We start from the raw sequence: 71,119 nt of genomic DNA, 5'->3' as shown, positions 1-71,119 counted from the left end.
CTAAATGTCAGAAAGTCTGGCCACCTGCCTGAAATTACAAAGAGTAACAGATACGGAGGCGACATGGTAGGAATAAACCCCCTGGAGTTCAAGGGCGACTCCTCTGAGGCTATTCAACCACCCAGCCCTGGCGCTGTCCTGGGCTCCCCTGTGTTCTCTGACCAGCAGTGTTCTGGCTCCAAGGCTGCCCGCCCCACAAACCCTCCAGTGGCTCTGGGTCAATAATTTATGCTAACGCTGCAACTCACCCCACTGACCCCCTTCCTGGCGTGAGGCAGAGAACAGGACACCCAGAGATTAAGTTGCGGGCTTAGGGGGCCTAGTGCTACAGGGTAGTGAGTGGGAGGCTCAGGGCCAGAGCGCAAAGGCAGAAGCCGCTCTCCTAGCTGCTCAGTCACTGAATGCAGGTATTTTCTCTCCCTCATTCAGTAACCCACATAGCAACTCTGTGAGCCAAATGCTGAAGCCACATCGAGGGGCAGACAGGCCACACCCTGCTTTGGGGATACAAGGCACCAACCATCATTCCTTCCCTGCATTTGTGTGTGTGTGTGTGTGTGTGTGTGTGTGTGTGTGTGTGTGTGTCCTAGATGCAGGGACCATTACCCACAAGCTACCCTGACCCAGCAGCCTCCTCTGCTTTCTGCTGGGATACACCACCCCAGGCTCTAGCCATGGCCCCCTCTGCTGCTGGATGTGGTCCCCACCCTTGAACCATCCCTGGTGTTTTTCCCACTAGGCTCTCTTCTCTGGACCCCTCCAGTCAGTCTCCTGAAGACTCTGAGTCATGCTGGCTTTCTGTGTGCCTGGCTCTGTGCTGAGCTGAGCCTTAGCCTGGGTAGTATCCACACCCCTGCTAGGGAAGACTCCCTGCCTATCTCCATTCTACAGATGGGAATGGCTAAGCTCCAGCTCCCCAGACCTGCAGCTGCCTCTGCCTGGCACAGCCCCATGGACAGGTTTCTGTTACAGGTCTCTGCCTCCCCAGCCTACAGGGGAGTAAGCACTCGGCAAACACTGTGCCACAATGCTACCCCTACTTGGATCATGTGAGCAGAAGGGATTGGTCCTGCACAGGGAGGACTCCATCTCCAGGGGTCCCTGAAGCACCCTTGCTGGATGGCAGCTATGAGATAGGGTTGTTGAAGGTGCTGGCTTTTCTCCCCGGTGACATTTTCCATGGTCTGGGCATCACTGGGCGTGTTACTGGCCGGGAGTCTGGGCTTTCTCCTATGTTCTGATAAAGACATTTGCCCAGACAGGCCTAGCTGTGTGAGAGCTGAGGCCCCCTCCTTACAACTTCACACTTCACATACTAGTTTGGCCGGTCTGAGGTACACGCTTGGCCTTCTGAGGCTTCTGTCTGGGTGTGAGCTGCTTCTGGGACCCAAAATGAAAGTAAGTCATGATGGGGGTGTCTTGTGGGGATGGAAATAGTTTGCTGGACTGGGATGGCTCCAGGAGAGCAGATTCCAGTGGCTGGATGCAGAGCTACCTCTATATCCCTGCCCTCCAGGTTTATGTACAACATGACATAAGACATACATGTGGTGTGGTATGACTGACATGTAGCATGATCTGATATGTGCTTAGATCAGTGTCACATGGCATAGTGTGATGTGATATGAATTGATAAATGATTTGGTCTATAATGCAAGGCAGTTCTAACACTCCTCAGCTTATGATGGGGCCACATCCCAATTAATCTCGGCATACGCCAAAATCAGGATCAGCTCAGATGCATGCTTCCGTGGGTCCCCTCTCAACATCATGAGGCAGGCTGGAGTTACATCTCGCTGCCATTTCCCGGTGGCAGATGAGAAACATGTACTACAGAGAGCCACAGCCTGGGGGAAAGATCCCCACTAATGATGCATAGTTCTCATGGAATACATGTAGGTCCTGCCATAACCTTCTTCAGTCTGCACGCTGTAAGTCAAACCACCATGAAACTACAACCTTCTGGGCTGCTGTATGTGACTCTTCGTGTCATAGTGTGAATGAAGTAGATGCTGGTTTCTCTGGTGACTCTTCCCATGATGGTGTGCAGTAGCTGTTGGTTCTCCTGGTGACCCTTCCTATCACGGTGTGCAATAGCTGCTGGTTTCCCTGGTGACTTGTCCTATCATGGTGTGCAGTAGCTGCTGGTTCTCCTGGAGACCCTTCCCATCACGGTGTGCAGTAGCTGCAGGTTTCCCTGGTGACCCTTCCCATCATGGTGTGCAGTAGCTGCTGGTTTCCCTGGTGACCCTTCCCATCATGGTGTGCAGTAGCTGCTGGTGTGCCTGGTACAGACTGAGAGGCTATCCCTGGGAAATGCCTGGAGGCCCCTCAGCTCAGCCTGAACTGCTGTGCAGCCTCAGCAACCTGTCACTTCTCTGAGCTTCAGTTTTCCTATTCATAAAGTGGAAAGAGTAACTCAGGAAGATCGGGGACAGCGCATATAGGGTGCATGCAGGCAGTTAGGCAGAGTTGGGAATTGCGAAGCCTGGTACAGACCTTGGTGCAACCGTGATACACACTGTGTCTGCGTCTTTGGATGAAATCCTCGCCTCTCTGAAGCTTATTCACCTGTTACATAGCATAAATTCCAGCCTACTTTCCAGGCCCACTGTAAAACAGATGTCACAGTGCATTTAGGGCTTGTGACAGTTTGGATCTGGAGTGTTCCTGTCCCTGAAAATGTACAAGCTGAGGTTTGGTCTCCAGTGTGGCAGTGCTCACAACTGACTGGGTCATGAGGGCTATGACCTGGTTTGTCATATCATCTGTGGATGAGCTCATAGCTGAATCAATGGTGGCGGGGTGGGGTGGGAACTGGAGGAACGGGTTGTCAGGGAGAAAGGAAGTCACTGGGGGTCTGCCCTCGAAGGGGATAGCTGTCCTAACCTCCTCCCCCTCTGCCTGCCTCTCCCTCCCCTTTGGCTTTGCTTCTTCCCATTTTTGCCTCCTTCCTCCTTTTCCTTATCACCAGGAGGTGATCAGCTTGCTCTGCCATGGATCTCCGCCATGCTATCCTGCTCACCACAGCCCAGAAATGATGGGACCAAGTAGCTTCTGAAATCCTGAGCCAAAGCAAACTTCTTTCTTCTAAGTTGTCAAGGCAACAGTAAACTGACTGACCTGGGTGTGGTTATTGTACTCAAGCCCTAAACCCAGGACCCTCAGAACAAAGCCTTGTTTGGAAGTGGCTGTTAGAGCAATCCTTACTATGGCATTGGGACACAGGACATTGGGCCAGACACAAAATGGCAGTGCACTTGTAGGAAGAAAGGGCTCAGCAAGTGAAGGCACCTGTATCATCCCATCCCCCGAACCACATGGTGGAAGGAAAGGGCAGTAGTGACTCCCACAGTTGTCTTCTGACCATCATATGCACGTTATAGATGGATGGATGGATAGATGATGGATAGATAGATAGATGATAGATAGGGACAGATAGATGATGGATAGACAATAGATAGATAATAGATAGATAGTAGACAGATATAGAGAGGCTCCTGTCACCATCTGACGTTAGTGCAATATCCAGCCTTCATCACAGAAGTTTCTTTCTACAGCCAGTGGAGGTTATTGCAAAAACCCAAAGCTGGCCAAAGTGCCAAGAATAAACGATGCTGGAGTACTTCGATGGGGCAGCTGTGTCCCTCCCTCCAAGGCTGAAGGGGACACCAGGAAAAGGCATTGTAAGGCCAGAGTTTGGGAGATGCGCAGTGACTTGTGTGTTTTGAGCGTGACAGAGAAACTCAAACTCCCTGCAGTGTGGTTAGCGCAGCATACCTGCCCCGTGTACACATTTCATCATGGATGGGAAGTGCTCATGAGGCCTGTCTTAGTGAGAGTTTCCATTGCTCCAGCAAAACACCATGACCAAAAAGCATCTTGGGAGGAGCAGGTTCATCTGCCTTATAATTCCAGATCATAGTCCATCCTTAGAGGAAGTCAGAACAGGAATTCAAGCAGGGCAGGGATCATGAGGCAGGAGCTCATGCAGAGACTCATCAGCTCACTGACTTGCTTTCCCATGGCTTGCTCAGTCTGCGTTCTTATAGAACTCAGGACCACCAGCCCAGGATGGCTTCACCCACCATGGGCTTGGCTTCCCTCACTAAATAACGAATTAAGAAAATGCCCTACAGCTGGATTACATGGAGGCATTTGCTCAACTGAGGTTCCTTCCTCTCTGATGACTCTAGCGTTTGTCAAGCTGACACACAAAACTACCCAGTACACAAGATCCCACCCCTTTGAGAGGGACTATCGACAGGTCATGGTTGCTGGAACTGGAAAGTTCCCCTAGTCCAGTAAGTAACCTCTACCCACACCTATGCAAGCGTCCCTGCTTCAAGTCCGTGGGAGTCACCCAAAAAGAAGGCACAGGAAGTGGAATAGACATGTTTGGAGAAAAAGGGTCCATGGGAGAAGCAGTGGGAGGAGAGGGAACGGGGCACGAGAATGACTAAGTATGTTATATACATGTATGAAACTGTCAATTAAAAATTAATTTAAGATGATGGGCAAACAGACACAGGAAGCCAGTGTGCAGAGATGAAGACAGGCATGAGGGGAGAGGTATAGCTACCAGGCGTCTGGTACTACTTACACAGTCAGGGCAAGCCTGGCACAGCCCCTTCCTCGTGCCCTCAGAGGGACCAGCCCCACTGTCAGGGCTCAGTGGCGATAGACCGTAAACCTCTGGCTCGGTTTGTGGTGCTTTGCTGTCAGCCGTAGCAGACAGGCACAGTTCGGGCCTTAACATGGTGCCTGGGACAGAGTGAGGGAGAAGAGGGCAGTCTTCTAAGACCAGCTTTGACAAAACTCTTCTGTTCCAGGGCAGGAGTGTGAGGATGAGAATTATTAATCAAAAGGAACAGAGACAGAAGAGAAGTAAGAGAGAGAAACACAGAACAGCATCGGGAGGGACATTCTGTGAATACTGAGTCCTTCTTGTTTATTTTCCACATGCTTATGTACTTCACTCCAAAAGGGGAGGGAGGATGCAACAGACTTCATCAACACGACATAAGGAATAGACTTGAATTTTCCGACCTTTGGTGCAGGTGGAGTGGATCCACCTCTATACCCAAAATACCAATTAACCACACCCTAGGTCCGAATCCCTCTTGAGTCCTCACATCTGTGGTCAACAACTTTGAGAGAGCAAAAATAAGCTCAAACTCTGACCTCCAGCCGAGGTGGAACAGACTCACAACTGTGGGTCCCCAAGCCACACCAGCTCCACTGTCTCTGTGTTGGAACGTCCTTTGCTGGGTCGATGAGACAGTGGTTTTGGGTTCTGCTGGGCGTGGGATGGGGTGGCACAGCTTCCCAGGTGGAATCTGTGAGCACACCACCTCCGTGCTTTTTTCCACGGTTGCTTATTTCTCTTTCCATTGATTTACACTGTTTTTTAACCAAACAGTTGTTTATTTGGAAGTTAATATGAAACCAATATGCCTTTCTCTAAAGAAATGCCAATCACTGTATATATTCAAAGGCAGCAGGGTGCATTGGCTCCAGCAAACTTTGAGGATTGTGGATCTGAGCCTGAGACGGGGTGGGGGATAGTGTTAAAGGTCTGTAGGCAGGACTCTCCTCCTGATTAACTGAGGAGATTCAAAGCCAATCCTTTCCTTGCTTTGTGAACAGAGGTTCGTTCACACTGGCATCAGCCCTGACAAGGTAACATCTGCACTTTCTATTGTCCTGAAATGTTTGACTGTGTAGGGGCTGTATTTGAATGCTTGCCTAGCTCCATCACATTGGACAGGCAGATTCCCTCTGAATCTTGGCCCCATGTTTATGTGACAGGGTTGTCTTGGCACCTGCCTTGAAGACACCCAAGGAGTGGCTCTGCCTTGACATATTTGTGAGGCGTCATCTCATGACTCCAGTGTCAAGGGGTGGATGCAGAAGGAGGGCTAAACTCTTGGGCAGGCAGAGTAGCAGTGGCTCTGTCGGCCAAGGCCCCTCCCAGGACAGGCTCAGCCAAAGCCATGCCCAGGAGTGTTTACTGCCCTTGGGATCCTGCCAAGGTTAAAGCAAGACTGGTTGGTGACACTCATGCACCTTGTAACTTGCTTGCAGACAGGGCTATTAAACCTGAGGCGACTCACAAACCTGATGGCCAGGTAGGTAACGGCCAAGCGTAGTTTGCTGTGATAGTTCTCTTGAGGAAGCCATGAGCTGACACAGTGCTCTGCGGATCTGATGTCACCACTTATGTATGTGACCATCCTAAATCTTTGTCCAGAATCAGTCCTCAGATCCCACTCTCTTCCATGTCCTGGGTGCTACTCACGGCCCAGACCCAGCAAGTTCAGAACCCTGGGAGGTCATCTGTAGCTCCCCTCCACTCAGGCAGGGCTCGTGTGCTGAAAGAGCCCTGGGGATGGCTTTCTGAAAAGAGAATCATTGATTTTGACTCGTGGACACCAAGATCTACTGGGATCTTGCTTCACTTGTGACTTGACCCAAGCTTAAATGAAGCCCATCAAATCTCAGTGTTTCACATTGCACCCCACTTCCCTTAGGCTCACAGAGCCTAGGCTTGCCTTTCCCAGGCCCAAATCTACAAGAAGCTGGGAACCCCTCTCCAGCCCAAGTCTCTAATGGCTGTGGTGGACAGGGGAGATGGGCCTTGCTGATTGGCTCAGGCCAGGCAGGGCCAGTTTCCTTGAACTGAGTGTCAGGTCCATGTGCTAAAGCTCAGCTTGCTGGAGACTCTGGGAGCAAAGAGGGACAAAAGGAGGGGATGTTGGGGGGGCTTCAATCTGAGGTTCTGGCAAAAACCAGCAACACACATACACATTCACATACACCATACTCATACACACATACTCATACCACACACATGTGCCTATACACACACTCACACACAGAGACACAGAAGTACATACCCACATACACGTGCATGCATACACACACACACACACACTCACACAGGTAGAAACACATACCACATACACACACACACCCCCCTCATCCCCAGTGCCATGTTGGCTGAAAATAACAAGGTAGAAGTCAGCGTGATGAATGGGGCAGTGTTCTGCACTAATTTCACCTGGAAGCTGTAGCTATTTCGGGTTCTGGCAGAGCCCTGGTTTAGCTTAGCTGGTTACAGCACCAGGCTCCTGAGGTAAGGGGATGAGGGATGAGCAGAGAGGTGTGGAGACATGGTGTTGGAGACAGCAGCCCTGGCTGAGACCTCTCTCCATGCTGCTGATCTGGAACCTGATGACACGAAAGTCCCTTTCATAGTCCCCACCTCTGCATGGGCTCCCACTTGTCGTGGCCTGCTCCACATCTGTGCACCTCTCAGGTCTCAGACTGACTTCCCACCCCAAGGCTGGCGGGGAACTCCCTCCGTGAGGTTCAACACCTCTGACTCTGGAGCCGTCTAGATTCTCCATGTGCACCTTGAGCGACTCTGGGCAGTCACCCCCTCTCTGAGCCTCTCTTTCCTTGTCTGCCCAATGGAATAACAGGACTAGAATCCATCTTGGGAGGTCTGTGTTAGCTAACCATGTAATTGATTGGCAAGGGGCTGTGCTCAGCAAAGAAAGAAATCCAGGCAATGTAAAAAATAGCAAAACCAGGCATCGCTGTGTGGGAAAGATGGGCCGCCGGCGCGGTGGTGAACCGCAGTAATCCTGGGAGGATGAGGCAAGAGGATTGCTGGGTTACAGAACAAACCCCGTATCAAAAGAAATAACAACAACAAAGACTCGGAGCTAGAGTTTGACTGGCCTCTCCATCAGGCCAGTGCCAGCCTGTGCCCCCCGCAGCTCAATACAACTGGCTGAACAAGGGGGCAGGTCCACACTGGCTGGTGTGCTCAGAGCCACTGAGCACAGACTGAACACTTCAGTTGTTCACGGACCCCAGCAGAAAGGTGAAGTTTAATAGACAGTGTGAACTGGGGGGAAGCAGCTCTCTGAGCTGTGACTCCAGTCTCCAGTGTTACTCAGATCACTGTGCAAACCCACTCCCTCTTCTCTCCAGTTCTCCCATCCCCAGGCCTTGGGGTGCAGGTAGATCCCTCACACACAAACATCTGCAGTGAACCCCCATTGCCAGCATCCCGTGGCTGACCTGAGGGGCTTTATCATATGAAGGACCAGGACAAGGTGAGCGACTGAGGAAGTCGCCAGGCAGCACACCTGAGGCTCTGCCCAGAACTCGCTTCACGGAGACGACTACAATTCCTATCAGGATCTCTAGAGCACGGCAAACAAGATGCTTCTGTGGGGGCAGGCACAATTCAGACCTAAGAGAGGTTGTTTGCGTTGGAAATTTCTCCAAAGGGAGGCCAAGAAACTAAGGATACAGCATCCCTGTGCCGGGAAGGAAAAACTAAACTCCATAGAGCTGGTGGGGCAGCGTGGTTCCTTGTCCCCGGGGCATTCTCTGTGCTGTGTACAGTTTTCCCTATCCAAAGAAAGCATGCTGGGTGGAGGTGCATGGGCGTCTGCGTGACTTCCACACAAGAACCACCTTTCTACCTGGCCTTCCCTCCGTGGGTGTTAGTGACTGGGTCAGACACAATGTTTTGCATAGTGCTGGCGAGCAGTTTTGCGTTCACTACACACAAGAGGCAGAGGACTGGGTCACACAGGAGGCAGAGGATGGTGGTGCTGATGATGACAAGGACAACAGTCAGGATGAGTGAGGGGTGATGTAATGTCAGTGTCAATGCTGACAGTGAGGACAGCGGCAGTGATGATGTTACCATGACAACAGCGGCGGCTGGCAATGACCGTGGTAGATAATGACGGGGATGGTGTTGACAGTAGCAATAACAGCGATGGCAGTAGCGATGATGTTGACATTGATGCTGTTGACAATGACGATGGTGATGTAGATAATGATGCTGACAGTGGTGGCGATGATGTCATTGGTAACAGTGTGGCCGCTATGATGATGTCAGCGGTGATGTCACAGTGATGATAATGACGGTGACGCTGATGAAATGGTGGTAGTGTCAGTGATGATGACGGTGGCGATGATGACTGATGATGGTGATGATGTCATTGGTAACAGTGTGGCCGCTATGATGATGTCAGCGATGATGGTGGTGCTGATTTGACGGTGGTAGCAATAACAATGATCTTCGCAGCGATAAGGAGAAACGTCTTCTGCCCCGAACTGCTCTAAGTGTTTTGATTTCTGCTGACCACTTCTTCTCTACAAGAACTTGTGAACAAGGTCTGTGCTCAGTGAAGCCATCGTGGCAGCTGGCAAGACATTCAACAAGCAGTTTTGCTTCCCAGAACCTCAGTGTACCTGTCTGTGAAATGGAAATAGCGCAGGAGGTCTGGGCTGCATGTTTCGTCAATGTCTGACAGTGCAGGCGTTCAGGAGACACACTGACCTTTAATGACCCTGCTTTGATATTCTTGCTGATAGTGCTGCATGATTTCACACATAGGAGGCCAGCCCCGAGCTGGGCATGGCTGAGCTGGGGCCTCCCCACCATAGCATCTCTATGGGACTGTTCCTGACCCACAGGGCTCTCTGCACCCAAGCTGGGTTCACACAAATCCAGCTTCACACAAACCCAGAAGGCCCCCCCCAAACAAGCTGGATTTAGTCAGCCCAGCGAAGCCCTCAACAGGGCAACTGGAACCACCACAGGGAGGCCAGGTAAAGTGGGGTGAGAGGGGTGTGCTATGAGATGTCACCCAGGGGCCGTGCTAGTCTGAGCAGCAGACACATGTGAAAGACAATGATTAATATCCACAGCCCTTCTGGACTCAGGGATGGAAGAATATAGCTATTCTCCCAGGGCTGCCACTCCACCAAACAGCATCCACCTCGCACGAAGCAGAGAGAGATGAACGCTGGCACGCAGGACCCCACAGGGTGGTTCCACTGTGGCACAGGTCTTCCCACCTCATTGAACACAACCTAGAGTGGTGCCCAGTTGGTTTCATCCAAGGGCACCAGATCCTGTCTGTTAACAACCGAGATTAGCCATCACAGCTTCTCACATGTGGAGCCAGGTGTACAGTGGTGGTTGTCCTGGGGTGGAGGGGGAACTGAAGCTGAGCTGAGCTCACAGGAGCTGAGCTCAAGGGTGAGGGTCATTCGTGATTCATAATATTAGACCCTTCTGGGGAAGACACTTGATTATATCTACTGAGCCTGGGTCCTCCTGACTAGGGGTGGGAGAGGTTCCTTGAAGGCAGAGGGCAAGGGCTTGCTGAACATCCTGTATGCAAGGTGTAGGACATCCCAGACACTCCCTCTCAATGCCCTGTGAGGGCTGAGAATACCTGTGTGTACACACACACCGCAGAAGCGCCTCTAGTTCTTGAACCCTCTGAGCAGAAGCCCAGGATCCCTGAACTCCCAACAAGGGCTTACCTGGGCTGCCCCACTCCAGCAGTCTCCCCCACCGGCTACTTCCAGCTGGATAAGCAGGCTGCCCCAGGCTTCACGGGATCCTGGCTGCTGAAGCAAACGGTAGAAACAAAACCCTGTGCAAATGTGGTTTTGTGTAAACACGGCAGGGGGTGGCGGCTGCCTGCCGAGAAACAGCTCAGCGACTGGGGCGGCTTGCAGCAAAATAACCCTGAGCATTGCGGCTCTGGGAGAAGAGGAGGCAAGAGCTGGGGTCACGTGGGAATCCGGGTGCTCCCGGGAGCACCACAGTCCTCCAGGTGAACCTCTCAGGGGCCCAGATAAGTGAGAAAGCAGATGTTCATCCTGTTTCCTTGGGGAAGCAGCTGCCCAAGCACTATGGCTTGTTATTGCATTAAGGTTTTTTTTTTTTTATCAAGTATAATTTGCCTGCAGTAACATCCCCCCCAACCCCCACCCCGGTTTAGTCTGCAGTCTGCGAGCTTGGACAGATCCATGTAACTCAGCACCATGCTCCAGAATCAAGAAACACAAGAGTTCAGTGTCCCTCTGACTGTGCCACTCTGGGCCCTGGCAAGCACCTTTTCCAGAATGCCACAGAAATGGGTCCTACAGCCCTCAGACTCCAGCTTCCTTCCTTCTGGGTCATGTCAGCCTGTATGACTCACCAGGCTTGGCTGGTCTGTGTAGCCACAGTTTCTTCAAGGGCTGAGTAGGGCTCCCCTGAGGCATGGACTCACTACCTTGGGTCCACTTGCCTAAGGTGGGAGGGCCTGGGGGGGCGGGGTAAGAACTGCTCTCAGCCTCAGAATTGGGGTTTTGCTGTAAGCATGGCTATCACTTCTCTCAGTAACAACCAAGGAGGGAGATAGTTGATATCACAGTAAGTAGACTTGTCTAACATGTAAGGCACAGCCTTCCTGTCCTCCAAAGGGGATCTGTTCCCCTCTGTCTCCACCATCGTGACTGGGAGTCCCACCCACTCCACTGAGTTTGCTGTGTCTGTTTCAGCAGCTCTAATGTTTTCTGTCTTGGCTTTGGTTAAAATGCTGGCTGCTGCATCTGCCACCCTAGTGTCGCTCTGGGCAAGGACACGTGCCCTGGAGCACCCAGTTTCGTCTCAGCCCTGGTTCTCCACGGTCTCAGACCGTGAACGCATGCTTCATGTCCCCTGTCAAAGGGTTCCCGTAGGGATGCGCTGCTGCACGCACAGCCAGGCATGCTCTCCGTGGCATCCCAGAGGCTTGCTGTGACTTGAGAATCCCCACTTTGCACCCTTCCTGAAGATTCTAAGGGAACATCGTTAGGTTGGTTCAAAAGGCTACGTTAGCCAGGTAACACACCTGTGACCCCAACACTTACAAGGTTGAGGCGGCAGCAGGATCAGAGTTCAAAGCCAGCCTGGGTTATATAGTGAGACCTTGTCTAAAAAGAAATAAGCCCCAACACCACTGACAGAGCCGGGGCGGGGTTTACCTCTGAGGTGCCATTCCTATGGAAACAGGAGATTGGGTGCTAGGAGAGGGAGGAGCTCTCTCTTTCTCTCACTCACAAACACAATGTGCGCGCACATACACACACACACACACACACACACACACACACACACACACACACACACACAGGTCCAGGCAGAAGTCTTGACTCTGCTCTGACGAGCTACATGACCTTTGGGAGCCTCGGTTTCTCACCCATGTGACGGGGACACTACCTGCCTTACAGATTCGTCTCCGATGTTGGAAGCAGTCTGCTTTGAGACTCTGAAAGCTGAAGCGAGGTGAGACTAAACCAACATACACCCCACATCTGAAACTACAAAGCCACCAGCTTCCTGGCACCAGGGGTCACACCCTCTTGAGCTCTGGGATGTGGAGCAGACTCAGTCAGTGCTGAGAGGACAAGCCTGCACATGCTGCTCCTGACCCAGAGAGGGGTGGGAGGACGAGGAGGTCTCTGAGCAGACGGTGAACTCTCCCCAGATGTGAGGCAGGTGTTTGGTCCATGGGATGATGTATGATGAACCGTCCCTGCTGGTGACCCCCCCAGTCCCTGCTGTGAGTTGGTCCTGAGAGTCTGTTGATTGAATGAAGAGCGAGCTGTAGTTTGGCTGTTAGAGGGAGACAGTAGGTAAGAGCTAGACGTATATATGGTAGGGTCTTTTTGATTGTTTGTTTTTCAGTTTTTGTGTTTGCTTGGTTGGTTGGTTGGTTGATTTTGCTAAGAGAGAACCAGAAGGGCAGAGAGGGCAAGCTACCTCCCCAAGGCCACACAGCTATAGCGTGACCTCGAATGTGGGACAGGAAGAAAAGAGGTAAAGGCTGCAGCCTGAGGCTTTGCAAGTCCTGCTCGGAACCTCCACCCGCCCTCAGCATCATTTGTAGCCACTGGTGTTTCACAGGAGACAGCCTGAGAGGACAATACCCACCCCTTCTCTTAATAAACATTACAAGCAGCCACAAGAGGGCACTGAACCAGGCGAGGCTTTTCTGCCCGTGAGCCAGGGTGACTGCAGGTTGTGGGCAAGCCTACAGGTGTAGGTCTGAGAACACTACCTTAGCAGACAGGAAACACCTCAGGGAGGCTGGCAGCAGGGAGTCAGCTCCCCCAGTGGCCTTCACCCATCGACATTGCCCTCCATCGGCCCAGCCCTGCAGAGCAGACTCCCTGTCCAGTGCTCCTGGCAGGAACATTTAATGCCACCACCAAAGACAGAGAGGCACTTCCTGTCCCCAGGTGCCTCTGCACGCCCCGGTTCTCCCTATTCCCTCACCCCCTGGGCTGTAACCACACAGATCTCTCCCCTTCACCGGGTGGATTTATTCTTGGGGGGTGTGTGGGTGGTGAGCGTTTATGAGGGGAGATGTTTGTCTAAATTTAAATTTAAACCGTGTTCAGCAGCAGCTTATTAATGCTGGGGCTGGAAATGGATGGCTTTTTAAAAGTCAAATAAACTGAGAGATAAGTAGGAGTCTCCTCCAGCTCTCCCTTCTGTCCCAGCTCTATGCTTTCTATACCCATAGGCTAACGGGCTATGCAGTGGCCATGGGCTATCAAACTTGGAAAATGGAGGCTCAGAGAGACAAGGGCTTTCTGCCGTAGCTGTCTGGACTACCTCCTGCAATTCAGACGTGGTATCCAAGTACCTAGCAGCTCAAGGAGCCTGGCCCCTGCTAAGCATCTGCACCTGTTATGCCAGCTAACCCTCTCAAGAGCCAGCCTGGTGGGGTGAGACCTGTATTCCCATCCCATGTCACACGCATGAGCACCGGCCGCGCTAATTAATACCTTAAACAGCCTCCGTGTTCTTTGTGCTATCCGAGTCGAGATTCAAACTCAGTTCTAACTGGCAACAAATCTCACGCAATGGCTGACATTGATATCAAACCCGAAGACTTGATTTTGATCTCCAGAGCCCACCTGATGGAAGGAGAGAACCAACCCTCTCAAGGTGTCCTGCGACCTCCACGTCCGAGTGTGTGCTGTGACGCATACATCCTTAATAAATAAAATCAAATCTGTTTTAAGAGCCCTCACATAACTCTCCTGTATTTTTCAAAGCACAGCTTGGTGTGGAAAAGAAAAACAGCCATAAATTTCCTCCTAACCGAGCCCAGCTGGTGAGGTCCTTTCTGTCCAGCTGCATCTCAGCCCTCGGGGAGGCTTCTGCCCCCTGTGGCTGCCTGTGGTGTTCTGTAATTGCTGAGCAATTTGGAGATGACTGGAAATATATAATTCATGGGTGTGTCTTTCTCCCCAGTCCCTGGAAGGCACTGAGGTATGACTGTCTCCGGGGAGCTTCTACCGCCTCACAGAAGGAACCAGAATATGAATGTCCCATTCAGAGAGTCCATTGCCAGTTGGTGCCAGTTGGTAGACTCTGACCACCTCAGTACAAGGTCCTACAAATGGGGATCCTAACATCGAACCCCAAGATAGACTCAGTGATGGAAGGCTGGGTAAAACGTGAGGTGGAATCCGATCTAAAAGCTGTGTGTATTGAGTGGTAAGCTCTCCAGGCTTGTTCTCCAGGGCCAGTCAGAAACTGTGCCTACAGATGCACCCTGTGGAACAACGCTGTTTGGTGCAGGCCAGGGTGTGTGGGTGACCAGGCCACGATGCTGGGAACAGCTCAGGTCGGTACCAGTTGCCTCAGAGGAGCCTGAATCTGGCCTGGGGGCTCCAGGCTCCAGCCATGCATTCACTTTGGACTCCCAAGAGCCATGGAATCTAGTTAGAAGCTTCCAGCACTAACCAGGTTTCTGGGGCAAATGTCAGCTGTTGCTGATCCTCATCTGCAAAGTAGGGTTCAGAACCCCTGTCTGGCCTGGGAAAGAGGAGGGACAATACAGGATAGAGTCTGTGCTGGGGTGGGGTAAGAACAGGCATGGAGTGTCGTGAGGGGCTCAGACACTGTCTCCTATGATGACGTCCAGGTGGCTGATAGAGGAGCCTGTGGTTGTCATGAGGGAGAGAAGTGGAGAAGACACCCTTCCACTAGTTATCCCAGAACCCTCCTTCCAGTCACTGAAGGCGGCGGTGAAGATGCCCAAGGGTCAGGGACCTCTGTACCTTCCAGGAAGTCCTCATTCCCAGCATGAGCTCTGAGCACACAAAGGAAAAAAGGCTTCCTGAGTCTGAGGGATTCTGGTCGCTGTGCTCTTCCCTCGGGCTGGAGGCCCCAGGTCAGCAGTGTACAGGAGGTTCTGAAGTAGCACAAACCTGGGTCTAAGAGTCACCTTGCTGTTCATTGGATCTGCCTCCATGGCGTGGGTTGGCTTTCTCATCTATCATGGAGTCCCCCGGGAAGAATCCATGATGGGAAGATTAAGATCCGGACTGCAGTGGATCTGATAGGGTGGGGGGATGGAGGGTGGGGGTGGGAGTTGGTTATGCCTCTTTTCTGGGAGTGTAAGGCTTAAGGCCAACAAGAGGCCTGGGCGTTAGAAGAGCCCCACCCCCGGCCTTAGTTTCCCCATCAGGTAACCCTCCCTCTAGTGCAGATGGGTTGTGAGATTGCCTCTGACTCTGAGAAAAGAAGACCAGGCTTTGAGGAGCCCCCTGGGGGATCAGAGACGCCTCCCCCAGTACACACTTCCTGGCAGGGACACAGGACTGGGCTATAGAGATGATCTTGGGTGGAAAATTCCTCTCCGGGGAAGGGTTTCTAGTGGAAGTAGCCACTGTTCCCAAATTAGAGTCTAAGCGGGTGTGGCAGCAAGTGGCAGTTTGCTGGTGCTTGTGGCTAGAAGGAGCTGACCACGAGCTCCGTGGACACAGGGTGGCAGTTTCTGGAGCTAGCTTGGGACTGGCCTAGCGTGTGACTTTGGGTCACTTTCTCTGAGTCCTCCAATCATCTGCCTGTCCTAGCTGGATCCTAAGAGTGCCCTGCTCTCTGAGATGGCAAGGCCAAGAGCTGGCATCACTGAACACCTGTCCTGGCCCAGCCTGTGTCAGGTATATTGCAGGGACAGAGGTCCTCTCGTTTTGATTCACTAAGCCTCAGTTTCCCCTTCTGGATGGTCCATCCCTAGTTTCATGTTCCTTAATCCAAGGAAGATGCTGACAAGAGGGTGGTGTGAGCTCTAGAAGCAGAGTGATGTCCCTCCATGGCCCTCAAACCCCTCTTCAGAGCGTCCCTGCAAGCTGTCTTGGCTGACACGGCCAGTGGAGGTGTTCTTCAAAAGGCCACACTGAATGTCCAGGCTTTGTGGCCACAGGTCTCAGCCCTGCCAAGAAGGGAATGTGCATCCTGGCTCCTAGCAGGGCAGCGAAGACTTGACCAGTCCTGCCCCAGGAGGAATCTTAGGCCTCCCTCCTCCACCCTGTGTGGTCTACCCTAGAAACCAGGCAGAGTCATCCACAGGTTCGGGGACAGATTGAGGTACAGCCCCTGCCAAACGGACGCACTCCTGTTCCAGTATCCATTCAGACATGCTGCATGGTGTCCACCTGCCAGGGACCTTCTCTGGAGGTCTCAGTTTACAGACCTTCCCAGGAGGGTCCTTCTCCATGGTGCTTGTGCTTAGTAGACTGGAGAAGCACATCTGCATTTCACCAGACTCCAGATGATGGGGCCACCTCCGTGCAGGCAGAGCTGGCTCCATCCTTCCCTCCTGTGCGCCTCAGGTCCCCTCCTTTCTCTTTCTCCCTGCTCTGTCACCCCCCATAGGTCTGGCCCCTGGATAAACATTCTGCCCAGGAACAGAACCATCCATTATCCCCTTGACAATTAGCAGCCTATTAAGGATGGCTATGCAAATGAGCACTAATTGACCCGCAACACAGCAGCGCCTGCAGGAGAGCAATGACTCCAGATGGCTTAATGATAGGGGCCCAGGGCCTCGCTTTACAAGTCTCTCTCTTGGGGAAGGGAATGATCTGGGCTGCTGATGGCAGCGAGGACCACAGCTGGGGCTGTGCCTCAGCCAGGTCATCAGAACCACTGGACAGGACACAGCTTCCAACCTTGTTCTCTCCATCCCCTTCTCTTTAGCTTCCCCTTCTTTTTCCAGCACAGAGTTGGCAAGTATGTGACCATCCTTTCCTGGGCACAAACACATAAACCATTACAAACACTTTAATTGCAGCTGAAATAATGGTGTGTGTAATAGGATGCCAGGTGATGTGTCAGTGCATGTGTGAGCTGTGTGAGGAGGTGATCGGAGGGACCGGCCCATCTATTGCCTGAGACGTATGTCATTTCCTCATGTTAGAACACTCCAGCCTCCTCTCCTACCTGTTTGAAATGTGTGCTTAGCTTGGAGTACAGATTTGTTGTATTTGTCGAGGTAGCAGTTAGTCAGAAGGCAAAGTATCTCCTGCCCACACTGTCAGGCCAATGGGGTTCAGACCTCCTGGATCCCCTGGCCACAGTGTCAGCACCAATTGGGTTCAGACCTCCTGGATCCCCTGGCCACACTGTCAGCACCAATGGGGTTCAGATCCCCTGCACCCCCTACCCACGCTGTCAATGCCAATGGGGTTCAGATCTCCTGCACCCATGCTGTCAATGCCAATGGGGTTCAGATCCCCTGTACCCCCTACCCACGCTGTCAGTGCCAGTGGGGTTCAGATCCCCTGTACCCATCCCCACACTGTCAATGCCAACGGGGTTCAGGCCTGTGGCCAATTGCATATGCTTCCTTCATAGGGTACAAGCATGACATGGTAGAAGAGGGATGGGGACAGCTTCAGAGAGAGCATGGGAAAGTCCACCATGTCTGGGAATGGCGGCCCAGGCTTTTGGCCAGTATCGATAGAAAAAGGAAACAGAAAAGTCAGCTTTTCTGAGTTAGGTTCCCCATCACAGAAGCCCTGCATCTGCAAGATCCCTACTACGAGGCCTGCTGGAACAGAAAAGTACATGACATCATTAGGGGATAATTACTCCTCCCCTCTACGGCTCAAAGTCCATGGGAAAGGGGTCTATTCCCAATGACTTCCTAGCCTGTTAACTACCCAACGCTGTGATCTCCTCAGGACTCACCCACAGGAGTTGAAATCCCATGGACCGCCAGACGAACATGCTGTCCAGCAATGACAAGGTGTAGATGCCTCACGCTACTCAGCGAAGAAGCCAATCTGAGAAGAACGCACACTATGAGAGTCCAACCATGAGATAGTCTGGGAGAGACAGCAATAGAAAGGGTGTTTGCCTGCAGCTTGGGGTGTGTGTGTGTGTGTGTGTGTGTGTATGAGCTGATGGAGTGCAGGACTTTCGGGGTGATAACTCAACCCCACTGATACTGTAATGGTACCTGTATGTCACATTATGTCCAGATCCATAGACCACGTGACACTGAGCATAGCCGTGAAGCCTGTGACATCGAGTAGCCTCTGACCCTATGAAGGAATCCCATGCAAATGGCCACAGGCCTGAACCCCATTGGCACTGACAACTTGGGTAGGGGGTACAGGGGATCTGAACCCCACTGGCATTGACAGCGTGGGAGGGGGTGCAGGGGATCTGAACCCCACTGGCACTGACAGCGTGGGAGGGGTACTGGACCTGCGGCTTTCTTGGACCCTAGCTTACAAGGACAGAAGGACAGGTCTCTCCTTCCCGTCTCCCTCCTCCAGGCAGCTTCACTGCTCACCTGCCCACTGCTCTTCTCTCAGACACTACTACACTTGTCCTCGTTCTTCCTTTGGAGCCTGTTTTAAAATTATTTTATTAATAAGACTAAGAATCCGAAAGAGACCCGGCTTCCCTGGTAATGTGTGGCCCTTGAACAGGGCCTCCCGGGTTTCCTCAGTAACGGTGACTGGATCAGATGGAAGAGAATGTTAGTTTTAGACTGATGCCTCAGTTTCCCTGGTTTCTAAAGCAGCTGTGAAACAGAAACTGGCAAAGGGAAATGTATTTGTTTGGAGTTTTGGGTAAACAATGAAGAGAACCAGGATTCCCAGTTTCTCCATACCTCTGTCTCAGTGCTACACAGTATTATGGGAAAGATGGGCCAAAGCTGGGCATGATGGGACACATCTGTAACCCAGTACCCAGGAAACAAAGTGGGAGGGTCAGAAGTCCACAGCTATCCTCGGGTGCATCGGGAGTTCGGGGCTAGCTTGGGCTACATGAGACCTTTTCTCAAAATAAAAAAAAAAAAAAAAAAAAAAAAAAACAGGGCAAGCCAGACGGCTCAGCGCTTGCTGCTCAGCCCAGGCTCAGCCCTGGAACCCGCGGTGGGAGGCGAGAACTGAGAAAGCTGATCTCTGACCTCCACAGGCACTGTGCACATGTGCACGTATGCACGTGCGTGTGCACACACAGTATAATAACAGGTTAAATTCTAAAAGCGAAATGAGATGAGGCCAGGGGGCGTGCACAAGATGGGTCTGTGAGACAATGTCCAGACTGGATGGTCCTCCGCTCCTCTCCTCCGTAAGCCTTTCATCTCCCAGGTGGTCTGTGCTGTCTGGAGGCTGGAGATGAAGACAGAGATGGTCCAGAGGAGCCAGTCCGCTTTCACCAGTCAGGTTTCTCTCTCATCAGCTGTTTCTTGGACAAACTTGGTCATAGGTTTAGTTGGTCCCTGCTTGTCTAACCAACCCCACAACTGCCTCTGACCCCCCAGTCAAGCTCTGGGGTAGGGAATGGAGGCCCAGGCCCTTCCCAGCCTACAGAGCGTCCTTGCTGAGCCCCTCGGAAGTGTGGAAACTCTCCGCTCCTAGAGGAAGGAGCTACGGGGCAGGCAGCCCCTTGGTTTCCCCTTCTGCAGGGAATCCCACTCCAGCCACACCCATCTCTTACTTGACCACTCAACTGTTATGTTGCTTCTATTGTTAAAAAAATAATCTAAGCCGGGCGGCGGTGGCGCACGCCTTTAATCCCAGCACTCGGGAGGCAGAGGCAGGCGGATCTCTGTGAGTTAGAGACCAGCCTGGTCTACAAGAGCTAGTTCCAGGACAGGCTCCAAAAAGCTACAGAGAAACCCTGTCTCGAAAAACCAAAAAAAAAAAATAATAATAATCTATATTCAGTCACCCAAAGGCTTCCTGTCCCTGGAAGATGAGGATGCTGAGACCCCACAGGTCTCCTGCAATGAAGAGGGGGTTGGGGGTCGGGGGTAGCATGAGAGCCTACCCTCAGTGGGTGCCAACCCCAGCCCCATGCATCGTCTCTCTGTGATTGATGCACGCCCAGGGAGGTTTAGACACTGTAAGTGCCAAGGGCGACAGAGTCCCGTGGTGCAAATTGAGTAAACGGAGACAAGAGGAGAGGGCTTGTTTAAGCCAATGCACACCGTGGACTTGGGAGCCTCAAAGGCTGTGGGGAGAGAATGTGTGGGGCCCTTGTAAGTCCTTCCAACCCTGCACCTAGAATAGTGCGTGTTCAGCAAATGACGGCTCGCTAATTCTTCTGTCTGCCTTGGAGTGGGGCTTCTGTCTGTGCGAGGGAGGCAGAGGGAATGAGAGACAAAGTCTTAGTGAGAGCCACTGAGTGGGGGAGGGCTGGCAGCTCCAGGAGGCAGAAGTGTTTAGGTTCCTCTGAGGACAGGATACTGTGACTCAGGCTTCTCTACCCAGACTCAACCGGTGACAAATAATACAATGTACTGTCCCTCAGAGACCCAAATTTATACACACTTACACACACAAATGCACACGCGCGCGCGCGCACACACACACACACACACACACACACACACACACACACACACACACAGCTATAACCTGAGCACATCAGTCCTTGGTATTATGCCAGTCCCTTCTTTCCTCACCTCTCCACCACGGTTTCCCGGGGGTCTACTGGACTCCAGGTGCCAGGGCTAAGGCATAGCGTGTGGGGCTGTCTCCAGGGTGCTCTCCCCTCTAATCCTGGTGTGGGGGGGTGTAAGTAGGAAGTTCACATTTTCGCGTTCCTGCTGAAGATGGGTGTCATAGCCCTTGCTGTCTGTCCCTCTTCCTTCGGTCCCCTGCCCCACCCCCACCGTGCCTTTCTCCTTCTGTCTCCTGCCTGCTGTAATGAGTTCACTGTTCCCAAACGCCCACTTAGCAACCACTTCAGGGAAAGATGTGTGGTGGTGTGAAAAACACCGTGGAAACAATCGAGGGGCTGCAGAAACATCCTCAGCGAGGGAATGGCTGCAGGGACCAGCAGCCTGTCCCTCACTGAGGTGGGAAATAGCTTCCCAGGCGCTCACAGGAGCCTGGAGAAGGCAGTGGGGCAGGCTTGAGTGTTCCAACAGGTTTCTTTCAATCCTCTAACAATGGAAGCAGGGAGCAGAGAGTTGGGTAACCCAAGGCTGGTGGGAACAGCTGTCTCTCTCCAGTCAACATGAATCCAGGTTGGCTATGTCCAGGATCTAAAGAGCTGTGGTCTACACAGCTGAATGAGGGGATTCCTGGAAGTACCGAGTGACTCCTAACTTCCTCTCGTGGCACATAAGTGTGAAGTGTGTAGGCTCCCAGAGGCAGTGTCTTCACACTGACTTCAAGGTGATCTTCCTAAAGTGTGGAGTGAGCTCAGCACACAGCAGGGTCGGCAGAGTGCCTGCCTAGCATGCAGGCAAGCCCTGAGTTAAGCCAGGCATGTGGTGCATACCTCCAACCCCAGCACTTGAGAGGCGAAGGCAGAAAGATCAGGAGTTCGAGGCCATGTTTGGCTACATGGTGAGTTTGAGGCAGCCTGGGCTACCTGGAGACACTACTTCAAAAAATTAAGAGACTAAAATGTAGTAATCATGGAACCTCAGTGAGTTCTGTGCCATTAGCAGGGCCGTGGCACTCAGGACCCTTGTGGTCTGGCTTCCCACTACACACACGCACACACGTGCACACACACATACACAAACACACACATACACACACACAGTTTTTCTGCCTCCTGGCCTGGCTCTTCCTTCCTGTGTTGTGCTTTATCCAGGGAGTTATCTACTTTTCCTAGACTGGCTTTGTCAGAGGTGGCTCCCTGAGAAGCCCTGTTTGATCTCTCTCCCCAGGCAGTTTTAGACCCTCGACTGTACTGGGCGGTGGTGGTGCACGCCTTTAATCCCAGCACTCAGGAGGCAGAGGCTGGCAGATCTCTGTGAGTTTGAGGCCAGCCTGGTCTACAAGAGCTAGTTCCAGGACAGGCTCCAAAGCTACAGAGAAATACCAGTTCCCATACTCCAGGGTCAGCAGGATCCCCAAATCTCCTGACATTTTAAATCCAAATCTGGGACCTCCATGCAAGGGCTTGTCTCTGGCCACATACTTGGTCTAATCATTCCAAAGCAAGAGGCAGGTAGATGTCCAGGTCGTGAAATCTAGGGCCCTCACAGCCACCTTCCATTTACCAACTGTGTGGTCTCAGAACAAGTTAATTAACCTCTCTGATACTCAATTCTCAGCTCCGTAAGACAACACAGAGCTTCACGGAATTGTTGGGAGAATTAAATCAGAGTATGTGAGTGTGTGTGCGTGTGCATGTGTGTAAGTGTATTGTGTGTGTGTGCGTGTGCACGTGTGTAATTGTGTGTGAGTGTGCATGTGTGTAAGTGTACTGTGTATATGTGTGTGCTAATGTGTGAGTGTACTGTGTGTGTGAGTGCATGTGTGTAAGTGTACTGTGTAAGTGTGCATGTGTGTAATTATACTGTGTATATGTGTGTGCTACTGTGTGTGAGTGTGTGTGTAATTATACTGTGTGAGTGTGCATGTGTGTAATTGTACTGTGGAGTGGCACATATAAGTGCTTTGTAAACACTGTTAATACCATGTTGCTGTTACGTATCATGAGATACATATCTTAGGTTATCAGTGTCTGGTTAACATAGCAACTGTGGAATTGCTTGCTTTCTCTCTTGGTTGACTAAAAATTCCCTGAAAACAGAGAGTAAATTATTTTTTCTTGTATTCCTAGCAAAGACAGATAGGATGAACATATTTTAAATTACATTTATTTGCGTGTGTGCATGCACGCGCACATGTGCGTAGGATCTTGCCGAAGCATGCATGTGGAGGGCAGTGGACAACTTCCAGAAATCAGTTCTCTTTTTTCATGATGCGGGTTCCTGGGGACTGAACTTCAGGTTTGGCGGCAAACTGCCTTTCCCGCTGAGCCATCTCCCTGGCCCTGTTTTCTGTGAATGCAAGGACAGGAAGTGCCTGGCTGAGTGGGGAGTTGGATGGAAAGTGGGTGCAGGGATGAAGGGTGGGTGGACTGAGGGAAGATACAGACTGACAGATGACTTCAGACATGGATGAATGGGTGGATAAATTAATGGTGGGTAGATGGCTGAGGGTGATGGATAGACAGACGGATGGATGTTTGATGCCAGGTGCGTGGATTTTTGTGTTTTGCATGCCTAGGAGGTGGTCGGTTCAGTAAGCACTGAGTTTCTGAATGAGTGGGGCGGCAAAGGCTGCCTGAAACCTCACTGAAGCTTCCATGCTGCTGTGTGGCTCAAGGGCCTATCCCAGAATCACGCTTCTGCTGGTGATCAGTGGTTGGATACCCCTTGCGTTAGCTGAGAGCATCCTGCCGCCCCCTGCTGGTGGTAATACGAAACAGCATTGCCCAATAGCTAAATCCTGTTTTTCCATCTGATGTACTGTTCAAAATCAGGTGCCCATGAGCACTTTCCAGGGCCACCTGTGACAACAGAGATGCTAGTTAGAAAGTCAGAACTTTTCAGCAGTTCCTAACTTCTTCCTTTTCGTAGGAGTTGCTGCAGCAGCTGGAAAGAGGTGGGCCCTTGCTTTGTGGCTACCTCTGAATTGCGAGACCGTACCTAGAGTACGTGGGAAGAGACCTAATTCAAAAGGCTAAGAGCTCTGGTTTGGCCAAGCAAGATGGCACTACCTGTAATTCCAGCACTTGGGAAGTAGAAGCAGGAAGAATAGGAGTTCTAGCCACGTGAAAACCCTGTCTAAAACAAACAAGCAAAAAATGTGTGGTTTCAAATTTCAATGCTACCCCAGTCATCCCTGAAGCCGTCCACCTGTAAGACAGAAGAGAATAGATGAGCCGATCTACAGAGGAGGCTTGGCACTGAGCTGGCCACCTGGAGGCCCTCAGCATATACCTATCACATGGATGTGTTGCTTCCTAAGCCTGCTCCTTTCTCTTCCCAGTTCTGCCTCAGGCAGATGATGGCCTGTGGATTTGATTCCTGCATCAGAGCACACACCCTCAGGAGGTGTGTTTACCTCCACATCTCAGCGCTGCTGGGACACAGTTGGTCTCCCTAAATCTTCCTGGGGAAGGCAGTGATATGAATGAATTTGGGCTCAGAAAGTCTCTGAGGCTTTTTTTAGACTCAAAGGAACCCACAAATCCATGTTTTTTTAATATTTATTTATTTAGTATACAATATATGCCTTCAGGCCAGAAGAGGGCACCCGAACTCATTACAGATGGTTGTGAGCCACCATGTGGTTGCTGGGAATTGAACTCAGGACCTTTGGAATAGCAGACAATGCTCTTAACCTCTGAGCCATCTCTCCAGCCCGTCCATGTTTGTTTGACAAATATATTCGAAGTTTGTTTAGAAAGGGAGGAGCAAGCTGCCGGGGCTGACCTGTTGGCAGATTCTACAAACAGATTCAACCAACCATGGGTAGAAAACAAATGGGAAATATATCTAGGCCTGGGGAGACGGCTTGGTTGGTAAAGAATTGGCCACATAAATGTAGGACCTGAGTTCAGATCCTTAGCATGGTCACTGGTCAGGTGGTGTTGCCAAATCAGCTTTCAGTATTGACAAAACCCTGTCTTAAAACACAACGGGGTCGGGGGGAGTGGCTGGAGAAACTGACCAATATCAACCTCTCTACACACAAATGCTACACAATCAACACACACATTCATGCACATACACAGTGTCCATACTGAATTTATAGGAAAGCTCTCCTTTGCCATTATTTTAAGAACGCTATAACAACTTTTGAGCACTGATATTCTTAGGTGTGCTAGGACATGTGGCATGGTTTGAAACATATAGGAGGGTGTGGGCAGAGCCTATCAAACCCTACCTTTGTACCCAAGATACTTGAGCCTCTCTGGGACCAAGGTCCTGTGGATTCTGGGGGAGAGATGTCTGCAAATAATGTATAAGAACTTGTGGTTGTCTGAGGCCAAGACTCCCCCCAAGCTTCAATTGCCATTAAAACTGAAGCACCCAAATTCCCCTGTGTCTGAAAATGAAGGCAGGGAGCTCTGGGACCCCTGAGCCCAAGCAGCCCCTCACAAAGTGCTTCTTTCCGTCGTCGTTGGCTTCCAGCACTCTCTGGGGCTCTTCATACTCTTTTGATGTTGCTCAGAACCTCTTTGCATTCTGGGTTTTGGTGGGAGACCCTCATGCCCGTGTCCACTGCTGTTTTGCAGGTGGTAGCCCAGAACCCTGAAGCTTGACAAGATGGAGGCCTTCCAGCACGCGTGCCCAGAAGGTGGCACACAGCTTGGTCGCCCGTCGAAGGTGGAGGAGAGGCCAATGTCAACATCCATAGTGAACTAATCAGGCTCAACAGCCCAGAAGGGGCTGAGAAGGGGTCAGAGTGATTTACAGTGCTGGACTCCCCTCTCCCTTCCTCCTCACCAGAGTTCTTTAGCCATACTCTGGGGTGAGGAACGAGATGTGGGGAAAGGAGACCGCGTCTTGTAGGTCCCCTTTCTTGACCCCAGGCAGCTCACCTTGACCTTGGGACTCAGAACCTCTGCCCTCCTCTCCTCTGGCCTCAGCCCAGCCTGCTTTCTGGCTGCAGCGCGCCTCCAACGCAGGAGAGAGCTCAGAGTACCACGCCCTTGGAGTTGCAACCTACGGGGTCCTGGGAAGCCACGCCCTCCACGCCCCTTCCCAGCCACAGCCCTGCCAGCCCCGAGCCAGTCCGGAATGATCCGGCTATGGCCAAGCTCTGGTTCAAGTTCCAGCGTTGTTGCCGGTATTTCCGCAGGAAACCCGTGCGCTTCTTTACCCTACTGGCTCTCTACCTGACCGCTGGGAGCCTCGTCTTCCTGCACGCAGGCTTCGTGGGCCAGCCTGCTGTGCCCCAGGATCAGGCCAGCCCTGCAGCTGGAAGCCCGGCAGAAGGAGCCGAGCTACCCTTCCTGGGCGACTTGCACCTGGGCCGAGGCTTCCGGGACACTGGGGAGGCCTCCAGCATTGCACGCAGGTACGGACCCTCATTCAAAGGCAAGGAGACCAGCGAGAGAGCCAAGCTGAGCGACTACGGAGGAGCCTGGAGCCGAGCCCTCAAGGGGAGGGCTGTCCGGGAGAAGGAGAAGGAAAAAGAAGAAGAGAAAGGTAAGAGCCTGGGGGGCTGATGAAAGAGAAAAAGTACAGGACACAGAACACAATACCAGAAATAGCGACCGGCAGCTGCTTAAGGTGCTCCAGGTACAATAGGCAGGAAATCCGCTCTGTCATCCGTAATGAGCTCCTCCGTCAGCAAGTTCCATTCGAACCTCTGCTTGCCTCAGTTTAGAACCCCCGTTCCCTTTTTATCCCTGCTTGTTAAACACACACACAAAAACTCCAGCATCTGTGTTTCCAGAGCACTGAGTGTCCCGGGATCTGTAGTGAGCTTGACTACCCTGCCTGTCTTAAAGACAGTGAGACAGCTGGGCAGGGTGGCGAATATCTTCATCCCTGCACTGGGGAAGCTGAGATGGGAGGAGTTGGAGGCCAGCCTGGGCTATCTACTGAGACTCTTTCTCAATGGGGGTGGGGAAGGACACCAGGAGCCCAGGATTGAAGGCAGCTACTTAGCAAAGCAAAGTGGTGGCCATGCCAAAGAGTTCTCCGTCTGCTGAGCCCTGTCATGGTAGTGGAGCTCGGGCACTAACACTGCCCCGGTAAATTCCATTGCCTTGTTGCATTTTCTCAGCCTTTTACAGCCAAGAGGATTTTGATTACCGGTACATTTCACAGGCTTGAACAGGGTACAGATGAACTAGTGCCAGTTGAACAGATGTGGAAGTCTGGGAGTATAGCTCAGTTAATAGAACACTTCTGTAGCATGTGACCTCCAGGGCACATCTATAATCCCAGCACTAGGGAGGCAGAAGGAGGAGGCTTGGAAGTTCAAGGTCATTCTTAGCTACGTAGGGAATTGGTGGTCATACTAGGCTAGAGACCCTGCCTCACAACAGATGGGCCTGCAGAGATGGCTCAGCAGCTAAGCACAATCCCATGCTGCTCTTGCAGAGGACCTGGGTTTCATTCCCAGCACCCATGTTGGGTGGTTTCACACCTACCTGTACCTCCAGTTCCAGGGGGATCCCATGCCTCTGGCACAGGCACCACCACACAAGCACTTAACTAAAAACAAACAAGAACCGGATGTGGAAACCAAGGTTTGAAAGGTAAAGATGCTGGCTCCGAACTGCACAGCCAGTTCCAGTATAATCCTGGTTTTAAACACCATCTGCCCAGACTCTTGGCTTTCTCTGAAGGTACCCCCACTCCTTTGGCAGCGACCACAGGTGTCCCACACGCCACTGGCAGATATCACGTGACCAGCAGGCTAGAGAAACCTGTCATAACCACAACTCATGATATAATGATATATATATATATATGGGAGGACGGGGATGGGAGGATTGGTACCACAAGCCTTTGTGTAGGAAGCCCTTCTCCACCCTGGAAGGCACAGGGTTCACCAAGGGACCCATTTTAAGGACAGGTGCTCTTGCCCCAGTCCCAACCTGAACCTGGCTCTGGAATTCTCCAGGAGACTCCACCTCCCGACACTGTGAGAAAGCCCAGAGTTCACAGAGCGGCGAGGGGACAGAATAGCCCGGGGGCCTTGGCCTAGGATTTCAACCCCACCTTAGCCATCTGTGTGGTCTAAGCAATGGCTTGACCTTCTGTGCCTCAGTTTCTACACCTGACACATGGACCTAACAATGGCTCCCTTCTAAGAAGTCCTGAGAACCAGTGTGACGTGGGTCAGGCAACCCAGCTGGCACAGAACTGGCAGTTAGCAATCAATGTTCAGAAAGTACTCCCGGGATCTACTCGAGGGGCGGCCATGTCTTAACATGGCAAGGCACGAGAGATTGGTCTTTTAGAGAAATCACTCCGTTTTCCATATTCTCCACTCAAGCTCCGTCTCTGACCACTCCAAAGACCTCCCGATCTGATGAAAGCTCCTAGTCCTCGCCTGCCTGCTCCTTAAGCTCTCAGATTCGCTCCTGCACTGTGCCCCACTGTCCTTGCTCTCTTTGCCCCAGGGTCTCTGCCCTTTCTCCCTGTGTACTCTTTCCCTACACGTCTGCTTAGTTCCTTTCCTTGTAGTCAGCACTCAGCCCCCGCCTCCTGTAGCCACTCCCAGAGTGTCCTAACCAGTCCCGCTCCTTGTCTGGTCACAATCATACTCCTTAGCTTTGCTGTGCTGCCCAGTGCATCACCGTCCAAAGGCACCTTGCTGGTACAACTGGGTCTTTGCACTCTGGGGCATTCGAATGTTCCAGTCTTGGCCAGCTCAACCCGTCAGCACCTGGGACAGCGCCAGGTGGACGCCTGTGCCTCCCGGTGGGCCCAGGGAGTGATTGGGTAAATGAATGTGTGGTTCTCCCTCTGCCAGGGGACCTCCTAGTTCAGCTTTGTCCACCTCCAGAACACTGTCCCTTCCGAGTCTAATCAGATGCTTTTTCCTTCTCCGTGCCATGCAGGAGCAACTGTGACAGTGGATCTGTGCGTAGATGCCCCTGTGGGCTCTGAGAATGAATACGGTCAGCTCCCCATGGCTGACGGTTCATACCCGGGGTTTCAGCCAACCACAAACAGAAATCACTCGAGAAAAATGCATCTGTAAGGAAAATACACAGGATCCTCCCCCCCCTTGTATTTTCAGTTTTCGCACTGCGTTAGCACCTAAAGTCTTTTAGAGAGAGCTGCAGAACTCGTGAGGGAGTTCGGTGCAAATACCGCATTTCATACATGGGTTGGGTCACAACGGATGCTGGACCCCACCACTGTGGGATACTGAGAGACCAATAGATGGCCATTATGGCTGTCAACACTAACAATGCCATTTATTGAGCATCCGAGCCATGCTCAGCACTGTTTCCTGCTCCTGGCTTAGAATGTGTCTGTGTCTGTTTGTTCCAGTGGACGGGAGTGTGGATTGAGGGAAGAAATACATAAGAGTCAACAGACAGTGTCAGGAGGGCATCCTGTGAATACTGTGGCCAAAAGCAAAAAGCCAAAAACCCAAAAGCCCTGAGATTATTTCTCACAGCCCTTACATAACCCAAACAAAAGGGGCAGAACACAAGACTCCATGATACAAAGAGCAAGCAAGCACAATTACCTCCTTACATCTCAGAACACCTGGTAACCACCCCCGAAGTCAAAACGTCCTGTTGACTGGCTTTTGAAAAGTAAGGCACCCAGTAGCCACACCTTTGGCCAAACACTTTGTTGTTCGTCCTTGAGGAGCAAGAATGGGCCTGAACTCTCTGACAGTTAGTCAGGATGGAACTGTGGGTCCTCACAAGAATGGGGCGGTCGATGCACGTCCCTGCCACATCCTGTGGTTTGTGATAATATGTCACTTAGTAGCTGCCCTGTGGACTGTACCATGTTGGATTGATTCGTTGCTTTATTTGACTAGCACCACTCCATGACTTAGAGGCCCTTCTAGTCTGTCCTACACATGGTGAGACTGAGTTCAGAGAGCAGTGGCTTCCACTGGTTACACCGGTTGTTTGCAGGATAACTGAAGTTTGAAACAAGGGTGATTGACTTCCAAGGCATGCGAGCCTTCTGAGTCCTGGGCACAGCCCAGCACATTGAGCTTATATGTATTTATGAAATGCAAAGAAAGAAGGGAAAGGGTACAGAAAAGTAGCCCCAGACTCTGGACTCTCGGCAGGCAGTATCATTACAACAATACAGATGCAGCCCGTCTATTGACGGACTGATTTGGGGGTTCAGCACCTCAGACTAGCACCACTGAGATTGAAATGCTTCTCTGATCTGACACTGAAGCCTGGCTCCCTCCTGAGCATCCCTGCTGGATGTGGGCATGCAGGACCTGAGCTTCAGAGCCCATGGGGCCGAGAGGGGGATGGAAGAACTGCATCTGGGTGGAGATGACGTCAGACCCCCGGGTGCAGCCGGCACTGGTCAGTCCATGAGACTGCTGCCCATGCCAGCCTTGTGAAAGCCTGAGCATTGAGCTCCCAGACCAGGGTTCAGATCCCCATGCTACAAGCTGGGCTACACAGACTTGAGCAGGTCACAGGTGACAAAGCATCCAGCCTCAGATGGCCGTGAGTCAAATGCAGGGTGCTGGGAGCCAGGCACTGCCTAGAGCACTGTGCACGCATCACGTATGACTTCCAACCCCATAACAGTCACGGAGTAGTTTCATGACTCCATCCAACCAGGAAGGAAGGAGCACAGGAGCAAAACAGGCTGAGTAAGCGTGCAAACCAAGACCACAGATGTGGATCCGTAAGTTGCCCCCGTGTTGTGTGATGTTTTCTCTTTCACTCTTTTGGCTTTTTGAGGGACCCACCACCCAGCTCTCAAATTACTCACACACGGAGGCTTATTCTTAGTTATGAATGGTTGGCCTTAGCTTGGCTTGTTTCTTGCCAGCTTTTCTTAACTTAAATTATCCCGACTACCTTTTGCCTCCGGGCTTTTTCCTTGTCTTACTTCTGTTATCTCTTACTTTCCTTCTTACTCCGAGGCTGGCTGTGTGGCTGGCCCCTGATGTCCTCCTCCCCTTGTTCTTTCATATTCTCTCTGCCTGCCAGCACCACCTGTCCTCTCCTGCCTCGCTAGTGGCCATTCAGCTCTTTATTAGGATCATCAGGTGTTGTAGACAGGCAAAGAATCCAGCTTCACAGAGTTAAACAAATGCAACATAAACATACGTCACACACCTTACAATAATATCCCCAACACCCCGGGGTTCTGCCCTTGAGGGAAGGAACTGCACAGAAGTCATGTGAGCTGCCCAGGTCACATAGCTGGTCAGGGAGAGCCAGGGAGTGAGATCCAGCTAGATTTCAAAGTCTCCCTGAGATGGCAGGGAGACTTGGGCTGAGCATGAAGGAGGGACATGGGGAGAGTTGTGTGACCCCATTCAGGAATAGCTGGGGAGCCCACTCCTCATCTCCTCCGGTGGAAGATGCAGAAGCAATAACTGCAGCAGACAGTCTGCCCAACTGCCTGGGATTGCACATCACTGCGTGTAGAAATTATTGAGTCCCATTTCACACAGAGAACCAGAGGATCAGAGCTCATGTAAGAAAAGCTGGGTTTGTAGTACTCAATCTGAGCACTGGGGAGGAGAGATAGGTAGGTCCCTGGGGCTCACTGACTGGTCTACTAGGTGAGTTCCTGGCCAGTGAGGGACCCTGTCTCAAAAGCAAGGTGGAGGACACCTGAGGAGCAACACCTGATTCTAGCTACAATGTGCACATGTGTATGGAAATATTCATCCAACACATATGCATGAATGTTCACCCAACACACAAATATGCACACACGATGTGTACATGTGTATGGAAATGTTCACTCCATACACATGTGCACATACATGCACAGTACACACATGCATGAATGATCACCCTATACACAAACACACATACACATGCACGTATACCTGTGAACATACATACAATCAAACAATACGTACTGGTCATGTAAATATATGCACACTTATCTCCGCTCATTCATTTATTCCATTCGTGGGACACACACTCTGTCCAGTGTCCTACTTTCATCTCATTTGGTCACATGATCATTAGCTCTGTTGGTTTGTAGCCTCCCTCCTCCAGTTGACCTCATCACCTGATCTGGGGCAGTGTGGCCATCTGTCAAAGGCAATATTCTGAGGTGTTGGGCTTAAGAATCTGGTGTGGCTCTTGGGCTGTGTGTAAGACACGGGTCACCTCAAGGCACCCCAGGTAGAATGTCTGATCCCACTTACTCCTGGAGCCCAGACCTGTGGCTCGGCACCACACACCCAGATCTGGCTGACTCTGCACAGCAGGAATCTCAGAAGTGTGTTCCCCACAGTACAGAAGAAAGTGTGCAAACCTGCTTGTGCTCGGCCACCCTCTTAGCAGCCAGCCTCCATCAGAGAGGGGGAAATTCCATGAATTAATGAGAGCAGAGGAAAATGTGTGGAGAGGGGATTCAGCACAGTGAGAGGCCGCACGCTGGATTCCAGGCTGGACATGGTGCCAGCCTGGCCCGTTAGTATTTCAGAGGTCTCTGGGCTCCTGGAGATGCTGTGGATTGTGTGAGCTCAGCCATTAATCCCCCATCATGTGGCCTGTGACATTCTGTCCCTGTTTTACGTACCTGAACTCCCCTGCCTCTGAGAGGTTCTGCTACCACTGCGAGATGTGAGCACAGGCCCTGGGAAAGGCTGAGGGAGGTTCCGGGGTTGTCATTCACAAGACTGAGCTCAACCTTGGCAGCACTGTGATGGTCCAAGGATCGGGACCAGATAGGCTGCCAGGGAGGGGACTCCTGGTCCTGCTCAGGGGAGGTAGGAAAAGTAACTCAACTTGCGTATCCTGACACTGACTTCACTGGGCAGTGGTGTGTGACAGGCCTGTGTTCAAAGCACAGAGGACCTTGTGTCTCCCTTCTGTTGACAGATGAGGAAACAGGCCTTCAAGTGTCCCTTCAATAAATAGAGGATATCTCAGTTTAATGCTAGCCTGGGGAGGCCCGGGTAGAGTCATGCAACATCCAATAGTCCAGCTAGACCCCTGAGTTCCCAAAGCCCTGGGTTCCATCCCCAACACCACATCATAACAACTGAGAAAGGAGTCTGCTATAGTGAGCATACCATGTCAAATTAAAAGTCCCGATTTGGGGGAGAAGGACACATGATCCCACCCTGACTGACTACTCCCCCACCCTGGTGTGTGAGCAGGATAGAGAAACCCCCAGGGTCCTGCCTCAGGATAGCATGCCAGAAATGGCAGCTTTGGAGGAGATGAATCTGACTGGGGTTCAGTCTGAGACCTTGCTTGTGGTCTTTCAGCAAGTCAATGAGCTTCAGCATCAGGGTTCTGGGGAGTGTCCTCCTGTCCTGCCATGCTGCTGGGCTGCAGAAAGGCTCTGATACCTGGGCTTCAGCACTTCTTAGTTCTCTTCTCCCTCTCCCTCCTCATTCTCTCTCCTTCCTCCCCACCTCCCCATTGTTCTCCCCGCTTATTGCTCCCCTGCACAGACTGAACTTGATACCAGCTGCTGTCATCTTTGGTCTTACAGAATGCCAGCCAGCATCATGAGCCAGGGAAGGCAGGACACTGCCAGCTTTAATCCGTAAGAATTCAGGGCATGGGCCTCATGCCCTGTCTTGACTCCAGCAGGCCGGTAGATGGGCAGTGCTACCAACCCTAACTGGGTTAGGGAACCAGTTGGGAGGCAGAGGCAAGAGGATGTTAGTGTCCTAATGATTGAATTCTCTGTCTATAAAATGGATCCCAGTGGGATTGGAGAGGTAGCTCTGCGGTTAAGAGCGTACACCGCCCTTGTATAGGACATGAGTAGTGTTCCTAGCGCCTGCATCAGGCGACTCACAACCTCCTGGATCTCCAGGGGATTCAAGCCCCCTTCTGACTTTGCAGGCATCTGTGCACACACACACACACTTTTAAAAAAAAATGGGTTCCTAAGAAGCCTGTAAATTTAGAGTTTCAAATGTTAGGAAGGCTGAGATCATGGTTCTGTGGTAGAGTGCTGACCAACTATGTGTCAGGCCTGGGTTTTACCTGAAACAGAAATAAACAAGCAAAGGCCCAAATGAAGCATGTGGCCGAACCTGTCCTGTGCTTGTAGCGCCCTGTCAGCTGAGATTCTGCCTGAGACGAGAGGCATTTAGTATGTCCAGAAAGAACAAAGGCCAGCGGGACCCTCCAGAGTTGTTACGAGTGATGGGCTCACAGGATGCGGGGAGGGGACATGCTGGGGCAGCAACACTCCCTTTGAAGTCAGACTGGTCTTGTGAAGGAAGTCCAAGTTGCCAGAATGGAGACTGGTGTTCAGCAGAGCTGGCAACAGCCACATATGGTGAAGGACTGTCTTCCGCAAGCCCTGCCCCTCAGTACGGAGACAGGGATCTCTGCTTGTTTAACCTGGGCAGTCCCCTAGGCAGAGAAGTGTCAAATGACATTGAGGTTCTCCTGGTCACTCCCCGGGACCCAGCTGGATCCTTTTTCCCCAAGGGAAAGGGCAGGAAGAGCCAGTGTGGGTCCTAGAGACCAGCATTGAGTCTCTCCTCTCCAGGCCTCTGTAAGGGCTAAATGCCAGGTCTCCCAGTGTGCAGGCACGTCCCAACCATCCAGAAGCAGGATCTGGAGCCAGGCTGTGCGTGTCCAACTCTGGCTTCATTTATACACGCTGTGTTACCCTGAGCAGATGATGCCCTCTCTGGACTGCAGAATAGAAATGCTATTCTCACAGAGTCTTGGTGAGGACTCAGTAGGTTATGTATGAGAAGCACTTACTGTAGCTTGCATCCAGGTGTTAAGAAAAGTGAGGAGAGAGTTTGCACAAACTGTAAAGTGCCGTCTTTGTGTGTGAGTTCCTGGTTGACATAAAGAAAAGCAATGAGTTCACAGTTAATAACTGGATGGTTCTTAGCTATCATCTGAAGTGATTCGCGGGTAGAAGCTTCTACCCAGCTCCACCAGGGATATAAACTGTAAAGTGTGCCCTGCCCAGTGAATGGCCAGTTTCTCATCCTGCTCCCCAGAACATTGCGCCTAGTACATACAGGACAGGACAGCAGGAACATTCGTGAGTCATTCCACTCCAGCTGGTTGGTAGTTTCAGCCCCCAATCAAGGAAAGCAAGGCTTTGGGAAGGTCACCCCACCTAAGCTCCATAGATCAGAACTGGGGAATTACAGAGTGAAATGTGGCCCGAACCTCGAACCGTCCAAGTGCAGCGAGACCCTTGAGGCTGCCCACAGAAGGGAGCGTGCCTTCCAGACCTTCCACAGGTGCTGAAACAGGTCTCATCCTGCATGAGTCAAGCTCCTTTTAGGGTAGAGATGCGGCCCCGGTGGCCAATGTCACCAGGAGACTGCTGGACTTGGCTGTAGCCCAGGAAAGGGAGTCCTCCCTGTGCACTGGTCATCAGGACCTGAAGCCTCACCCACTGGTGCCCACTGCCCTGATTGGCCAAGGTCTGGCATTTCCCATCTCTTGTTTGCACCCCCAGGACTGAATCAGGCATTACATATACACTTGGCAAAGCCACAGAGGGCGGGGCCTCCTGCAGCCCTCCAGCTTCATCCCCTTTCTTCCTCTTTCCCCATAGCCAAGTACATCGGCTGCTACCTGGACAACACCCAGAGCCGGGCCCTGCGAGGGGTATCCTTTTTTGACTACAAAAAGATGACAGTCTTTCGTTGCCAGGACAACTGTGCTGAACGGTAATGACCTCCACCCCGCTGCCTCTGCCATGTTCCCAGACATGTCCTTTCCAACTCTTTCCACCCAGGGTTCCCTCCATGGTGTCCTTTGCCTTGTTGTGGAAAGATTGTCAGAGAGTGGACAAGGGCTGTAGAAACAGAGGATTGCAATCATGATTAATGTGCGTGTGTGTTTATGTATGTGTACACACATCTAAAATATATATATATATGTGCATGTGTGTGTGCATATGTGTTCACATACTTGTGTGTACACAAAGATTCATGTGAATGTGGTCTGTGGGAGTATGACTGCAGCTGTGTGAACTGTGCTGGGGAGGAGGCGTGTGAGGTGTGTGCATGGTCAGCTGTGTGAACTGTGCTGGGGAGGAGAATGTGAGGTGTGGTGTGCACAGTCAGCTGTGTGAACTGTGCTGGGAGGAGGCGTGTGAGGTGTGGTGTGCACGGTCATCTGGACACCTGACCATCTCTAAGAAATAGTGCTTGTGTGAGCGCAAGTCTTCTCAATCTCTTGTCTTAGGCTTCAGAGTGACTGGGATTGCAGGCCTGTGCCATCATGCCTGGTTTTAAACTGCATCTTTCTAAGAGGGCAGTGTACAGACACCCTGTGAACTCCCAGCTCTTCCAAGCCAGGGGGCCAACTGGCATACAAGCTACTTCACCAGCTGGAAGCCATTGAGTCCTCTCTAGAACCATGCCCCTCCTCCTCAACCTTCATCCCTTCTGGCTCTGAGTTACAAGCTGTCCCTTGTTTCAGAATCAGTAACGTACTTTCCTTGGGAAATATTGCTTCTGCCTGTGGGTCCCGCTGTAGGAGAGGGGTCAAGGGAATGTCTGAGAAGCAGGCTCAGAGTGATGGGCATGGGGGCAAGTAAGGGTCCAAGATGCTCAGTCATGCCTGCTGTTCTTGCCTCCCAGAAAAAGTAGGTGGACGGGGAAAGGCCAATGCCACCTAGTCACTGGGGTCTGTGCAGGCACAGATCTGGTGGCTTCGCCCATCCGTCAGCACTGAATAGGGATCCAGGAGGCATCCGTAGCCACTGACAGTTCCTCTGGGGACAGGGTTTTGCAGGTCTCTCTGAGGAGCCCCCATGGCTCTGGGGACTGTCTCCAGGAGCATGCTGGTCAGGGGGCTGACAAGACTCCCCTGTCCCCTTCCCCGAGTCCCCAGCCAGAGCCCACAGCCTCCTTCCATGTGTTTAGACTGGTGTCCACTGAGTGTCCTTTTTAGGGAAGAATTCCACGGCAAAGAAACAAATAACATCTCCTCAGAACTCCTGGAATTTTGATTCGCTTTGTTTTCGGGGAAGAAATTTTTTCTTGGCTGGGAGTGTGAGCTTGGGCTTTATAGCCTGCCAAAGGGGTACAAGCACCCTGCCTCCTCCCCTTCCCCAGTGCTTCTCAGGGGACCTGGCAATGAGGTGTCTCCTTGGGTGATGTTTCATGGAAGGCAGAGGTTGGGGCCTGCTGTGCTGAGAGAGGACGTGGGGGGAGGAGTGTGGTGTGGTGTGTGTGTGTGTGTGTGTGTGTGTGGTGTGTGTGGGGGGGGAGGAGTGTGGTGTGGTGTGTGTGTGTGTGTGGTGTGTGTGTGTGTGGTGTGGGGGGGGAGGAGTGTGGTGTGTGTGTGTGTGTGTGTGGTGTGGTGTGGTGTGTATGTGTGTGTGTGTGGTGTGTGGTGTGTGTGGTGTGGTGGGTGGTGTGTGTGTGTGTGTGGTGTGTGTGTGTGTGGTGGGGGGGGGAGGAGTGTGGTGTGGTGTGTGTGTGTGTGTGTGTGGTGTGTGTGTGTGTGGTGTGGGGGGGAGGAGTGTGGTGTGTGTGTGGTGTGGTGTGGTGTGTGTGTGTGTGGTGTGTGGGGGGGGAGTGTGGTGTGTGGGGGGGGAGGGAGTGTGGTGTGTGTGGTGTGTGTGTGTGTGTGGTGTGTGGTGTGGTGTGTGTGGTGTGTGTGTGTGGTGTGTGTGTGTGTGTGTGTGAGAGAGAGAGGATGTTTGGGCGAATGTGTGTGTACACATGAGTGATTGTGTGTGAATTTGTACTTGTATGTGTTAATACGTGTATATGAGTGAATGTGTGAGTATCTGTGAATTATGAATACGTGTATGTGCAAGTGAATTTATGTGTGTATAGAGTGAGTTGTGTGTCATGTGTGAGTGTGTTAATATGGACATGGAGAGTGGTTTGGGGACACAGCGCGGCAGGCAGTGATGAGGGCTGGTGGGTATCCCCAAGATGTTCTCCCTGTCCCCAGGGGTCTCTGAATTCCTTCCCCCTCCAGGTGCCTCAGGCCCACTGACTCCCCCCCCCTCAGTGACTCCCGACAGGTTGTCCTTCCCTTTGGAGTAGTTATGGCCCCCATTCCTCCTCCAAGCTCCCCGCCTCTCCAGCCCTTTTGTCCCCTATCTGAGCTCTCCTGTGCTCTCACTCCTTGGTCTCCATGCCTCCTGGAGACTCTGTCCATCCTCTGTACCCCAAAGTCTCCCGTCCCCTGGGGTCTCCCTGGCCGTGTGGTCCTGCCTGACACCCGCCTCTCCCAGGGGTTACCTGTATGCCGGGCTGGAGTTCGGCGCCGAGTGCTACTGTGGCCACAAGATCCAGGCGGCCAACGTGAGCGAACCCGAGTGTGACATGGACTGCAAGGGCGAGCGAGGGAGCGTGTGTGGCGGGGTCAACCGCCTCTCGGTCTACCGCTTACAGCTGGCCCAGGAGTCTGCCCGCAGGTGTACGTGAGTCCTCCCCTCCCCTCCCCTCTGCTGGGGCACACTAGCCCTCCACTGCCCACTGCTCTCATCTTCAGTGTCTGCCCTGCGCCGTCTATGACGCCCCATCACCCTGAAGCCACCATAGGCTTCCCCTCCCGCCCCGGCATCCACTCCAGCCGCTCAGCGTTCCTGTGTCCCTGCTCTCCTCTGCCCTGAGGCTGAACCTGATCTTGGCACATCTCTTCTGAGATGAAATTGTCTCCATGGCCTAGGACAATGTAGTAAGAGCACAAAGCCTTTGTCCTTTCCCGAGCACTTCATACCATCTTCACAGTGGCCTTGGAAGTAGGCACAAGGAAAGCCGGACCTCGTGGCACAGGCCTGACATCCCTGCTGCTGGGGAGGCTGGTGGGAGATGATTCCAAGTCAAGACCAGGCTGGGCCACACAGAGAGTTTGAGGCCAGCCTGGGCTACATAGTGAGAACCAGTCTCAAAACAAGTTGAAGGGGTGGGAGGGTGTTGGTGATGTAGCTCAGTGGTAGAGCACTTGCCTGTCGTGCAAGGCCCTGGGTTCAATCTCCAGGATCACAAAATAAAAAGAAATGGAAGAAGGAAGGGAAATGAGGGAAGATGAGCAAGCCTGAGGCATTGCTTTTACTTGCTTTCATTTGAGACCAGAAACCCACTGCAACGTCACAACTCTGAGCAGAGGGGGCCTTTCTTTAGCTCAGCTGACTTCTGAGAGTTCCCCTGAGCTTGCCAGTGTTCCCAGCTTGAGTTTGGTTAGAAAAACTACAGTTTGCAACCAAGGAGAGCAGGTGGTGGGAGAGGCAGGAGACGCTTTTGCTGCAGCCGCTGTCCCACAGCCCCTTCCTAAGCAGGGAGTGTTGAGTTCCGGTTATTTCCTGCTTGTCAAGAGTCTGCTGGTAACCAGGTGCTAAGCTCAGGTCAGGCTTGAATCCATGTCTCCTCCCCACAGCCTTTCCCAGGAGTTGCCACTGGCAACCGTTGCTATCCACAGCGAGGGTATGAGGCTTTATGCATTGAAGTACTTTTGCCAAGGCCCACACAAGCAGGAAGGAAAAACCACAAGGGCTTCGACTTCGTCAGGGTTTCTATTGCTGTGACAGACCCCATGACAAAAACTGACTTGGGGAGGAGAAGGTTAATCTCACCTCACTGTTCCACCATCCAAACTGTCAGGCTGTTCTCAAGGCAGGAACTGAAGCAGAGGCCATGAAGGAACACGGCTCATTGGCTTAGTCCTCATAGCTTTCTCACCCAGCCTTCTTATACCACCCGGGACCGTCAACCCAGGGCTGGGCCCCTCCCACGTCAGTCATCAACGAAAGTACAGCACAGACAGACCAATGTGGCGAGGGCAATTTCTCAACTTAAATTTTCTCTTCCATACTTACTTGAGCCTCTGTCAAGTTGACATAAAACTATCCAGGCACAGGCTCCCGGGGCTCTTCCGCCAGGCTCCACTTCAGACCTTGTGAAATGGAGTAGCTCCTGTCTGTCACTTTTCTCCCGCTCTGGTAAAACACTACGGCCTAGGCAGCATGGAGAAGGAAGAGTCTGTTTGTGCTTGTGGTTCTGGAAAGAGAAGAGCAGGGAGCCAGGAGCAGAAGGCTGCGCAATGGCATCTCAGCCACAAGCATGAAGCAGAGAGCAGACAGCAATAGCACCAGGCTTTCCGGGTGTGGTGGCGCACACCTTTAATCTCAGTACTCAGGAGGCAGAGGCAGGCTGAACCTCTGAGTCTGCCAGACTGGTCTACAGAGTAAGTTCCAGAGTAACCAGGGCTGCAGACTGAGACCCTATCTCAAAAAAAAATAAACAAATAAGCAAAGAAACACAAGCAAAAAACTCTCATGGTTCACCCCCAGTGACATACTTTCTCAAGCGAGACTATACCTTCCCAGAACCTCCCCCAGACAGCACTAACTGGAGAACCAAGATTCAGATGCCTGAGATGATGGAGAACATTTTTTCATTCAAACTACCATGGCCTTGTTTGGTTTTGATTTTGGCTCTTGCAGTGCTGGGGAATGGAACCCAGGATCTCAAACATGCTAGGTAACTGCTCTCTACACCCCTATCTTCATCCTTAAACAGTCCGTAGCCCAGGCAGCCTTGAACCTGTGAAGCCGCTGTCTCAGTCTCCAGAGTAGCTGGAATGACAGGTCTGAGCTACCAGACACAGCTGGGTTCTGCACACCTAAGATGCCCACAGGCTATTCCAGGCCGTTGGTCCATAGCCCCCATCCTTGGTACACTGAGGCAAGAATGCACAGCTGAGTTTGGCAGGAGCTTTGTTCCTGATTGGCTGTGGGGACAGGATGTCTTCTCTGTAACAGTCCGTCACTGGGTAATATGTACAGGGCTTGAGTTCCTGAACTTTGGTGGCCTCATGCAAGCTTTGCCCTGTAGCTAACAGGGTTGTGCGTCACCAGTTTGCAAATGCACTGCTTACACCATTTGGTTCATGTCTGAAGATCCAGCTGGCAAAGTGCAGAGGTGGGAAATCTAAGCTGGAGAAAACCTGTGCAGTGGGCTTGGGTCTGACCATTGGTGCAACAAGGTTCTAAGTTCTCATCCTCATGACTGACTTCATTTGTACTGCTATCAAGTCGTTACAATGGTAATATGTTGACCATCTGAATAGATGGCCTCAAAGTGTTACAGTTGCTTAGAAAGGATGCTGCTGCTGCTGCTTGTGGATGCTCCTGGGATGGGTAGAAAAGATTTAGGTTGTGTGTCTTACTAACTAGACAATCTGGGACACTGACCCCCAGTTCTCTGGTGTAACACTTAAACCAAAAGCTTCTCAATTGGATGACATGTATAACACACACAGGTGGTGGGGATGTCTTATGTGTGGTGGTCTTTACACATGGAGGGAGGACTGGCTGGCAGGGAAGCATATGCCCTACTCAGCCTGCCCATCTCTGTGATAGTAAAAGTACCCTGAGTGTGGAATCATACTGCCTGAGAAAAGCATCCTTGTGTTGTATCGTGTCCAAAGGGAGACGGGGTCATTTCTGCCGAGAGAAGAGCTCCATACCCTCTGCTCACCAGAGTGTGATACACAAGGAATGAAGCCATCCGCCAGAGAACTAAAGGAAAGCCCAAGCCTCGAGGCTGCTTCCCTTGAGACTAGAATGAAGGTGGTATGGGCAAGAAAACAGGAGGTTGACCAGATGTCCAGCCAGGATGCCTACTAGGCTCCCACTCAGCAGTCAGCAGCATGGCATATGGAGAAGCTGAAGCAGGGCACTGTGCACTTCATGTAGCTGCAGTGTGGGAGGTGTAGCCTCTCTTCCAAGGAAGCCACAATCCTGGGGTAGCAGTTGGATGCTAATTGGGTTTGTTCAGCCATGAGAATAAGCAGAGGCAGCCTGAAGGAGCCAAGGGGACACTTGAGTAGAATCCTCTTCTGGGGAGAGTCTAGGTGAGCCAGAAACCAGCATTCAGCCAGAAGCAACAGTCCAGATTCAGCAAATGTCTCATTAGAATAATCTTCCTCATCTGTCTCCATTATACGCTGTGGAAACTGATGTACAGAGAACAGAAATGACTCCATGGGACACCCTGGCGGACATCATAGGAGGCAGCCCATTTGGTGGGGATCCTCAAATGGTGGCTAAAGCTTTCTCTAGTAAAGAAGGAAAGAGCACCCAGATCTGAGACACATTACCAAGGAACATGGGGGAAATCTCGACAAAGAGGTCTAGGCCTGAAAAGACCTGGATGCACACCGGGAGGTGTGACCGGCATGTCTTTCTGATGCCATGGTGCCGTCTGCAGACTGCGAATGCCTGGCATGGGTTCTGACTCCCATTTGGAACATGGCTTCTATAAGGACTCAGTTTTGCCTAAATTCTTTCTCCCTTGATCCCTCACCCCTGACCCGTTTCCTGTCTCCTGACTCTGTTGCCTTTTGCTCCAACTCCAAAGCACTCTTGACTCTCATACCTGGGATTGGCTTTAGCTGTAAACAACTAAGAGAGGTGTGTGCTCTGAGTCACTGGCTCATGGCCAGCTTAGCACAGGTAACATAGGTGAAGAAGCGAGTGACCTTTTCAGGAAGTGGAGAGGACAGAAACAAGACTCCATTTGCAGAGTCTCTTGAGAAAACACACAGAACACTTCCATTCAAGATCGCACGGGGACATTTATTCCCTGAGCATCACACGGATGGGCCTGTGAGGGGGTCGCTTGTTCCTGCAGCAAGCAGTGAGGATATTCAGAGGTGCCCTGCCGTTCTGCTTTAACACAGGCTCTGGGGCACTCGAAGACAAAGAACCAAGAAATGGACTATCTCTTGGTGAGGTTGCATTTGTCACACCAGTTTGCTAAATGTGCCGTCGAGTTCAGCTCTCTCCCTGAGGGACAGACCAGCTGGTGATCGGAGAACATTGTGGTTTTATAGTAGGTCACAAGGGGCCTGAAAGTTTGCCTGAAAGATGCTTGCTGGGTTCCGGTGGAGAAGAAGCTGAGAGTTGTGCTGAGCAAGGGGAGTTCCCAGGGTGCCTTGTGTGTGGCTGTCCACAGTGCTGACTGCCCTTTGGTGCAATTCAAATCGGTGACTGTCACCCAGCTTTCCCTGGGCTCAGTCCTTTCGTCCACCTCGCTCCTTCCCCCCTTCCCCCTCCTTCTCCACCCCGCTAAGGTTCCTACTCTCACCTTTCCTCGCTCTTACCTTCCCTCCCCTTTCCCTTCTTAATGAGTCCTTATGTAATTCACAATAACCCTGAAGAATCCCTCACATACCTTCTAGCTTGGGTAGTGAATTGTGTCCATGATTGTTAGCTCTGGAGACTCCCATCTTTGAGAGTCGGAAGGAGAATTCTGTGAGGTTTTTGTTTTCTGGTTTCCGCTCACTGGTACTTCCTTCCTGCTACTCCTATCTCCAGCTTGTCCAGGAAACTCGTGTCTCTTTGGACGGACCTTGCCAGCTCTGTCTCTGCCAGACGCTAACATATGGCACTGATGACTCCTGCCCTCACAGGAGACTGTACTGATCGTAACAGGTGGACTCAGCTGGAGCTTCTCTAAGCAAAATTCATGAAGGCAGGCATGCGACACAGGGAGTGGTGTGGGTTTTTCCACCCCAGTTTTTATTTCTTTGCTACACTGACTCTGGCCAGACTACAGATCCATTCTGAACCTCTGAGCGTTGTCTGTAAGTTAAGGACAACCCCAACATCACTGGGGCCACAAAGCAAGTGAGAGTCTAGACAGTATCAGCATGGTGACTCTGCTTCTAACAGAGTCCCCAGGTTTGCTCTGAGAACTGCCTAGTTCAAGCTACTTGGATTTCCAACACCCACAGGATCTTCTGGTGATGTATAAAAATAGCCGCCTTGAACCCCTCTTAGACAGGGAAGTTCTTTGTGTATTCAGTGTCTCTTTGACTGTAGGGAGCTCATTGGCTGAGAATAGCTTCTGGCTAGCATCATCCCCTAGCTAGCATCTTTAATACCATGGAACTTGGCCTAATAATCCAGGAGGTGGTAGCTCCTTTCCAGCCAAGGAGGATTCCTCCATGTCTGCCTCTGAGCTGGTGCCTGGTAACATTTGCCTCATTTTTTGTGATACACAAGAACAATGAAGTGGCTAGATTTAATGCACCTGCCCCCAAAGCATGCAGTGTGCCGTTGCTGTGCTCAACTCTTTCTAGTAAAAGTTCAAGCCAGTGGGGTCACCAGTGTCCCTGATAGACTGCCAGTAAGAGCTGACATTGTCAAAGTGTGGGGCACAAGCTTCTGCAACCTCCTCAGGATCCTGCGAAGAATCCTAGAAATAAGTGTGGCTGGCGTGTGGTCTTCCGGAACCCCACCTTAGTGTTGGGCAGAGCTCACATGGAGACGCAGACAATACAGTGTTCTGCCTCCATGTCAGAAGAGGGCACCATATGTCATTGTAGATGGTTGTGAACCACCATGTGGTTGCTGGGAATTGAACTCAGGACCTCTGGAAGAACAGTCAGTGTCCTTAACCTCTTAACCATCTCTCCAGCCCCGGAAGCGCTTACCTTTCTGGGAAGAGACTTCCCCGTGTGGGCTGGACTCTGGCCAAGGCCCGCCTCTCCTGCACCCCCTCTGCAAAGTACATTGCCTCTTAGATTCAAGCCTGGCTGCTCAAAGGACCGTTGGGAAATACTGGACCCCCGGTGTCTTCTGTGGGTCAGCCAAGAGTGGCAGGTTAACTCAGGTCAGCTTTGTCCTGAGCTAGGTGAAGGGAGCCCTGCCACGGCTACCTGGCTATCCAGCAGGGCAGATAGACACATACCCCCCTCCCCAGAGCCCTGGACTGCCTCTGAAGAAGCCCACAGGGTCCCACCTGCATCCTCAAGTTTGGAATCTGTGTGCCCAAAGAGGTGGACTCATCATGGACAATCTCACATACACACATCCCACCCACACACCTTCCCACTGTCCATACACATACTTGGTGAGGTCAGGCCCTCGGTGCCCTCATTCCCATCCCCTCATCCCCTTGGATGTAGACAGACACATTCCTTCCCATATCCTTCAACACTTTTCACCCCTTCTGACTCAACTCTGTCCTTTCTGGGGGGTCTTAGGCACCATCAGGGTGATAGGAAGGGACTCAGAAGGGCTGGGCTACAACTACAGTTCACATGGCTACTATGAAGAGAGACAGGCTCCAAGATACCCAAGCCCAGGTCAGCACAGCCTCAGTGAGAATTGTCGGAGCAGGAAGGAGGCAATTACCAAGCCAGCACCTCATGCCCCGTGACCTGAACTGGCATCCAGCTAGTAGAGTTCTCTGGCCAACAGAGATTCATACAAGCTGTTGTGTGGCTTCCTGCCTCATCCTCTAAACCTTATGCTCAGAGACCATGCTCCCTTCCCTCCCCTCCCCTGCTTGGCAAATAGGTGAGCTTCTTTCACCAACCCCTAGGTGGCCTAATGGGGCTTCCTCCTGTGTACCCACCCATGCAGCTGGATGGGTGACTCCGGCGTTTCTCTGTGGGGCATTGGTGGCTTTTGGGGGTGCCAGAAAGATGTGCTGTACAGGGCATGTGGTTCCATGTTTCCACCCTCCCAATGCTGGTGAAACCTCAAGATGTCGTGCTAATCAAAGGTGACTCCATATTTTCCAAGTGCTCACTTGATAAGATAGTCTCTGCTCCCCATGTTCACGCAGGGAAACTAAGGCCTGGAGAGACTGCACAAAAACTGAGCTGCATTCTTCCCAGTGCTGCGCCTCCAGCCCCTCCTGTCCCAAATAGAACTCTGAGACAGCGCAGGACAGCATACACCCTGGCGTGACGTAAAATTACCCTGTAAGCCTGTGCAATGCCTGTGCTGTGGGCCAGTGCCACTGTGAGCTCAGGCCACAGGTGTCGGATGGTAGAAATAACCGTGAGGGTATCTTTGAGACCTAAATCTTAGATATGCTATTCCTGAACACCACATCTCCTGCGTGGAAGAAATTCTCCATCCCTTGCCAGCCCTTGAATCTAAGGTGTGTTTTTACCAGAATGTGGATCTGCTCTACAACTCTCAGATCCGCCAAGCAGGAGGCCTGTGCTCTCCGCAGCTTCCTTTGCTCTGAGAGCAGCTGGGACAAAATGGGGCACCTCTACAACAGCTGGTTCTTAGTTTCTCATTGAACTTTCTCAGTGAATTTGCCTCTTGCAGACTTTTGGAGTTTGTTTTGTTCCATAGCCCAGGCTGGCCTCAAATTCACTACATAGCCAAGGATGACCTTGAACTTCTGACCTTCCTGCCTCCAGCTCCCAAGCACTAGGGTTACAGTCTTTTGTCCCCATGCCTGGTTTATGCGGTACTGGGGATGAAAGCAAAGTTTTGTACATGCTAGGCAAGCACTATACCAACCAAGCCATGCCCCTAGACCCTTGAAATTTTTCAGGAGACTGGAACATGCTGGTACTTCTACCGTGCTGAGCTGAGTGCCGACACACAGTAGGGGCTGTGCAAATGCCATCAGTCCCAGATCCTGGGCTCAAGAGTTTGATTCTTTCTCGTGATTGCTTCTGGGAAGGAACATTCAAGTCAAGATCTGAGCAGTAAAGAGCTGGGGGTATAACTCAGTGGGAGAGCAAGCCTAGACTGTACTAGGAACTTGGGTTGGTTCCAGCACCGCAAGAAAGCAAGATCTGAGACTCAAACCAAGTCCGATAAATTTTTTTTTTTTTTTTTTTGGTTTTTCGAGACAGGGTTTCTCTGCAGCTTTAGAGCCTGTCCTGGAGCTAGCTCTTGTAGACCAGGCTAGCCTCGAACTCACAGAGATCCGCCTGCCTCTGCCTCCCGAGTGCTGGGATTAAAGGCGTGCGCCACCACCGCCCGGCTCCGATAAATTTTTAAATATGCTTCATGAACCTTGCAGCACACCACAGGGACCACGTCCTGCTTTTCTTACTTACATAAAATACATATTCATTGTGGAAAGGATTAGAGAAGGGTTTTTATTAGAGAAAGAGAGATGCACTCACCTCCTTCCTGGACCCATCATAGTTCCACATTTCCCATCCAGAGCTTTACACTGCACTCTTATCTCAGGCTCTGCTTCCCCAAAGCCAGCCAAAGACCATGGTTCCAGATGTTTTCTTCAGGGGCGACTTCTCTTGGGACACAGCAGTGGGCTCCCAGTCGTCTACTATGCCACTGGGCTATTTCCAGGTTAAGGATCTTAAAGAGTCCCCTCCCATCTCCTGCCACTATAGCAACTTTTGCAGCCAATATGAGTCCGTCCTGGGTCAGCATAGATGTCTGAGGTCAGGGACTTTCCCCTAAAGCCCCGCACAGGTGAGGAAGAAGGGCCCTGGAACTGGGAGGAAGGGTGGTACCCAGGATGCTGCCAGATGCTTTGCTCCCTGCGTCCTGCAGTGCTGGCCTTTCTGATGAGAATGTGAAAAACTCTGCATGCCATGTGTCTATTCCTTTAGCGGGGCCGCCCCATCATGAGGCACAGGGGGACCAAAAAAGAAAAGGGGGTAAGGTGAACCCATCTCGGCCACCTCTTGACAAAATACCAGGGCAGGGAGCGTCCCCTGAAATACTGAGCTCATTCACCAGGAACAAGCCGGTGCTTTTCCTCTCCATTTTGACTTGCTGTGTGACCTCAGGCAAATTCTGCCTTCTCTGGGCAACCGTCTCGATGTTCTTTCCGGAAGGGGATTTATTGGAATGATGTATAGGCTGTGGTCTGAGTAGTCCGACAATTGCTGTCTTCTGACAGAAAGGCTAAGAGTCTGGTAGCTGTTCAATCCTTGAGTCTAATTGTCAACAGCTCCAGTCCAGCCCCAGGAAATTCTAGAAAGCAGCTGGTCTTCAGTCTACACTGGGATCCTGAAGAAGTGGATTCTAGTATCAGCGAGGGAATGAATGCCTCGAGGACAAGATAGACGAACTCACCAGTGAGAATGAGAGCAAGGAGGCCAAAGGCAGCAGCTTTCTTCTTCCTTGTCCTTTTCTGGGGCTGCCCCTAAAGGTGTGGTCCAGATTCAGGGTGGATCTTCTCACCTCAAGTGATCCAATCAAGAAAATCCCTCGCATGCTTACTCAGCTACCTGGGCTTTAATTGGTTCCAGACACGGTCAGGTTGATGATCAAAATTAGCTGTCCTTAGGTCTGACAGCTCTGTCTGCCTCTTCAGATGGAAGTGCTGTATTCAGGGGCTGCTTCCGCCGACCGAACAACCTCTCCCTGGCCTTGCCTGTGACAGTCGCCATGCCAAACATGTCTGTAGACAGGTGTGTGGACCTCTGCACAGAGAAGGTAAGCTAGGGATGTTTGCAGCACTCGGGATGCAAGGACAGGGTGGCAGGAAGTCCAGAGAACAGGATGTGGGCTGCATAAGTCACTCGCAACAGATGAGGTCACAGATCGTGGCTGTGATGAGACGGGAATGCATTAGTTCATGGATTCAAGGCGGTGGCGTCACACAGAGCGGCGGGAGTTGTCTACTCGCGTCTAGTGGTGAGGGAGTGTGAGATTGAGAATACCTGAGGAGGCATACTAAACACTCCTAGGTAGGTAGTGACATCGGTAGTGACCCAGTGGCACCCAGGTGCATGCCGCCTTTCTCTCTGCATCTAAGCAGTTCCTATAAACTATCTGAGAAATTGAGAGCCATGGGAGTGGAGCTCACTGGATGTGCTGTGTGCTTTTCCCTCCTGAGTCTTCCTGGACCCGTGACCAGGGGGAAATCTGCTCTGCGTCTGGTTTGGGAGCCAACTGGACAGAGTTAGCCTGGGGCCAAAGGAGACAACCCAAGGCTTCTTTGGGTGTGCACATCTATATCCTTTTGGTTGAAAAGCACACAGATTTGTGCCAACAAGTGTAGGCAGAGGCTTTTTGATCATTCCCAGCCGCCCAGACATGAATAATCACACAGAAATTATACTAATTGCAATACTGTCAGGTCAATAGTTTAAGCATATTTCTAGCTAGCTCTTACATTTTAAATTAATTCATTTCTCTTATTTTATATTTTACCATGGGGCTTGTGGTTTACCGGCAAGATTCCAGCAGGCTCTGGCGGGCGTCTTTCTCCTTAGGCAGCTACATGACGTCTCCCTGACTCTGTCTACTCTTTCTCTACATCTCTGTTTGGATTTTCCGCCTGGCTGAAAGCAGCTTCTTTATTAACCAATGACAATAAAGCATATTCCTAGCATACAGAGGGGAATCCCACATCAAACATGACTCAGTGGGTAAAGACTTGCCACCAAGTTTGAAGACCTGAGTTTGATTCTTAGGACCCACATGGCAGAAGGAGAGACCTGGTTTCTCCATGCTGCCCTCTGCCCTCCACATGCACACTATGGCATACACATGAACACATGAACAATGGATGACTTACAGCATTTCCCAAGATGTGAACTGTGTGACACAGTCACACAAAAGACTGGCAAGATCAACAGAGGCATGCACCCTTGACTCTCTCCCAGGCTCCCGGGGAAAGTGTCTGTGTAGTGCTGACACTCTCTACCACAGCTTGCAGTGAATCCCTTTTGACAGAAAAGATGGCATTGACCCCAGGCTCACTCACAGCAGAACCCAGGCAGCATTTACCAACACTAGTGTCCTGGGGTGGAGTTCCAGCACGCCTTGCCTTGCCTGCGTCTTACTGAACTGCCAAGGTTCTGCGGGTCCCTGCACATCCACACTGCACATCCTCAGCTCTAGGTGACTTCTAAGCCCTAATTTGGTACTGATGCTGTGTAAGGAGTTGCTATGGTGATCGCTGAGGGAAAGGAAAGGTTCAGGTGTTCAATGCCGAGATAGTACTTTTCTGGAATGTTTTTTTAAACCTCACCATGGAGTCAACAGATGGGGCGGGCTGGTATAGTCTGTGGGTCTCCCTTTGCTGCGTGGGAATGTGTGGGAACCGCTTCTCCACTGATCTTCCTGGTTACGGATACCAGGTTTATCCTGAAGTCTTATTTCAAATAAGGAATCAGATAAACAGTTAATCAACACAAGTACTGGAATGGAGGCAGTTTGCCAGGGAGGGTAGCTGCTGACGTCTGGGGAGAAGGATGGTTGGGCCGTACAAAGACCAGGTGACTCGCCCTCTCTTCTCATGCCCAGGAGTACCCCCTGGCAGCTCTCGCTGGCACGGCTTGCCACTGCGGCTTTCCTACTACACGATTCCCTCTTCATGACCGGGAGGATGAGCAACTGTGTGCACAGAAGTGCAGTGCTGAAGAGTTTGAGAGCTGTGGGAACCCCAGCTACTTCATTGTGTACCAGACACAGGTCCAAGGTAAGCCAGCTGCCTCGACAGACCCCCTTTCCCAGAGGTGTCCTGGCCGGTCTGTTTCCTAAAGCCTGCAGTGCAGGAAGAGGAGAACTGACAAGAGGACAGAGGGCTGGACTGGTGACGTTGCCTAGGCTTAGGGCTCCTGGGTAGAAGACAAAGGGAGTGTCTGAGGGGAAGTTCTAATGACCCTGTGTCTGTCCCTCGTCACCAGGGGCCTTTGGTGGCTCTTTGCTGAAGAAGAGGCAGTGAGAGTGAGCGGAAAGAGAGCCCTGGGTCTCCTCTCCTCCAATACAGACCCAGCGGTGATCTTGAACAGCTCACACCACCTGTCTGGGCCTGAGTTTCTTCATCTGGAAAATGAAGCTGTAGATGGTTGGTCTCCAAGGTCCTTTTCGGTTCTGGAATTCTGTCATTGTGTCTATAGCTTCTTCCTTCTCTCTCTTTCTTCCCCTCCCCGACTCGATCATCCTTTCCATCTCTTCCCTTCTTTGCCAGTGGAGCCCGTACTGACTGTTTGTCTCTCTGCCGCCTGTGTGGGTGCCAAGTGTAGTGGCGACGACAGTGGGTGGAACGGTAAGGATGAAGGTGATGATGGTGATGATGGTGATGATGGTGATGATGCGGTATTGACGAAGATAGTGATGATGATGATGATGATGGTCATGATGCAGTGTTGATGATGATAGTGATGATGATGGTGATGATGATGGTGATGGTCATGATGCGGTGTTGATGATGATAGTGATGATGATGATTGTGATGACGGTGGTCATGATGCAGTGTTGATGATAGTGATGATGATGATGATGGTGATGATGGTCATGATGCGGTGTTGATGATAGTGATGATGATGATGGTGATGATGATCATGATGCGGTGTTGACGAAGATAGTGATGATGATTGTGATGACGATGGTCATGATGAGGTGTTGATAATGATAGTGATGATGATGATGATGGTGATGATGGTCATGATTTGTTGTTGATGATAGTGATTGCATTTGGTGTTGATGACGGTAGTGATAATGGTGGTGTTGATGATGGTCATGATTTGTTGTTGATGATAGTGACAATGATGGTGATGATGATGGTGATGATGGTCATGATGTGGTGTTGATGATAATGGTGATGATGATGCACTTGGGCTTGTTAGTTTTTGACATAAACCTAGATACATCCAGGAAAGGGGAATCTCAACTGAGGAATTGTTTCTATCAGACTGCATATAGGCAAGTCTGTGGGGAGTTCTCTTTGTTAATAACTGAGGTGAGAGGCTCTAGCCCACTGTGGGTGGTACCATACCCTAGGCAGATGATTGTGGATTGTATAGGAAAGCAAGCCATGGAAAGCTAATCAGTAAACAGCTTTCCTCCACGGCTCCTGCTGAGTGCCTGCCTTCACTTCTCTCAGTGATTGGCTGTAACTGGGACATGTGAGCCAAACAGACCCTTTCCATTGGTCGGTGTCATATCACAGCAACAGAGAAGCAAGCTGGGATAATGATGATCATGATCATGATGGTGGTGGTGGTGGTGGTGATAGTGGTGGTGGAGATGGTGGTGGTGGTGGTGGAGATGGTGATGGTGGTGATGGTGGTGATGGTGATGGTGGTGATGGTGGAGGTGGTGGTAGAGATGGTGATGGTGGAGGTGGTGGTAGAGATGGTGATGGTGGCGGTGGTGATGGTGATGACAGTGGTGGTAAACGGTGGTGGTGACATTGGTAAAGAAGGTGATGGTGCTGATCATGGTGTGGTTTGATTATGGTGATGACGGTAGTGATAGGGTGATGATTAAATTGGTGATGGGATGGCATAATGAGTTTCTTGGACCTTACTCCACTTCAGACTCAGTGCTAAGGCCTTCATATATACTCCCTCCCCACAGCTGTCCTGTGAGGTGGGATCAATGATCATTCCTCCTTCCCTGGGAAAGTGAGCATCAGACTAGCTGAGGGACTTGCTGCAGACAGATTATAAACCTTTATTCCTGGCTGGGGCATCTCAATGAGAAGTTGGTATGGGGTTGGGTACTCATGCTGGAACAAAACCTAAGGAAACCCCTGGATATATACCAGCATGGATACACGGGCCATCCACTGTGCACCAGCCTCAGGCCAAGCCTCAGCCCATCCTGTGATGTAAAAGCCATAATTAGCCAATGAGCAGAGCTGGTCCCATTTTACAGATGGTAGAGGGTTAGGGAATTGGCCATAATCCTACATATGAGAGCAGTATGCCTTTAGAGATGACTCCAGAGACCATGCTAGAATCCTCAACTCACAATGGAAAGAATATTCCCAAGCCATCTGGAGTCTGGAGAGCAAGTGGTGCATCTCCAGGCAGATTACCTCCTAGCAACAATGCATAGATGGACAGGCTCCTGGACACTGCATGAGTGTGTCAACAGCAAAAGAGCATGCAAGGCAGCCTGTGCTCTCGCGTGCCAGCACCCTAGAGGGAAGTGGCAGATTCCTGTTTGTGATTTGCATAACAATCCTGAACAAGTGTCTGGTGGTCCCTAGCAGGCAATCCCACTGTTTTACAGTCCAATGAGGATGAATGGGTGTGCTGGTTTCTGGGATGCATTGGGCGTCTGGGCAGAGCTGCATGGCCCTGGCCTGGAGGAGAGAGTCTCACACAGACTGTCTGCACTGTGACTGTGAGTGGCTTTGCTGAGGCCCTGCTGGATGCTGATGGCTCTTCAACAGCAGATAGCATCTCTGCTTTCATCCCGGCAAGCCATCCCCAGACTGCCCAAGCCTCTCGAGCAGATCCTCCACCCTGAGGAGAGGTGTGCACCAGAGATTCCGTAAACTGCCCAAATCTTGGTCCACCGTGGTTTTCCTGCACGCTAAGCCCTGCTGTCCTGGCGGGAACTAACAGTTAGCACCTGTGTGCCCAGCACCGTGAACGCTCTTCACCACCTTAGCCCATGAACCCTCCAGTGCCCTCATGGCATGCTTACTATGGTGAGCACCTTACAGATGGGTGACTGAATGCAGAGAGGTCGATGAATGCAGAGAGGTTCAGCAGTATGGCCAGAGCCACGCAGCTGGAGCAGGGCAGAGATGGGGTTCAAAGCCCAGTGATCAGGATCTCAGACTTCACGCCTAACCGGGGCTTCTCACAGGCATGCTGGCACTCCTCTCTGAGTGGTCAGAAGTGAGGAGAGTGTGCTCCAAGGAGGTGAAACCCAGTGTAAAGGCTGGAGAGTTGGGTCTGCTGGTTCCAGGGTCAAGAAAACTCAGCCTGCAGCTCCTGCCTTGGTTTACGGGGCTTCAGAACCAAAGAAACAAAATAAATTTTAACACTGAAAAAAACAGCCCTAACCACAGAGCCAGCCCATGACCTCCCAGGAAGGTTTGTGTGGAGAATTCTGTTGGGGGAGGGGATTAAGGGGAGGGTTCTGTGTTCCACCCCCATAGCCAAGCTTTTGTTATGAAGTAAAATATTGCCCAGGGCACAGCCAGAGGCTCCCATTTGCCCCCAGAACTATTTTACTGAGTCACACTTCTCTACACCCCTTGTCCCCAGTGTTCCTGTCACTCTGAAGGAAGTGTGGTCCCCAATGGGAGACATTAATTACAATGCAACATTTGATTGGGATTTCTTTTTTTTCTTTTTTTTTTTTTTTTTTCTTTTTTTGGTTTTTCGAGACAGGGTTTCTCTGCAGCTTTTTTAGAGCCTGTCCTGGAACTAGCTCTTGTAGACCAGGCTGGTCTCGAACTCACAGAGATCCGCCTGCCTCTGCCTCCCGAGTGCTGGGATTAAAGGCGTGCGCCACCACCGCCCGGCTATTGGGATTTCTTTTAAGTCCCATTTCCATAGAAGGAGAGGCACCTTTTAAGTGTGGTGGCCCATGATCACTTGATGACCCTTGACCCTCTAAGCACAAAAGAGACCAGAGAACCTTCTGGCTAGGTAAGGACTGCAGTGGGTGGGCTGGGTCCCCGTGGGCAGGGCTCTCAGTCCCACCAAGTTGAAGGTAAAGTTGCACCTCGGCAGGGATTCACCGGGAGAGACTTTCTAGCTGTGGGGATGGCTGAGAATGGCGAGGAGGCTTGTCCTCCTGTCGGACACAGCACATAGGGTGTCCCTCCTCTTCCGTGTATGACCATGTCTCCCGGGCGTACTGTGCCGACCCCTGTCCGTCTGTCCCCCTGCAGACAATCGGTGCATGGACAGAAGGTTCCTCCCAGCCAAGTCTAAGAAGCTCATTGCACTCGCCAGCTTCCCGGGCGCCGGCAACACTTGGGCCCGCCATCTCATTGAGCTGGCCACCGGCTTCTACACCGGCAGTTACTACTTCGATGGCTCTCTGTACAACAAAGGTGAGGGGGGGTGGAAGGTGAGGGGGCATCCTGCACCTCTCAGCATGCCAGGGCTTGTCCATCAAGGCCCACTGTGTGCTCCTGCGGTCCTCCCTTTTATGTCTGACGCACACATGCTGTGTGTCCTGAGCCTGCTGACTAGTTAGCATCTATTAAGTACCTATGATGGGCTGGTTAACTTTTCCTCCACTTAGGTTGCCACGACCATTTCTTAAGCACCTGCTGCGGAGCTAACCACAGATACTCACTAACCGACAGCTCTGTGCTATCAACAGAGGTATAATAACTGTGTTTACATCACGGCACTCAATGAGCACCAACTGTTTGCCAGGCATCTCACCCACAGTATTTGCTGGATGCCATGCTTTGTTTTGATGTTGTTCGCTGTGTTTTCCTGAGCACCATTGTATTAGAAATGGGCTTCCCTTGTGTGGTTTTCCAGATGCATTTAGGGAGCACCAGCTGTGGGCAGGAATCTCAGGGGAGTTCAGCCATCCCTGGATACCATGTAACCTGACTCCAGACATGAAAGCTGAGGCTGACAAAGAGGGAAATAACTGGCCCCAAAGTCACTGTTTTTTCAATGGCTGATTAGAGGATGTGCCCAGCTGTTTCCTGATTTCATTCTCATGTCCTTGTCACTCTTGGGCTTCTCACTGGGGGACTAGAAATCATGGGTGGCACTGGACACGAAAGGCCAGCCCTAGGTTGCGGCTTTGTGTCTGTGTTTTAGTGGAGAAACACTTTCTGGCTGCGTGGCCTTGGCACACTGCTGCACCTCTCTGGTCCTGTGATCATGCACCTACTACAGCTAACAATTTGTGTGCCTCGTGAGGGTGATGTAAAAGTGAACACGTTCATGCATGTAACATGCCCGGCACATGGGAAATAAGCTCTGCTCTTATGGCTTGGGTGCCAGGCATGGCTAAGGAAAGCTAGGCAGCACCATCTCCCAGGATGAGAAGCAGAGAGTGAAGAGGTGAGGAGGGTGGGGTGGAAGGTTGGAGCCAACAGGGAGTGCTGGAGGGCTCAGCTGACTCTGATAAACACTGTCCAAAGCCGGCACAGAGAGGACCGGGTTTATTTCATCTTCTAACCCCAGGTCATATGGTCTGCCAGTGCGGGAAGTCAGGACAGGAGCTCAGGCAGGGCAGGATCCTGGAGACAGGAGCCGATGCAGAGGCCATGGAGGGTGCTGCTTACTGGCTTGCTCCTCATGGCTTGCTCAGCCTGTTTCCTTATAGAACCCACAGTGGGCTGGGCCTTCTCACATAAAGTATTAATCAAGACAATGTCCCACAGTCCAATCTGATGAAGGGAATTCCTGAGCTGGGGTTCCCTGTCCATAAATGTCTCGAAGTTGTGTTTTTGACAAACACTAAGGTCTGTACCTTTGGATCCCTGTTCTCTGTATTTGGTTTGGTGACTGCCAGGATTTGAACTCAGACCCTCAGCAGAACCTGTGCTGTGTTGTCTTTATGTGCTGGTGGATGGGGACAGGTCAGACAGTCTCAGGTAGGCTCATCCTAACTGTTCTTGTTACACAGGCTCCACCCTCAGAGAAGGGTGTCTGTAGGACCATTGAGGTCAGAGATCTAACGTGGTTTCATCTCCTGTGTCAAGTTAAGTGAACCCCACTTTGCTAAGGCACGTTAAGATGGATTCTGAGGTTCTGTTTTCCCTCAGAGGTTTGAGGAGGGAAGGGAAGCAGCTGCCTAGACACCCAGTACTGTTCCGCCACCAACTCCCTCCTGGCATCAGAGAGCGAAGGGTCCATCAGTCTGAAAGTTGACAGCACTTTGTAAACAGGTCCTGGTCTCAGAGCCTCACACTCCTGAGTCTTGGGCTCTTCATTTGGAACATGGGGAGTTGGCATCAGAGATTTTCTGGTCATGTTCTTACATGACCAGATAGTGCCAGGAGGGGACCTTGGGGACACTGATGCAAGGCACACACAATCGATAATATTGGTAGTGCAAAATGAGATAAAGAGACAAGAGAAAACATTGTGCGTGTGCGTGTGTGCGTGCGTGCGTGCGTGTGTGTGTGTGTGTGTGTGTGTGTGTGTGTGTGTTCGCGCGCGCGTGCACGTGCATACATGTAGGGATTTTTTTTCCTGCAGCTCTGATCCCTTGTCTTGGAATAATTTCCTGGTGGCTCCTCAGAGCCTGAGGGTCACATGCTCCCCAAATAAATAGATTCCTGTGTTGACTCTGAAAAGTAATATTTAAATATGCCACATTTGTGTAATAGTGGTTCCAGGTCCTGTAGAAAAGAGGGGTGCGGAAGGGGGGCCTCTGCTGGTGGAGTTCAGCAATTCCCTGTGACTCTGTCAATTGGGCAGCATTCCTCAGGAACGCCTTGTTCCACCCAACCCCACCCCACCCACAGGCCGGCTCCCCACGGGACTCTTAAGTATTTCTAGATGATCGTGGCCCATCTTGCTTGTGTTTTGTTTGTCTGTGTTTATTTTTAATCTCCACAAATATCAAGCTCAGTTGATGCCATCATGGCATCAAAGAGACAGCATCTCAGGTCTCCCATGACAGGGAGGTGACTTTCCATACTGTCCCCGTTGATGACATCATGATGCCTTGTATAGGGAATTAGGAAGTTTCCCTTCTATTTTGTTGGGTTTGGTTTCTGGAGATGGGGTCCACACTGTAACCAGGACGGCTTTGTGGCATCTTGTGCAATGCCAGTCCATCAGCTTCAGCTCCTGAGCATGGGGATTGCCGCTACACCTGGAACTGATGCCATGTTTCTGAGAACATTTTCTCCTCCGACAGCCTGAGGGGTTCTTGTATGCCACCTGCACCTGCCCATTGCTGGGCCTGTAATAAAATGGATTTCAGTGAAGACAGGATGAAGCCACAGGTGGGAAGCCACAGAATGAAATACAGGTGGGCTGTACAGCATCCCACCAACGGGATGTGTGGCATGGCAGTTAGCCAGGGTGTGTGTGGTGAACTTCCCGTACTCTCTCCCAAGCCTCATCCTCGGTGCCCTCAGGATACTGTGCCACGGAGAACCCCAAAAACTGTTTATCTTGTCACAGGTATGAGCCAGCCCAAATTTGCAAGCCTGGTCTAATCCCAGGACTCAGCCCAAGCAGCCCAAGGGTGCAGCATGACTTGGGAAAGGGCAGCTCATTCCTGTTTCTTCTGCCCAGAGGCCTTAGGAGGGCGGCCACAACTCTCTGGACCCCTAGAACAGGATCAGGTGACATGCCAGACCTTACCTCTATCACCTTAAAAGCTGTATGTAAGCTTTTACACGTAGGCTGAGCAGGAAGACACCGTACCCCCACAGCCTGCTAGGTCCCGGGACCTCTTAGCCCAGGACTTTCTGTGGCTTCTCTTAGTTTCTGTGGCAGAAAACCAAACAAAAACAGTGTAAAGGAGGATCTGTTTGGGCTTGTTCAGTCCATCATTACAGGGAAGGGGGATAGGGAGCAGCTCAGTCCCCAGGACAGAGTTCTTGGCCACAGCTATGTCACTGGAGGGTTAGAAGGGCCACCTCCGGCGGCCTCCTTAACTCCTTTAACCAGAGTCCTGCTGTGTGCTCGCCAGTTTCTCACAAAGGCTGTGTGAAGAAGATGCAGATGGAGAAACTGAGGTCCAGAGACTGTGACATAGTGTCAGGGTCACTCGCTGTCTTAGAAATAGCATGAAGGCCACACTTGACCTTTAAGATGTCCCTAATGCCTCAGCTCAGAGCGTGAGAGTCCTGAAGGGTAAGGACACAGGCTTGGGAGCCTGGGTTTGGTGCCTCTGAGTGCACCATGACTCCCACGGCCCTCTCTAGCTCCGTTCTCCGCCATCTTACGGTGTTCCCTCTCACTCACCCCAGGTCTTTGGTGCCTGTGGTTCCTATCCTTTCTTGTCTTGGGCTAGCCGGTTCCTCCCAGAAGGCTGGGGCCATGTCTGTACCTCAGAGGGTGAATGTGTAGCCCGGGACCAAAACAGAACCACCCAGCTTGATCCCTCCCAGGCCTGCTCCTGTCCTGCTGCACTGACTGACAACGGCTGTGACTTTCAGTTCCTGCAGCTTGGGTTAACAGACGCCATAAGGCTCTGCTCGGCTTCTGTCATGATATTCAGTACTGTGGGTGCTCAGAATACACACAGGAAGGAATCCATGAGTCAGGAGAGTGAGGAATACTGAGAGGGGGTGTGGAAGGAGTGGTATGTGCTTCCTGCCTCCCCTCTTACCAGCTTCTGACTTCTTGCCTGGGGTTGGGGACAGGGTTCAAAGGTGAGCGAGACCACTGGCGTAGTGGGAGGACCATTTGCATCAAGACCCATGAGAGTGGCCAGAAGGAGATTGAAGCCTTCGATGCAGCTATTCTGCTCATCCGAAACCCCTACAAGGCCCTCATGGCCGAGTTCAACCGCAAGTATGGAGGCCACATAGGATTTGCTGCCCATGCCCACTGGAAAGGCAAAGGTACAGGAGAGAGGGTCTGGGGCAGTGTGGGGTGCAGGGTGGCCACCATGGGGTGACAGGAGGGTCTGGGGCGGTGTAGGGTACAGGGTGGCCACCATGGCGTGACAAGCCAGGCCTGGCGCGGTGTGGAGTGCAGGGTGGCCACCATGGGGTGACAGGAGGGTCTGGGGCGGTGTGGGTGCAGGGTGGCCACCATGGGGTGACAGGAGGGTCTGGGGCAGTGTGGGGTACAGGGTGGCCACCATGGCGTGACAAGCCAGGCCTGGGGCAGTGTGGGGTACAGGGTGGCCAGCATGGGGTGACAGGAGCGAGGGCCCCAGGTGTTGTGGGGTGCAGGGTGGCCAGCAGGAAACTCTTCAGAGGAATACGGAGCTTGTGCAGAGCAGCACGGGTGGCCAAGGCTCCACAGGGCCACACCCAAAGCACCAGCTTTATAGGCCAGGAGCTAAGGATTCAGACTTTGCAGTGGGACTCTCTTGTGAGGGGACTCCTAGCCCTTACACTTTCTTGAATAGCTCTAATTTTCTGGACTTAGGGAGATGGGAAAATAGTGGGGTGTAAGGATCTGGAAGGTGTCCTTTCTCTACTCACCAGCTATGGTTCTCATCACGGTGGCAGAGACACCGCTGGTGCAATCCAGATGGCACTGATGGCCACAAGTCTGTGGGTCCTTCCCTGGGTACCACATGGCCTGTGCCCAGCCCCTCCCTGCGTGGCCGTTAGACCCTACAGCTGCGTGAAGCCACCCAGCAGCTCCAACCCACAAGGTTCAGAGGGCTTGGAGGCTTGTTAGTGTCATCCCACTGGGCAGTGAGCAGGCCTAAGGTGAAGTGGGTTTGACAGTTCTTCCCCACTGTGTGAGAGGCCTGTGCCAGCAAGCAGGCCGAGGTTGGAACACAGACCAAGCATCTGCCCTGAGGACCCTGGTTCTCTCTTTATTATAAAGTGAGAAAAGTGAGGCCCAGAGAGGTAGAGACCACTAAGGTCACTGGAATGCCCAATGGCCAAGCTATCCAGCTCTCCTCTTCCTGGGCCTCCTGGGATCTGAGAGAAGAGGGGTGTTAGGGAGTGTGGCCCCTAACTCATCGATGAGCCACCCTGTGGTTCCTGTAGCAGCGTAAACGGAGATTGCTTAGCACCCCGGGTGCTGCTGAGCTGGCATTCCAACCCAGGCATTGATTCACACACACGCACACGCACACGTACGTGCGCACGTACACACGCCAGCCTCCACGTCCAGAGACATTTACTCCCCCAGAAGCCACCTCATCTGCTCTGTTTCCTTTTTTGGACTCCTGGGCCCTTTAGGTCAGTGCTGAGTCAGGGCTGAACCAACAGATGGTACCTGGGGGATTGGTTCAGACTCACCTCCTACTGGGGACAGACTAGTTCCATTAACTCCTCAGGTCAAGAGCTTTGGCAGAGAACTCCCCCCAGGGAGCAGAGCCCCCACACTCCACCCCACCCACCTACCCAGTTCTCTTCTTTGACACCCTATGTACCAGGACAACGGGGGGGGGGGACTCATTAGCAAGGCCGGTTACCAGGCTCCACCCCAGAGCTGCCCACCCAAAAGTGCTGCATTTTTACCAGCCTCTGGGGGCCTTCCTGATACGCACGCACGCCAACTTAAGTGCCACTGCCTTAAACCCTTCCTGCTCAAGGGTGGCCGGGACCAGTGGCACCAGTACACCTAGGATACTTCAGAGTCTGTGTCCACGCAGATTTCTCAGGGGCTCCAGTGTTCTCACAAGCTTTAAGAAATGCTTTGGGACACCCTTGCTGTAAGGTGGGAGGGTTATCTGGGAGGGGAGGCCCCATAGCTGCTGGGTGCATCCAATCACCGTAGCTCTGCCCTCTCCTAATTAGATGGAGATAAGCCTCCCCACCCCCAAACTTTGGTTCCATAACGTTAATTTTACAACCCCTCTGGAGCAGGACCAAGGCAAAATTTTATGTGATATGATTACACAAGGTGAATTGTCCTGGATCTGTTTAATGAAACAGATCCTGTGTTTAACGATTCCGTGGGGGACTGGCACGGAGGAGCCATTCATCAGGGCTTGCTCTCTCCTGACAACAGAAGATGAAGCAGGAGACCTCTGCGCAGTGTGCAGCCAGGCACATCTGTGTGGTCTTGGCTCCCCGGGGTGCCTTTGTTTCCGGATTTGTGGGTGCTAATCAGTTACCAGGAGCCCTGAGCTAGGGAGGGCTTTTGTTTCCATTTCTATTCTTCTTTGCAGAGGAGTCATTTGGGGGCTTTGAGAGGTGAGGGGTTGGAGAGTGTAGGCAAACATCTGATGGAAGAGCTCAGAACAGCTTAGGGTGCTGCTAAGCCTTGGGAGGGAAAGTTGGGCCAGCAGGATAGGGCACGTGGGGTGTCTCAGGAAAAGCTGGCATCAGCAAGGATGGTCATAGATAGCATTTACAACTGGTACCTCATCGGAATCTTTGCAAAGTTTATTAGCCTGAGAGGTTAGGGATGCCACTCAAGGAGAGAGCAAGCAGCGCTTCCAAGGTCACCCAGTGTGGATGGAGAAGAGCAGGATTCCCAGCCCAGCCACCTGGCTGGAAAGTCATCTGTGGACAGCTGTGTCTTAGCCAGCAGCCAGAGGTGAAGGACGGACACAACCGGTAGACAGAGAGGCAACTTCCTCGGGCTAGTGCAGGTGGTGGGATGAAGACACTCGGGTAAATGTCTTCAAGATGGTCACACGGAGCCACACCTGAAGTCTAGACCTGTGGGGCACTAGATGACAAAGGCCAGCCTCACCCGGGTTTCTCCTGTAGTAGCTGTCTTGAGTCACTAAGGACGCTGGGAGGTGACTCCACAGTGGGAAAGAGGCTGACTAAGGGAAGGAGCCCCCATACGTACTTAAAGTTTCCCAATCATCCAGATACATCTGGTCCTAGCCCATTATAACAGTACGGGCCCAATTAGTCAGCTGCCTTGTGAATAATCTATTTTAAGAATAAAAAAATAACCGGTCGCCAGCATAAATATTTCCCAAGTAGCCGTGGGGTTCCAGGAGGGGACCGGAAGAGAGACATCTCAGGACAGCTTTCATCAAGAAAGGCAGCCTTTTATCACGGAGCAATTTAGCAGTTGGAATTTCAATTTAGTTCAGCAGCGGTTACCCCCAGCTCCTGCTGGGTACCAGGCTGTGGGAGGAAGCGGGGACTAGGCTGCTGATGTCTGGAGAGGATCTGGGCCAGAGTGAGGCGGGCTGGACTGGATGGTATCTCCCTGCTGCGTGACCTTGACCAAGTCACTTCACTTGTCTGAGTCTTAGCCTCCTTCCTGGAGACAGGTGCACTACAGTCTATTCCTTTCAGAATATCTAGGAGGATGTCAAGGTCCCCCACCTAGCTTGAGAGACTCCCTGGTCTGTCGTGCACTGCCCCCTATGGAGGGGGTGCTGCGCTATCAACTATTGAGACTTCAGTGCCTCCTTGGGGTTTTCCAGCTGAGTTGGGGCTGATGCTGATCCCAGCATCCCAGTGCCCACCTTGGTCAGTCTCCCGACTTCCCTCCCACCTGAGCCTCAGCATCTCTTCTTGAGATTTGCTTGCTCTACAACTACCAAGGAGTGCTCCGTGTAACCTGCCTTCAGTGCTCCGTGTAACCTGCTTTCAGTGCTCCGTGTAACCTGCCTTCAGTGCTCCATGTAACCTGCCTGCAGTGCTCCGTGTAACCTGCCTCTCAAATCAGGCCACCCCAAAGGCGCCCTCCCATGACTTTCTATCCCATGGAAAGATGGCCAATGAGCCCCCCAAAGAGACAGTTCGTGACAGCTTAAATAAAGAGTAGAGAGACCACACAATCAAGATTAACGATCCTGTTTAAACCATCTCCATGGGCTCAGTGGGCGGTGGAGACAGATGCGTAAGCAGGGTGACCACACAGTAATGACTCACTGTGTGGTCAGGAGGAAGAATTGGGTCTGCAGAGCTCAAAGGAGGCCTGAACCCTGGGATCCAGCAGGGTGACTTCTTGAGCCACAGCAAGGACGATAGTAACCGTGCTTATTGAACAGCTGCAGGGCTAGGTCAGGGTGCTGACAGTCTGTCCCCACCTCCACCCCGCACCTCCTCAGCCATCCCCCACCACCCTGGGCTCTGGCCACTCCCTGTACACTACAGCCCACCATTCCCTGTGAGCATGCTGTCATTGCTTTATGGTAGCAAAAGGCCCACACTCTACAGCCAGGTCTCCTAAGTCCTGCTCTGCGGCTCATTCTGAGTGACCTTGGCTAACCCACTCTCTGCCTCAGTTTCCTCTTCTGTTAAATGATGACCACGGTAACACAGACCTGTGAGAACTGAGTAGAGCTAACTCCTGCCTATGTCAACATAGTGAGAACACAAATGCCACCCAGCAATGCACCTTTATAATTATTATATCAGTGGGAATTATAGCCCTATGGTATGACGACATTTACATAAATCTTATGTAATATAAATCTATTTTATAAAGCCAGGTATGGTGGCACACACCTTTAACCCTAACACTCAGGAGGCAGAGGCAGGTGGATCTCTGAGCTCAAGGCCAGCCTGGTCTACAGAGCGAGTTCCATACAAAGAAACCCTGTCTCAAAAAACAAAACAAAATCTATTTTGTATAACTGTTATATAATTTGCAGAGTATAATCTCCAGGCGTGAGTCAGAAGGACCTGGACACAGAATGGAGTCTTTGCTATGTTGTCTTTTTCCTTTCAGTTGATGAAACTGGTTGTCTTTACCCTTTGAGGAAGAGTCTGTGACTAACGTTGAATTTAGTTACCCTACTTAAAAAACTTATAATACTCCGTGTTGCTTATTAGTTAGTAGACCACACTGTATAAACAGATTTAAATATTTGTCCTTTTAAAAGTTTTACAAACATTATTGCATTTAGTAAGCATATTCTAGATAGGTATAAGTCTATAAACAGATTTCTTTTTAATGATGAAAGCAATGACTAACTATTCAAAACACAAAAGCTTTGTTCAGTGGGAAAACATTTAATCACAGGTTTTAAATGTCCATTTAAGTCAAAGGCTAAACAAAGGATTGTGTTGTTTTAAGTGGGTTTTTTTGGGGGAGGAGGGATAAACATTACTAAAAACAATAATTAAAGTATTGTGAAGTGTTGTAGAGAATTAAGCATCAGAGCATCAGTTTTATCTCAGGGTACTGATTGACCTCTGAGTTTTATAACTTCAGTGTTACTTTAGCCTCATTGTAACCATAACCATTTCAAATAATCCTTTTGCAGCATACCTTGATCTTATTATTATTGTTATTACAAAATTTAGAAAAGAATTTTTCCTTTGGTTTTTTGAGGCATAGTTTCTCTATGAGGTCTTGGCTGTCCTGGAACTCACTCTGTAGACCAGGCTGACCTCGAACTCGGAGATCTGTCTTTCTCTGCCTCCCGAGTGCTGGGATTAAAGGTGTGCGCCACCACACCTATCTTAGAAAAAATTTAATGAGGTAATTTTGAAAGTAAGTTCAGGGGGCTGTAATATAAAACAAAATATGGTATATTAAATGTTCAGTAGTCATTAATACAGGTAAAGTATATTAGCTTTTGTTTACTTAAGCAAATTTAAATTAAGTATCTGTTAAAGAGTTAAGTTGCTATAGCAGGTACTTTGAAGTGTTTTGCTTTTATGTGTGTGAGGTTTCTGTTGTCATTGCTGGAAAAAGCCTTTCCTTTTTTTATTCACCAAAAGTATAAGGCGTAAAGACTGGGACAGAGCGCAGCATTCATAATTTTATTTTTATTTTTAATTAGAAACAGAGCTGAATAATTCTGTTACATTTTGAACTATGGTGTAACTCATTAAGATGATCTCTAAACGCTAAGATGTCTATGCAAACCTCAAAGTAAGTTTTTAAAATGACAATTCAAAAAATACAGATGTAGGGTTTTCCCTTCCATTGGCCTTGCCAAGGTGCGCATCCTGAAACTCTACTCATCCACTCGTTTGTTTTTAAAGAGGCAGCGCTGCTCAAAAATACCCTTGAAATGTTGGTGCGCATACAAACACTCACATGTAAAGGAGACCTACCGAAAGCACGGGTGTGAGTTAGCCTGTTAGTCTATGGGCCAGAGTTTAGTGTGTCAAGGGTGGCAGTTGTTCACTGAGAAAAACATACCCTAGAGTAGGAGCATCATATAGTTACTTTACACCCTCAAGGGATAAGGTCCATGTTGTAAACCAGACTGGGTTAAGGATCAGGAGATCACATCTTCATCAGAATTGTATCTTGTTCTTAAAAGGAGATTTAATTTTTTTTTAATCTAAAAACTCACACACACCCCCCCCCAAAAAAAAGATTTGGGACCCCATTAAAAGAGCCAAATGAAAAGGGGAGTGGTCAAAAAGGAGATTTAGTCAGGTGATCAACACTGGGAAGGGAGAGAATAAGATCCATCAAACCTGCAAGTTTGTCTCTGGGGACCTGGAGTGAGGTCAGAGTATAGAGGGCCGAGGTTGTGCAAGACTAATCAGTCCTGGTCGAGGTGGTGCCGTCATCAGGCTTCAGTCTCTCTGAGGGAGTTGAAAAGTTGCTAGAACTGTTTAAAATCAGGGAGACAAGGTCCCCCCTCCAGCTGGTGCCCTTCCCTCTCCCAACATGAGATTCCTGGGGGAACTCCTATGTCCTGAGGTTCCATGGCTTCAACAGTGACAGTCAACTGAGACATATGTGTCTCTTGAGAGCGATTTCTGACAGACTGGCTACTCCAGGGATCATTTCTTATGATGAAGTTCCCCTGAAAAAGCCACGTGGTCATGTGACCCAGGAACAGAATGATGGGTCTGGGAAATGCCTACCGCTGGTGTCGGTGGCACTTAAAATTTTAGAGAGTCTCTTGTTAGATAAGAGGGACACAGACCCCCATGTTTAGGAGGATTAACAGGTCAAGATAGCAAACAGGGAAACACCCCAAGATGCTTGAAGATAGGTTTCAGGATAAGTCCCCAGGAATGCTGGAGAGGGGACACAGGCAGATTCATTTGATTATCTTTAATAGGCTGAGGTGTTCCCTTAAGCTCAGTCCAAGCTGAGATTTGGAGTTTTAAGGCCAAAAGGACTTTTAGAACTGGCTAAGACACTTTGATGTAAGCATGAGAGTTAAAGGGAAAGAAGCTGCTCAAAGAGAAGGTAAGGTAGGAGGCCACGATGAGCAGACCAGAGAAAAGGGAGGGGAAAAGGGAGGAAGAGGGAAAAGAGGCTAGGAGGCTACAAAGAGCAGACCAAATAGAAGGGGAGAGGTGGGGGAAGAGGGAGGAGAGGAGAGCTACCTCAGAATTGACCTTTGGCATAAACCTCCCAAAAGTTTTCATTAATTTTTTTATTTTAACATCTACTTTAACTCCTCTGGCTTAAGAGCTCTTTGTTATGAATTGCCTATTTGATCAGTTTGGGGAGATCCTTTTACATTCCAGTTAAAGCCGGCTGCCTATTTGTGATTTTTGCCTAGGACTTCGCTTTTATTGCCTCCTACTTTGGAGGTAACTGTCTGGGTTATCTTTAGTGTGTTTTTTTCCAAACACTTGCAAGTTAGTCAGCAATTATCAGTCTTAGAGCTGCTAGAGAGGCAGATGGTCATTTACCTTCAGGCAGTCCCTCCTCTTTGGAAACCTCATTGCCGCCTTTATATATATTTTTTTCTCTTTCTCTTTTCTATTCTGAAAAGTTACCCATCTGTACTAGCTAGGGACTATGCGATTTTGGTCAGTTTTCTGTGCTGCTTTTGGCAAAGACTTTCTCAGCTTTTACCCTGAAACCAACTTCTCCTACTGGGTCTTCCTTACATGTTTACATAAGCGTGAGGGCGCTCAAGACACTGGGCGAACAAACCGGGTCTTCCTGGACAGACGGACGGACGAGCCAATGATGTCTTCTGACCCAGAATAGGCACGGTTGTTGAGTTCCCTGCGAGGCCATTGCACACAGAGAGGCATTCCCCCTGATGCCTCAACTCTGTGGCGTGGTTTGGGGTGGGAGTGAACAAGTGCCTCTCCTCTTAGGTGTCCCTATCATAAAACTCCTAAGCTAAAGGTTTGACAAGGTCTCAGGAGAAGTAGCAGGAAAAAAAAAGCAGAATTAAGCATTTGAGGAGCATCAGGAAGCAAAGGTTAAATGTCAGGAAGCAAAGGTTAAGTGATATAAATGAAAGCATTTCAAGGACGAGAAAAACCACAACAAAACAGAAACTAAAATGGCTTCAAAGTCCCAGGAGCAGATGAAATACTGAAGAGAAGCCAAATAGCAGAATCTAAACGCAAGTTTAGAATTCTGAACGCAAGCAAGGAAACCAAACCAAATATTAGAACAAAATGCTTTCTGACAAACAAACAAACAGATAACCTCAAAGCAAATATTCTGAAAGCAGACTAAAGAGATTCCTATCGAAATACTATCTGTTAACCAGCTCAGGATCGACAAATAGACTGTCCACAAAACCAGAGGAAAGAGCTCACCAACGATCCACCTGAGGAGATAACACCAGATGGCCAGGGCTCAAGGGATCCATGCAGGTACCTGGCTTCCATTCAGGCAATTCCTCCATAAAAAGTGAACCATTTTTAGAACCCTGCATGTCACCATATCTGATGACACACAAACTACAGCTCTCATCTTAAAGGAAATATGAAATTGTTTATTCTGGAGTCATTTTGAGTGACCATGGCTCGGAAACACAGAATTAGGTTACCCCAAATTCCATGTTCCAACATGGAAGCAGTTTCATGACGTTTTTGTAGTTTTGCAGGACGGATAAAGCCTGAATCAAGGCAAGTTTAAATGCATTGGTGGGTCTGTCATAGAGGCCGGTACAGCAAGACCTTGCTGTAGACCAAGAGGCTATCTGATGGCGTTCTTAGTTTCTGAATTGCTGGAAACTAGTGATCTGCTAAGTTAATAGTTTCCAAAGGGTTTCTGTCTACTGGTCAGGGGTGTTAATTCTGACACAGGTGGGCAAGGAATGGCTGTTCCAAGCGGCTAGAACTAGTCCGTGGGAAGGTAGTTTGCTCCTACACATTCCACCTCTCCAAGGTGCTGCCGTTCTAATCAATCAGGGTCTGGAGACGCAGCTTCTTTCTAAGAGCTCTGGTTCCTGAGATCAAACCTGGGGCCTCCAGCATTCTAGGCGAGCAAGGGCCTACTCCCCAGCCTTTCCTGTATAATTCTGCATATCATCTCCGTACCTCCACATAGAGGTAGCATTACTTACATGTTGTGGTCTCTTTGTATATAGGGCTGACTGTGCCTGGTTAATGAACCAGGCTCCAGTCAAGTGTGTGTGACCCCAGAGATCACAGGTGGGTGTAGCATGATCAGTAAGAACTCAGAGACAGTATTGGGGTTTAACTTGAAGACCAGAAAAGCAAAGCAGCCAGCCACTGGCTCTTACCTTGACCTCAGTCCAAAAATGGCGATCCTGCCTCCAGGAAACCTCAGAATGAGACTGAGACTGGCAGCTGTCTCCTCCTGCTTTATAATCTCTCTAGTTAGGCACCACTACCACCTGGTTTCTATGGCAAGCTAGTGTGGCTACTGGGATTAAAGGTGTTTGTCACCACCCTGCCTGGTCTGTAAGGCTGGCCAGAATGGCTATTTTACTTTTCTGGTCTTCAGACAGGTTTTATTTATTAAAACACAATTGGAATGCCACCCCAGGTGGGTTCAGATGTCTGGGAGGTGTGTCATCTGCTGACCCCTTGCTGTCTCTGCAGAGTGGCCTGAGTTCGTGAGGAACTATGCCCCATGGTGGGCCACACACACGCTGGACTGGCTCAAGTTTGGCAAGACAGTACTAGTGGTGCACTTCGAGGATCTCAAGCAGGACCTCTTTGCCCAGCTGGGCCGAATGGTCAGCCTGCTGGGCGTGGTGGTCAGGGAAGACCGGTTGCTGTGTGTGGAGAGCCAGAAGGATGGCAACTTCAAGCGCTCCGGGCTCCGCAAGCTGGAGTATGACCCATACACGGCCGAGATGCGCAGGACCATCGCCGCCTACATCAGGATGGTAGACACAGCACTGCGCAGTCGCAACCTCACAGGGGTGCCCGATGCCTACGGCCCAAGATGATGGTAGCCAGGGAGGGACCCAGCAACTCCTGTGGCTCCAAGAGCTGACTTCCCTCTGGCATGAAGACAACCCCAGGCTTCTGCCTGCCTTCAGAGAGGCCCCTCCGAGGCCTGGGGAGGAGACAACCAGGCACCTTCCCCTGACTGCCTGGTTTGGGGAGTCCATGTCCCTGATGTTGGGGAGAAAGGGGAGATGGTTATCATGGAGACGGCAGTGGTTGGGAGGTTCTGAATGTAACAGCTGATGGACAGTTATATGCAGTGACCCTGCAGCTGACTGTGAGGGCCCCTGTCTTTTTCCCCTGAGCAAGCACCGGCTTTCTGATCTCTCTCAGGCCTCCTCTGTGTGACAGACAGATGTCTGGGATGTGTCTCCGTGGCCTTAGAAGTCTGACTTCTGAGGTAGGGAGACCGGTGCTTTGGCACCACCGTGGGAGCTGCCCCCACAAGTGAGATCCAAGCTGGGTACCGTTCCACCAGGACTGAAACTCTGTCCTTTCTGCCCACACTGTGTCTTGGGGTTGGGAGTGACTTTGGGGTTTTTGATCCTTCTTCCAAAGTCCCTTAGGTACCAAACACCAACCCAGCAGTTGGCCATGTGCCATGTACAGAGCCCCAGTGACCCATATTTTCAGGGTGGGATTCAACATGTCTATCTTACACTGCCCTCCTGAGTCCCTTAACCAGGGAGTCCTTTACTACCCAGGAGAGCACAAAAACGCTCCAACTCAGAAGGAGCCACACTCAAAACAGCCCCCTGCCCGCCAAGACATCAGCCTCCCTTCCCTTGCATATAGCCCAACAGGGCCAGTCCCCACTGGGAACTCCTTAGAAATGGGGTAATGGATGGCCCTCCATTTCCACAGCACCACCGTTCTCGACGCTGAGACACCAAACCAAAGGATTTCTGACTTACGTCACTGGTCATGTTTTCAAGCGCATGCATCCAGAATCCTGTTTCCCCCACCTTGGATCCCTGCGGCTTCCCCTGCAGCCCACACCTTCACCATTCCCACTGCACAGACACAAAAGCCATAGTCACGGCCCCCTCGCCCTTCTGTCTGGAGCAGCCCCCCGCAGCTCTGGGGGGGGCAAACGAACACTCGTTCCCAGCTAGCCAAGGAACCCAGGAGAAGGTTCATGAAAAGAGATATATTTTTTTAAGAGGAATATGACCAAGACATTCTGCCCCTTGGATACTGGCCACGCAAAAAAGAAGGACCAGAGACTACCTGATTCCCTTCTCCAGCGCCCTCATGTGGAGGGTGTGGACCACCCCAGGGCTCAGCCAGGGGGCTCTGAATGTATTTTGTATGGTGTTTCTCCCTCCAGGCTAATTTCTAATTTTCTTTTACTGGGTAGTAGGTGACCACATCTCCCCTCCAGTTTGGAGGTCATTCTCTCTGGGTCCAGAACCTGGACCAGTTCCTTGCTAGTGGCCACCTCTGGTCACGAACTTTCTGTTCAAAGATTCCTCAGGTCAATGTGATCATTAAAGAGTTTTGTTGCTAATTCTACCATGTGGCCCTGTTGTAGACGCTGCGCTCTCAGATGAGACATTTCCTTGGGTGTATGTGTGTGAGAGAGAGAATGTCCAGGGAAGGGCTGAGGTGTGAAATTCTCTGGGCTTGTGCACAGATGTGGAAGACGTGTCCTTAAGAGGTCTCTTCTGTATATGTGAGTGACAGGCCCCGTGTGGTTGCTGTACATGTCTCTTCACTAGGGAAGCCAGTGACAACAGAGAGACACAAGGAAGCCTCTCTGACACCGAGAATGCTATGGTCGGCCCGTTCAGTCCCCAGACCTCTACCCTGGCTTCTCACACCAGACTGCAGCTTCTCTGGGAAGGGCTATGACCAGAAACTTTCCCAGCCAGAGGGAGAAAGGGCTTTTAATGTTGCCTTGTTGGCAGGGGGGGAAGCTTCACCCCACCCGAAGTCCCAGCCCCTGACATAGGAGCAAGAGGAAGGACTTGAGTGGTAGAGTCATGGGGGAGGGAATGCTGCTCCTGAAAGCCACGCTGGGTGGGCCTGGGCTGACTCAGATCTCAGTCGTAAACCAACTCTCACCTATCACAGGTAACCCTTGAGCCTGGGTCACCAAAACCTGGACCCTTGAATATGTGTCACCTGGGACGGGACAGGACAAAAACTTCCATCCACATAGACCCTTGAACCTTGGTCACCCAAACCTAAACCCTTGTACCTGGATTGCAGCTAAATCCTGATACAGTTTATATGGTCTTAGACACATACTGGTCCATGATCAGTCTTAGACTAACCATACTCCTTATCCTAACTCCACATTGACTGAGTCCCAAGACTGGTCCTATGCATACTGAACCCTACTCCTGGTTCTTTGACCATTCTGACCAAGTTCTCAGGCTGATCCCTGACCTGCCCCAAACAGATGCAATTGATGTCTCTTGACTGTTCCTTAATGTGTCCTGACTGACTCTGGGTGCTGACTAAGTCAGAGTCTTGGCTTGGGAGGAGTCTTAGCCTTGGTCGTGTGTGCCCTGATGTGATCTTACATCAAGGCTTGACTAGTCCTAGTGGCCAGAAGCAATAAACT

At 51.2% G+C, this 71,119-nt stretch overlaps 1 protein-coding gene across 1 annotated transcript; it reads left to right on the top strand.

The window, feature by feature from the left end:
* Positions 1-25,693: 25,693 nt before the first annotated feature.
* Positions 25,694-68,546, top strand: Wscd2 (WSC domain containing 2). Its single transcript, XM_038346610.1, has 8 exons — positions 25,694-26,093; positions 35,100-35,214; positions 37,746-37,930; positions 47,569-47,690; positions 49,509-49,683; positions 53,848-54,012; positions 58,261-58,461; positions 68,194-68,546. Exons 1-8 carry the CDS (start codon positions 25,694-25,696, stop codon positions 68,544-68,546), a joined length of 1,716 nt encoding a protein of 571 aa, XP_038202538.1.
* Positions 68,547-71,119: the final 2,573 nt, after the last annotated feature.

Source organism: Arvicola amphibius, chromosome 10 (assembly GCF_903992535.2).
Source record: "Arvicola amphibius chromosome 10, mArvAmp1.2, whole genome shotgun sequence".
Taxonomy (NCBI): domain Eukaryota; kingdom Metazoa; phylum Chordata; class Mammalia; order Rodentia; family Cricetidae; genus Arvicola; species Arvicola amphibius.
The sequence above is the reverse complement of the archived record's forward strand: the minus strand, read 5'-3'. Positions and strand labels throughout refer to the sequence as shown.

Excerpts from the sequence above, each read along its gene's own strand:
- Wscd2 (XM_038346610.1), top strand. The coding sequence starts at position 25,694 with ATGGCCAAGCTCTGGTTCAAGTTCCAGCGTTGTTGCCGGTATTTCCGC. Across the intron at positions 37,931-47,568 it reads CCAGGAGTCTGCCCGCAGGT|ATGGAAGTGCTGTATTCAGG; the intron begins GTACGTGAGTCC and ends CTGCCTCTTCAG. Across the intron at positions 54,013-58,260 it reads TGGCTCTCTGTACAACAAAG|GGTTCAAAGGTGAGCGAGAC; the intron begins GTGAGGGGGGGT and ends GGTTGGGGACAG.